Source organism: Porites lutea, chromosome 3 (genome assembly GCF_958299795.1).
Source record: "Porites lutea chromosome 3, jaPorLute2.1, whole genome shotgun sequence".
Classification (NCBI taxonomy): Eukaryota; Metazoa; Cnidaria; class Anthozoa; order Scleractinia; family Poritidae; genus Porites; species Porites lutea.
The window spans coordinates 3,066,636-3,138,724 of record NC_133203.1 but is presented as its reverse complement, the minus strand read 5'-3'; the positions used below and the strand labels follow the sequence as shown (position 1 = coordinate 3,138,724).

Below are 72,089 nucleotides of genomic sequence, written 5' to 3'. Positions count from 1 at the left end.
CTACTATACCCTGTATTGACGGAAGTCATGCAGGCACTCCCTTATTTGGCCTAGATGGGTATGGGCCGCTGAGCAGGATATGGATTTAACTATTTTGCGCTACAAACAGAGCATCCTGTTGGATCGAAAGCCATTTAAAGGGTCTTATGATGTCTTATACAGGCCAGGGTACTTGAAAAAAATGAACAATTTTTCTTTTGAACAGGGTCAGAATTTGAAGGCCTCCTTTGTTCGTCTCTTTAACCCTTACGTCCCTTGAAGATCCCCCCGGATCGACTGTTGGGGTGACTGTGTTTGTTCAATTTGTTTGAAAAAAAGACAAGACAAAATAAAACTAATGCGAAAGGTTGCAAGGGATGGTTTGGACAAAAGTCACAGTATCATCATACATGTATCTTACACTGTACTGTAAATTTATCTCCAAGCGTAATAATTAGAGATGCTGTCATCGTTAAATGCGCTGTCATGCAGTAGACTAAACGTGTTACGTTTACGCACACATGTCCCCTGATCTGTTTTTTTTTGTCTTTTTCTAAAATCTTCATGTTAGCTCATTACAGGGATTACACATTCGGTCATAGTAGCTCCTTGTAGGTCATTGTAGATCATTGTAGATCATTGTAGATCATTGTAGGTCATTGTAGGTCATTGTAGGTCATTCCTTGTTTTAGTAACTACGTTGGTGAGAGATAGAATAAAGTCAAATCTGTGTTAAGTTGTCACCCTTGAGGAACAGGCTATTTATGTGCTGCTTGTGAAGGGTATGGTTTTCAAACAGTTAAGTCTAAGATAGGGTATAGAATGAAATCGGAGAGTTTGGCTCACTTTCCAGAAAATTGATCAATTGCTTGAAGATTTAAGTCTACACTAAGAAAACCGGGATTCCCATTCAAAAAAATGAAATTGGCAAATTTAAGTATATTGCAATAGAGTACTAAAGTGTGACGTCATAAAAATGAAATTTCTGAAATTATGGGATTTGTCAGGATATTCTGAAAGAACAATGTCCAAGAGGCCTACTTGCCAAAAATGAGCATGTGGGGGCAAATTGTCTCTGAGATCGTAGCCCAGTTATGCTTACAAAACTCCATACAAACCCTTCTAAATTTTTTTGGGGTCGACCCAAAAAAAAATTAGAAGGGTTTGCATGGAGTTTTCTGAGTATAACTGGGCTATGATCTCAGAGACAATTTGCCACAAAATGCTCATTTTTGGCAAGTAGGCCTCTTGAACATTGTTCTTTCAGAATATCCTGACAAATCCCATAATTTCAGAAATTTCATTTTTATGACATCATCACTTTAGTACTCTATAGATGCGTATCATCAAAAATAGCAACTCTAAGTTCAGAAGGGTTTTGGGAGTTTTGCGAGTGTGGCTGAGGATTCTATGGTCTTAATAGAGTTTTAACCTAGTTAATGTTGTTCAAATCACTTGAGAACAATAGATTTAATAACTAGGATACGTTTTTTAAAACCACCTCACAGAGGAGTTAAACAAAGGTTAACACCATCAATTAATCATCTCCACCTGTGCCTGAGAATTTTCAGAATATAGGTCTTACGATGCACACACACATTAGTTTTGAAAATTACTTTTTTTGACTTGCATCCAGGTTTAGCTTTTCTTTTTCAACAAACTTGAGTCTGGCAACCAGGGACTGTTTTCATAGGCGTACGAGCCGGAGGGGCGAGGGGTGCTGTAGCCCCTCTAAATTTTGGGCAACTCAGATTTTTTGGGCAGCAAGAGAAAATTTGGGCAAAGCCAGCTTTTAAAGATGTTTTCATGTTTTTTTTATTAGTATCTTGAAGAGATAAATATTTAATCTCTTTTAACCTGAAGTCAGCATAATAATACAGTTACATTCACACGAGACAGTGGTTGCCAAGCATGTGATGAATTGCTATTTATAAGGGAAGAGTATCATATGCTGAGTTTTTTTATCGTTGGGCACTGCACTGCAATGGGCTATTTCCAATTATGAATTTATTAGAATAAACTTCTGCCTAACTTTCTAGAATTATCTCCGCTCGTAGAACAGTAGATACCATCATCAGCAATTGATCTGAAAATGATTAAGAGGTGGCTGAGTAATTCTCACTTTGAATTACAAGAAGAATCTTAGTTTTTTTAAAAAAATCTATCAAGTGGTTCAACTTATTCACTAATTTGTTAAAGTAGACCGAAATGTTTACAAAACCGCTAACAAGAGGGCCATGATACATACTAATGAAATCCTTCTTTGTAGCAATTGACCACAATTATCTCTAAAATAATTCACACACATTTTTAAAAAGATTGAAGCTACTATGAGGTGAAATTGCATGTCAAAAGTGCTTCGTTTTCTACATATAGCGGCTAAACATCAAGATTTTCCTTTTTTTTACTGTATTTCTAACTATAAAAAGTTTATCCCAAAATATCCCGATAACGCTTTTACAGATTCCGTTTTAACTTCATGAACACCGAGGTGACTATTGGAGGAGAAAGCACCCAAAAAGGATTTCGTAATGTGAGAAAATAATGCTGCAAGTATAATAGGTAATGGCATCATTTCATTGCTATGACAACTCTGATGTCATTGCAACCCTGATCATGACAAATTTTCATCTTTATCTAATACAACTGTGGTGGCAATTTTTCCAAATGTTTGTTTATGGCGACGTAGTTTATGCTCAAACCTGGCTGGTATTGACCCTGAAAAACTATATCGAGGCACTTTCATATGCCAGGACGGCCTATGTTGTTGCATCGTATGGCCCTCGTTTTTTTTCGAGTGTTTTTTTGGGCAACTTGCATGAATTTTTTGGGCAAATGGTTTACCACTCCCCCCCCCCCCTAGCCGAAAATTCCCCGTACGCCTATGACTGTTTTGAAGAGTTTTTGACCAGATTATTCAAAAAGTAACCTGGTTAACTTGCTAAGTGTGGCCGCAGCCATTGTGCAACTTTATTTTGTATTTATGCAGTTCACATTATCTTCATTCTATTATTTTTCATATTGCGGAAATCTCATGATGCTGCACTCTAGGAAAATTCAGTGTTTAAATCTTGTTTAGCTCAGTACAGCTAAATGGGGACACTTGAAACTAAGATATATAGAAAAGACAAATAAATATTACTATATCAAAACAAACAGCAACATTGCTGTACCAAAATGCATGTACAGTTGACTCCTGATAACTCGAACCCTCGCTAACTCGGACCAAAATCGGTTTCCCCTGGATTTCCGCCATACTTTCACTGTAATTTTACCCTCGGTAACTCAAACCCTCGATAACTCGAACTCCCGCTAACTCGAACCAATTTTCGTTTCCCCTCAGGTCATTTGCTATATAATTTTACCCGCGATAACTCGAACCATGTTTTGAGCCCTTAAAAAGTCGGGAAAAAAGCCGTCTACTGGCGTCCGACACATTGAATTTTGGATCTCCTATTAAGGTCGGTACACACTAGGCGACAGGTTGCAGCAACATGGTGAGGCGACACGTCGCAGCGACAAATCGCTTTGTGTGTACTGGAGAATTTTGTGAAAATCTTTGTCGCTGCAACAGAATTTTGTCGCCGCAACAAGTCGCACAGATTCAGTCTGATTTGATTTTTGGCGACTTGTTGCAGCGACAAAATTCCGTTGCGGAGACAAAGATTTTCACAAAAGTTCTCCAGTACACACGAAGCGATTTGTCGCTGCGACGTGTCGCCTCACCGTGTTGCTGCAACTAGTCGCCAGACCTGTTCATATGGAGTGATCTGTCGCCGCGACGTGTTGCTGCAACTTGTCGCCTAGTGTGTACCGACCTTTAACGTGTTGTAGGAGTATAGTTTACTAATGGTGGCTGATGTTGATTGTCACAGGCTAACGTGAAGCAGCTTTACTTCTATGTTTTGTATGTTACGTTCTGATTTATAATCTAGTAGTATCTCTTAATTTTCACGTGACATTTAGTGCAGTAAAAACGGTTTTTTACCTTACTCTCGGCTATTTTCTTCGAGCTCCCGATAACTCGAACTCCCGATAACTCGAATTTTTTTCGATTTCCCTTGAAGATTCGAGTTATCGGGAGTCGACTGTACATAGCTACAAGACTTTGCTTATATACCTGCCAACTTTTTCTGAAATATAAGCGTGAGATTTTTATCCTGGGAGTGCTGGGATTTTTGAAGACTACACGATCATTTCCGAGCATTCCCGAAGAAGTGCGAAGTCTTCCGAAGAAGTCCGAAGTTTTCCGAAGACGTCCAAAGTCTTCCGAAGACGCCCGAAGTCTGCCGAAGGCGAGCTCGCTCCCAGTGCTTTTCACTTCAAAAATCAGAGATCGCGAGGAAGGTATTGTCATTTATTCATTTTACACATGGTTTTCGTTCCTTACATGGGTCTGAGTTAACATATTTTTGGAAATTGTGTCAAGTAACACGGCAACAACTCACATTTTTCAATCAGGCGTGAGAAATTGGCCCTCAAGCGTGAGCCGGCGTGAGATCGAAGTTTTCAACCCGCAGGCGTGAGACTCACGCCTAAGGCGTGAGAGTTGGCAGGTATATGCTTATACTGGGGATATGCCAAATAACAAATGGCCGAAGTACATTCTGATCTAAATTCTCTTTCAAAATTGTACTCACTATTTTTGTGCGGAGCATCTTTTCTCCTACGCTGGTCCCAGAGGTTTTTCTTGATTTTTCTTCGCGAAGGAGATCAAGAGCAAGCCGCGAAGCGGCGACAACGAGTCGCGAAAGAGACGAGGCGAGAGAGAAAAACCTTTGGTTATCTTGGCCTCGAATCTCACTTTCATGCAGACGACAGCTGCATCAAATAGGCCACTTGCACTAAGAGGTCACGTGACCAATGCTTCTTCAAACAATAAGTTGGAATATTGCTGATGCCAAAAATTGACAGAGCACATAAAAATTAGCGTACACCCGAAATTTGAGAGGAAACGCATTTAAGGGAGATATTTTATGGCACTTTAATTTTTCAGCAAAGCAGTATGATTTGTATTGGCCGCCATGTTGGAGGGCATACTCTTGCCCTCCAATATGGCGGCCAAAACTAGTTTTTGCTTATATCTTGTTAAACGTTTGATAGTTACGCTCAGATGTGCTGTAAATGTTACCACATCATTTTTTCAACATCCTCCTTGAAGTTTAAGTGCAAAGCTTGTGTTGAGAAAGAAGTAATCATAATTTTAAAATCACATTTTGTTCACGTGACCAGGGAGGAACTTATTCCTTTTAGAGGGGGGCGTTGGGATTTTCAGTTTTTCGGTTTTTGGCCATTTTCTAGGTCGATTTTTCGGTTTTGTTGTCCGTTGTGGTTTCCGGTTTTCCCCTTTTTAGCATCTGGTTTTCGGTTTTTTGGCAAAAACAACGCGATTTTTCGGATTTTGGTGACCGATGTGGATTTCGGTTTTTCCCAATTTGGAAGGACGTCAAAGACAAACCTGCACGGCCTCCCAATGTGGTTTTTGTGGTTGTGTCGCATTATCAACTGCCTTCAAGTTACAATTTTGCTCTTACAAGCATGTCTTTTCTGATATGATCGGAGGTCCCAAAAATTGTTTTCAGCAGAGGCTGAGTTTCTATTTTAGACTCCAGTTTGCCATCAATTTCTTTTAGGATCTTGTACCGCTGGGTGATACCGGAAAGGCAATATTAATAGTCTCTCTTTAACTGTTGCTTTTGTTTTATATTAAGTCAAAGTTGACCTCTGGATATAACCTGTGTACACATGCTTTCTTTTTCTATTTTTTTAAGAGTTTGTTCTAAGCAATCTTATTGTTTCGCCTTTCGCCACCCCGGAGGGTGGCACGAGGTACATTGTATATCAGTCGAAAGGTTTCAGTCGGCTTGTAATTGGTTTTGATGTCCACAAAAACCACATTGAGAGTCCGTACAGTAGGTCTGTCTTTAACTTCCTTCCCGGGTTAGATTCCTCTGTTGGTCTCTGTGCAGTCACATGTTTGGCTACTTTATATATTTCTATTTTACAGTCAATCCAGGTCAAACTGGAATGTGGGATTTTGGATTTTTAATGGGGGTGTACACCTGGAGAGCTTTTCGCGGACGCAAAACTTCCCCATATGTCCTCTATTGCCATTCAATCGAGGATCTTTGTAAATTCTCCTAGACGGCCCTAGGCCAGATAGGAAATTTATTTCTGAAAGAAAGAAATGGTTTTATGCTTAAAGGGGCTATGTCACCCCACACGCATGCGCGAGCCAATGAAAACAAACTTGAAAAAGACGGCCCAACTTTTTCAAGTTCTGTCGGAGGTTTTGGAAGGCTGTTTTTATCTGTCTAAATCTCAGCCATCGTTCGATAGATAGCGAAGTTTTGTATTAAGAATCGTTCTATGGTGATTACAGAATAATTTTTTGGCGTTATTTTGAAATTGTTTGCCTGTGGAATGTTTTTACGTGGATTTACTGTGACCTCTTATCAGCGGCCGTTGTAATGGCAGAGTTAATGACGGCTACTCCACAATGAGCGATGGAATCTTTGATGGAATATTCCCTAAAGTTCACAGAACCTTTCTATTGAGTCATTTTAGAGGCTGCTGGCTCTTGGATTTTTCTTGTGCTCAAAGTATGTGGACGTATAATGAAGCGGCTATCGAGTTGGCGGCGGCCGTTTTTTGTAAACGATTACAAGAGCATCAGGCCATGAGTTTCGTGACGAAACTAAACTCCTGGCGAAGGAAACATTATAAAATTCGGCTAGATTCCTTCTTGTATTTATCTGGATTCACAGCAAAGATAAACACGACCGTTTGCTCGTCCAGATTGTTCTCAACGGACTTAGAGAGGCACGTTAGTACGAGTTAGATCCTGTAAATGTCATGTTTTTGAACTGTTTGTGTTCGAGCATATTTTTGGAAAATAGCAGAGTTTACTTTCCCTTTTTATCAATGGACTGCTTATAGTGGAGTAGTATACCAATGATGCTTGGTTCTGTTTTTCTCGACGTCGCAGTGATTCGGCACGATCGAACAATTGTGCGCGATAATGTATGTTTCCCTAAGATCAAAACAAAGACTTGATGTCTCTTGTTCTATCAGCATCTAAATTATAAAATCACTAGCGACAGACAAGTCTAATTGTTAATGATTTGAAACAGTCTGGGTCTTTTTCTTTGGTCTAGCGTCTTTTGTAGTTCGTTTGTAAAATACAACTTCGATCAGCCTGTTCGATTTATTTTGTTGAATAAGACAATATGTTGTTGTTGAATTTTTGTTTGCGCTCTATTTTATGAATGGCATGCGTTTTTACTTCAAAACTACAAGTAAAATTGTCGTCACAATTTTATTCTTGATCTAGCATGACCAGAGAAAAAACGTTCCGTGAATTCTATCGAAATATCCCTTATCTAAACCCATTTCGCTTGTTAACCTCTCTAAATTCGGAGCCTTGGACGTGACAGAGAAGATGGAGAAAGTCACGCGTTAAAAACAATAGAATTTTGACAGTTGAAAGTAATTTGCATAACCTCAGAGTGCACATGGAGAAAGTCACGCGTTAAAAACAATAGAATTTTGACAGTTGAAAGTAATTTGCATAATCTCAGAGCGCATGCTCTCCAGCTGACATAGCCCCTTTAATGTGACTGATTAATGTGTCATTTCTCCAGTTACTGGGGAGGGGGCGTTCCTGCCATCCGGGACATTATATATTGTGTTTTTAAGACATGAAAGCGAGGCACAAGGCCTCTCTGCTCACTGCAACAAGAAAGTTGGAAAACATTTTTAGACGGTGGGCAGGTTTGGATGCAGGATGCTGGTGATTTATCAGTCTCCTTTGATCTTCTTGGGTTTTATCTACCGAGCATCACCTCTTCTTTGAGATAAGTACTAGATTATTGCCAGATGGCTTACCGCTTACTCTCGGTGTTGTATTGATGTGCACAGATCTGATATGATGTGCGTGCACACGATCGTCTTGTTGATTGCAAGAAATGATACACGTTACGGTCGTTTATGCTAATAAAAAATCGAATTCTTCGTTCAATCGGCCAGTTAAATGTTGGCAGTTACACTGGCGTGTATGCTATTCCGTTCGTTGTTCATACTTCGTGGTACCTCGTGTTCCTACTTCAGCTAGTTGTATCGCTGGTGCCAACTAGCGCAAAATATCACTCGATCGATATTCAATTTGAAATATTGGTTTTTACCAGCCCAGTAATGGATCCCTTTATTCATAATCTTAGCTGTGTTATGATATGTAAAGGCAATTTATTTTACTGATATTCTGAAGTTACAATTTTGCACGTTTGAGCCTTTTTGACCTTTGGACTCAGCTTACTTGTAACCTTTAATTTTTATCAAAAAAAAAAAAGAAAAAGATACATTATCCAACCCTACCGCCTAAAACTTTATGTTCCATTCCCTCAACCAATTTGCAAGGTTTTAGAAATTACATAGCAACCATTCTTAAAGTTATCTCGGAGGTATGAGCATAATTTCATTAGGGTTATTGTGTGCTGGTCAATGTCATGTTACGTGTTGTATCGTCATTTTCTGTTGTTTTTCTTTACTCACTGTCGGCGACATTCTGTTGCCAGTGTTTTTCATTGTGAGGATTTGATCCTCCACGGGAGTAGTTATTTCACGGGTGTTACCTGTTGGAGCCACCCTATTTTCTATGGTGCTAAATATTCAAGCCACCAAATATTCAAGCCACCAGATTAGTAGCTTTCTCACGGGTGTTAACTGTTTGAGCCACCCAATTTTTTACGGTGCTAACTGTTAAAGCCACCATGTTGTTAGCTTTTTCACAGGTGTTAACGGTTTGAGCCACCCTATTGTCTATGGTGCTACTGTTCAAGCCACCATTATTGTTAGTTCTGTCATGGGTGTTAACTGTTTTAGCCACCCAATTTTCTATGGTGCTAAATGTTCAAGCCACCATGTTCTTAGCTTTTTCACTGTTTTAGCCACCCTGTTTAGATTTTTAGTTCTGTCATGGGTGTTAACTGTTTTAGCCACCCTAAGCTTTTTCACGGGTGTTAACTGTTTTAGCCACCCTGTTTAGATTTTCAGTTCTGTCATGGGTGTTAACTGTTTTAGCCACCCTAAGCTTGTTCACGGGTGTTAACTGTTTTAGCCACCCTAAGCTTTTTCAAGGGTGTTAACTGTTTTAGCCACCCTAAGCTTTTTCACGGGTGTTAACTGTTTTAGCCACCCTGTTTAGATATTTATTTCTGTCATGGGTGTTAACTGTTTTAGCCACCCTAAGCTTGTTCATGGGTGTTAACTGTTTTAGCCACCCTAAGTTTTTTCACGGGTGTTAACTGTTTTAGCCACCCTGTTTAGATATTTATTTCTGTCATGGGTGTTAACTGTTTTAGCCACCCTAAGCTTGTTCACGGGTGTTAACTGTTTTAGCCACCCTAAGTTTTTTTTTTTTTTTTCACGGGTGTTAACTGTTTTAGCCACCCTGTTTAGATTTTTAGTTCTGTCATGGGTGTTAACTGTTTTAGCCACCCAATTTTCTATGGTGCTAAATGTTCAAGCCACCATGTTCTTAGCTTTTTCACTGTTTTAGCCACCCTGTTTAGATTTTTAGTTCTGTCATGGGTGTTAACTGTTTTAGCCACTCTAAGCTTTTTCACGGGTGTTAACTGTTTTAGCCACCCTGTTTAGATTTTCAGTTCTGTCATGGGTGTTAACTGTTTTAGCCACCCTAAGCTTGTTCACGGGTGTTAACTGTTTTAGCCACCCTAAGCTTTTACACGGGTGTTAACTGTTTTAGCCACCCTAAGCTTTTTCACGGGTGTTAACTGTTTTAGCCACCCTAAGCTTTTTCAAGGGTGTTAACTGTTTTAGCCACCCTAAGCTTTTACATGGGTGTTAACTGTTTTAGCCACCCTAAGCTTTTTCATGGGTGTTAACTGTTTTAGCCACCCTAAGCTTTTTCACGGGTGTTAACTGTTTTAGCCACCCAGTTTAGATTTTTAGTTCTGTCATGGGTGTTAACTGTTTTAGCCACCCTAAGCTTTTTCAAGGGTGTTAACTGTTTTAGCCACCCTAAGCTTTTTCACGGGTGTTAACTGTTTTAGCCACCCTGTTTAGATATTTATTTCTGTCATGGGTGTTAACTGTTTTAGCCACCCTAAGCTTGTTCATGGGTGTTAACTGTTTTAGCCACCCTAAGTTTTTTCACGGGTGTTAACTGTTTTAGCCACCCTGTTTAGATATTTATTTCTGTCATGGGTGTTAACTGTTTTAGCCACCCTAAGCTTGTTCACGGGTGTTAACTGTTTTAGCCACCCTAAGTTTTTTTTTTTTTTTTCACGGGTGTTAACTGTTTTAGCCACCCTGTTTAGATTTTTAGTTCTGTCATGGGTGTTAACTGTTTTAGCCACCCAATTTTCTATGGTGCTAAATGTTCAAGCCACCATGTTCTTAGCTTTTTCACTGTTTTAGCCACCCTGTTTAGATTTTTAGTTCTGTCATGGGTGTTAACTGTTTTAGCCACCCTAAGCTTTTTCACTGGTGTTAACTGTTTTAGCCACCCTGTTTAGATTTTCAGTTCTGTCATGGGTGTTAACTGTTTTAGCCACCCTAAGCTTGTTCACGGGTGTTAACTGTTTTAGCCACCCTAAGCTTTTACACGGGTGTTAACTGTTTTAGCCACCCTAAGCTTTTTCACGGGTGTTAACTGTTTTAGCCACCCTAAGCTTTTTCAAGGGTGTTAACTGTTTTAGCCACCCTAAGCTTTTACATGGGTGTTAACTGTTTTAGCCACCCTAAGCTTTTTCATGGGTGTTAACTGTTTTAGCCACCCTAAGCTTTTTCACGGGTGTTAACTGTTTTAGCCACCCAGTTTAGATTTTTAGTTCTGTCATGGGTGTTAACTGTTTTAGCCACCCTAAGCTTGTTCATGGGTGTTAACTGTTTTAGCCACCCTAAGTTTTTTCACGGGTGTTAACTGTTTTAGCCACCCTGTTTAGATATTTATTTCTGTCATGGGTGTTAACTGTTTTAGCCACCCTAAGCTTGTTCACGGGTGTTAACTGTTTTAGCCACCCTAAGTTTTTTTTTTTTTTTCACGGGTGTTAACTGTTTTAGCCACCCTGTTTAGATTTTTAGTTCTGTCATGGGTGTTAACTGTTTTAGCCACCCTATTTTCTACGGTGCTAACTGTTCAAGCCACCATGTTCTTAGTTTTTTCACGGGTGTTAACTGTTTTAGCCACCCTGTTTAGAACAGTGCCAACTGTTCAAGCCACCATGTTTTTACTTGTTGTGTGAGCATCAGCCACCCCCCTTTTGAAACTTTGTCCTTGGATTTTAGCTTAAGGCTTCCTCCGCATCATTGTTATGTAATATTATTGAGGCTATGTTCCTCAGTTTTAGGCTTTGGTCCTTGTTGTGGTAGACACATGTTGCTCTTGTTTGCACTGCATATGTGGTTTGTTTGCAGGACATGTACACGTGTGATTCATTTCCATTTGTATGTGTGTCTAGGGAAACTGATGCAAATATTATTCGGTTTGAATTTACCATTCTCATTTTTTGCCTTTGATGCCAACTTTTTATTCTGTAATTGTGTCATCCACTATTTTGGTTTAGAGGTACAGGCAGCTAGATTAATTTTATCTCTGGTTTTTGTTGGCTCCCAAGTTTTGATTTGTGTGGACATTATAGTCCTATGTTGGTTACATCATTACTTTAACTTTGTGGTTCTTTTGAGGAATTTAATGTTAATTCAGTTTGTTTTGGAGATCCTAATGGATTGACTGATGGTTTATGCATTGTTTATTAATGGTAGCACATTCTAGCCTGTTTACGGAAGTTGTTTTTATTGTTTTCATTTTATTGCAGGTGCTAAGGTATATGCAGGCAGTTCCCTTTCACGGACGCGTTTTCAATGAAGTGAATCTTGGGCAGAGTTCTCTCTTGAGAGAGTCAACACACGTAACTTTGCATTCTCTGTAGCTCATCAATTCAATTCAACATACATGTAGTGGTACATGTTCTGCTGATCAGTTATCCAGGAGTTGCATCTAATAGTGCGTGGCTACGCAAGACCAGCTGCTGCTTCCCTCAGTATATGGCATCTACAGCTAATTAGGCAGCACAGGCAACCTTGGCTAAATGCTGGATATTGACACACTGCAGTTGGGTATGAACTGTCTGGTTTCTGTTTCCTTGCTTGTCCTCTCTGGGCTGCATCACATAATTCCGGCGCAAGAGTATAGTATGCCATATGGTACTTGCGTTTACACAACGAAGACAGATGGACAGTGACATGGTCATATATAGAATTCTCACTGCATGAGTCAGGGCCATCTGGCCCATTTTATTACATAAAGTTATTCACGTAATTCAGGATGATTTCAAGATGATTGCGTGATCACAGGCCATACAGCCATCTCGCAGATTTTCAATTTTACTTGTTATTTCAGTATTGTTATTAGTCTAGTTCAGGGTGACTGTGTGTGCAGGGGCCATACAGCCATCTCACAGATTTCTTTTTCATCAGTTACTGTACATCAGGGAGCTACATATTTTAGGCTTTCGATAAGAATAATATTATTGGGCGTCTGTGTGTGCAAGGGCCATACAGCCATCCCACATATTTCATTTTAATCAGTTATTTTATGTCAGTGAGCTATTGCAGACTTTGATGAGAATAATCAGACTTTGATAAGAATAATCAGACTTTGATAAGAATAATTCTGTGTGACTGTGTGTGCGGCTCTTGCGTGGAATCAGCACTATCTAGGTTTCCTTCAACAAGTCTATTTAAAGGCCTAATGGTTTATTATTGTGTTTCGGAGCATTAGCTTGCATGGGCGGCTCTTGCTTCGGATGGTTCATCATATAGAGTATTTAAGAATGGTTAAGAAAAGGTTTAGTATTAGTATGTTAATTATTTTTAACCTTTAATCCAAGGGCCATACAGCCATCCCACAGATTTCATTTTAATCACTTACATCGGTCAGCTATTACAGACTTTTGATAAGTATAATTCTGTGTGACTGTGTGTGCAAGGGCCATACAGCCATCCCCCGGATTTCGTTTTAATCAGTTATTTTATGTCTGTGAGCTATTTCAGACTTTGATAAGAATAATTCTGTGTGACTGTGTGTGCAAGGGCCATACAGCCATCCCCCAGATTTCATTTTAATCAGTTATTTTATGTCTGTGACCTGTTTCAGACTTTGATAAGAATAATTCTGGGTGACTGTGTGTGCAAGGGCCATACAGCCATCCCCCAGATTTCATTTTAATCAGTTATTTTATGTCTGTGACCTGTTTCAGACTTTGATAAGAATAATTCTGGGTGACTGTGTGTGCAAGGGCCATACAGCCATCCCCCAGATTTCATTTTAATCAGTTATTTTATGTCTGTGACCTGTTTCAGACTTTGATAAGAATAATTCTGGGTGACTGTGTGTGCAAGGGCCATACAGCCATCCCCCAGATTTCATTTTAATCAGTTATTTTATGTCTGTGACCTGTTTCAGACTTTGATAAGAATAATTCTGGGTGACTGTGTGTGCAAGGGCCATACAGCCATCCCCCAGATTTCATTTTAATCAGCTATTTTATGTCTGTGAGCTATTTCAGACTTTGATAAGAATAATTCTGTGTGTGAGCTATTTCAGACTTTGATAAGAATAATTCTGTGTGACTGTGTGTGCAAGGGCCATACAGCCATCCCACAGATTTCAATTTAATAAGGTATTTTACGTCAGTGACCTATTTCAGATTTTGGAAAGAATAATTCTGTGTGACTGTGTGTGCAAGGGCCATACAGCCATCCCACAGATTTCATTTCAATCACTTACATCAGGGAGCTCTTTCAGACTTTTGATAAGTATAATTCTGTGTGACTGTGTGTGCAAGGGCCATAAAGCCATCTCACGGATTTCACTTAAATCAGTTACATCAGTGAGCTATTTAAGTATAGGACAATTGATTATGTTTGATAATACAAGGGTTGAATTTAATCTGGATTCCTTTTTTCTTCCTTCAAAATTATTTTCATTGTCAATTTTGTTATTATTAGTTATTTAAGAATGCCCATTTTTTATTAATTGTGGGCAAATAGTATTAACGCTGTACTGGTATTAGCCTTGATTGGTTAATGTGCAGGTGTCAAGTCCATTTAGTGCTAATCCTGGATTATCTCAATCTGACTGAACAACCCATAGGTCGGGCAATTGGGACCTGGTGATAACTATAATTCAATAGGGTCAATTAAGCAATCTCATTCATTTAAGCTTGCACCTTTCCTATGACATAATTGCTCCATATTTATAGCTACACTTGTACATTTTGCTTCTAGATTTCTAAGGTTTTTGTCGGTGGTTCTCTTGCTTTGGCCTCGGGTGGGGCTGCCCTGTCACTCGTTTCTTGCTCCGGGCTGTGGCGGGTGTGCCCTCACCTTTGCTGGGATAAATCTTCTTGTGTATCTGGACTTTCCTAGCTTGATATGCTTAAATGAAATAAACGGCCACTCTTGTGGCCAAATTTATCCCAAACTGGAATTGCCATTATTGGGTATCCCAGCAAACAGAGCTCACCCAAAGCAAGACTCCACCAACAGCAATAACTGATTCAATAATACTATCTAAAGGAACATGGAGCATAAAGGAAATTTATTTCTGAAAGAAAGAAATGGTTTTATGCTTAATGTGACTGATTAATGTGTCATTTCTCCAGTTACTGGGGAGGGGGCGTTCCTGCCATCCGGGACATTATATATTGTGTTTTTAAGACATGAAAGCGAGGCACAAGGCCTCTCTGCTCACTGCAACAAGAAAGTTGGAAAACATTTTTCCCTCCCGTTTTGTTCCACTTTCATCTCCCGGATGGCGGGTGTGCCCTCACCTTTGCTGGGATAAATCTTCTTGTGTATCTGGACTTTCCTAGCTTGATATGCTTAAATGAAATAAACGGCCACTCTTGTGGCCAAATTTATCCCAAACTGGAATTGCCATTATTGGGTATCCCAGCAAACAGAGCTCACCCAAAGCAAGACTCCACCAACAGCAATAACTGATTCAATAATACTATCTAAAGGAACATGGAGCATAAATGCCGGTTTTAGGACCATAGCATCCATAGATAGTGTTGATACTTTGATGATATTAACGTCTAGAATGATGATGTGCTATTGTGTAGTCCGCATGTTCCACATATCACCATCGTTTGATCTAGACTAGGGTTTGGTGAAAATTGAGCTGTATAAATCTTCGGTTTTGATGGTTTTGTGTCCGGTTTACGGTTTTGATCGAAATCTATCGCGGTTTTTCGGTTTTGGGTAATTTTTAGAGCGGTTTTTCGGTTTTTTATAGACCCCAACGCCCCCCTCCTTTTAAGAAAATGGTGCGGGTATGCAGAACCAAATCACTATTATTCTGTTTAAGATATGACCCGCTAATAGTTTTTCGAAGGCAAAATCATATAGCTTTCATTTTCATGAAAACTACGTCACATGACCTCTTAGTGCAAATGGGAGGGTAAGGGAGCGCTTGATGCAATTTTGAGCCAAATAAATAAGAAAATTGGAGACCGGTTTCACTTCCAGTGACGCCTAAATTGCCAACTTTCCAATTACGTCATAGACAAGGTCAAAGGGTCACGCGTCCAGCCGTCTCTCTTCGGGGAGGATCAAAGACCGGACCCGGGAGACGGCGGAAATCGATCCTAGTATGAGGTTGTAAATATCTAAAAGAAATATTTACTCGAAAAAGAAGCACCCCCTTCCCCCTGCCACCCCCCGAAGATTTTCATTGGAATCTTCCTCTTCACTAAGACTACTCGATGCACGCAGAATTCTCGAGTACGACAAGATCGAGCAAGCGAAGAAAGGGGAGCAAGACAGAGGTTCAATGACGCGTTGTTGGATTTCCACCGGGCAAAGTGAGTGCAGACGCGAAAACCGAAAGATTCTTCAGCGTTATTGGATTTGCGCAGGGCTATTTCGAAGAGACAGTTGACGTTAATCAAATTTAGTAATGCGTTTCCCAAAGATTATCATCAATTTATAAGAGAAAGTTTGTTTTAGCTAATATTCTCGCACTCGAACAAAGAGATAATCTCCTTGTCTTTAATTTAAAAGCTTTGCATTCGAAGGAATTACAACAGCTTATTTTGTGTGTTTTTCTGGATAAAAATATAATAATAATAAGAAGAAATAAACAGATTAGTCAGGGCATCCAATGACGGTTTCCTCCTAAATGCATTGAAAAGTCTCTTTAGGTTATCCACAGTACTTTTAGATCTCTAGAAATGCATTGTAAACGGCGCTATAAAATTTGTATCTGGCCGGTCATCCTGGGGGAATTTTTCGAACTCACAAGAGCTTCAGTGAGATTTTTCCGAAAATTTAAGATGCAGTTGAACAACGTTTTGCGAAAGTGAGAATTTTTCTTATTCCTCTCTCCATCACATTTTTGAATCCGAAAATCTTAGGTTTCCTACGAAAATTACCCTAACATAAGGAGTAAAATATGAAAAATTAAACTTCAGAAAATCTTAGGGAATTGTTTAGATAAGCTTCGAAAATTGTACCTGAATGGAAAGCTCATCTAGAAATTTTTAGCCATATTCAAGCAATAGAAAATTTTTGGCAATCGTGCTTTTCCGAACAGATACTTTACAGAAAACAGTCGTTGGGTGCCCCTCATGATTTGTATTGTGAATTCGGAGAGATTTAGATCAAGGGCAAACTGAGCTACAGCATTCGCTAATGAGACCTAACTGTATTCTGTGCGGCAAATAGGTCGCTGAAACATTTAGATTATCAACCTTTCGTAAAACAAAAAGAATTACTGGAGTTTATTGAATCAACTTAGTTACCCTACGATAAGAACGTGATCATATTCTAGTTGACAAACTATTTTGTGTTCCCTACATATGAACAACCAAAGAAACCAACACGCGATCTATGAAGCCCAAGAAAGTACACTTTATTGGTAAGAAATACAAAAATAAAAATAAAAATACGAGAACACCACAGCCGGACACGTAAACCCCGAAAAACCAATTTTGGAAAAAATAGGGACCGTGTTCCCCCAACCAGTGCTATGGTGATGCCTTTGGGGTTTAAGGCCTGCTAGCTTAAATAAATAAGTAAAGTATAGTAAATAAAATAAATAAGTTACTAGAAGTAACCTCTTAGCTTTGCTAGGATAAAAGAAAAGAAAAATCCGTTTGCCCGCTGAGCTGTTGAGTCGGCAAGGCTGAGACTAGAATAGCGCGACTTAATCATCTCACGACTGCCGCCGTTTCAAGCGTACGCAAGCAATGATATCACAGGGCTTTACGAGCGCATTAACCTGAATCTCTGTTTTTGTGCCTACAGAACTAAATTAAAATTAGGTTTATTGAACCAACGTAAAGGTTTGAAAGCTATGTTTCTGTACCTTCACTTGGCAGATAGCCACAGTTTTAAATTTTATTTCTTCAGACAAATTCAGATCAGTCAAAACACTTCCTTGGAACCTCTAAAAATCTTCATGCGTTATAAGGTTATTGCTGGTTATGTTACATGTTAAGCTATGAAATCAGCGAAGTCAGTGGCATTAATTAAGAAGAATTCAGAAGTTCCAAGTCGCGCTGTTACGTTCGTGGTCGAATTGATAAATTCTACATCTCTCTAATGATCTTGCCAATTGTAAAATAGCTTTCTCACTTTACATCATGGCTCTGCATTCGTTACATTATTGCCCTTATTCCGTGTTCATTTAGCACGAAACCAGTACTGATTAGAACAAATAAAATACGGATTTTTATTACTCCGTTTGCTCTAACATCGTGTTAAGAATACCAAATCTAATTCTTGAAAACTATCTTGCTTTCTGTTTCGTAAAATCCTTAACAATGATTGTTGCTACAAGGAAGTAGTGCTGAAAAAGTCTTATTTCCATGGTGACACCATAGGGTTTTGCTCAATAAACTCTGAGGTAACAACCACAATTTCTTTATTTTCATCATTGCTTTGAACGAGTTCAGTTGGTACCGAACGCGCGTTAAACCGTTATGATTCATCGACCAAGAATAATGTTACTACTCCTTCCTCAGAACATATAGGCCCAAATTCAAACTGGCTGCTGTTCTCTCTCGCCGGTTTACAAAGTAAAATATATGGGATAAAGGCGTAGTAGAAGAATAAACTGTCACGTTTAAACCTTATAAAATTGGCTGAATCCGTTTTCTATAACGATCAGTGTTTGCTGGCGAAACTACAGTGGACAGCGGTGTGAAACGCAGTCTGTTTAAACATGGGCCTTACTTAAATATTGTAAACGGGCGGTCTATGGTAGTTTAAAGTTCATCTTTGCTTGGTTTCTCCTCCACGTAGGGTGGTAGAGTCGTGCAAGTACATCCAAAATCTTTCTCCAATATGATGTATGGACTCTTGAATTAAACTCTTTTCCTCATGGGTGCTGTTGGGACAAAATGGTTTGAAATCACCATTTTTAATTGTTAAATAAGAATCTCCCAGGTTTATTTTACTATGGCTGCAGAGTATTTTCCTGGTGTATTTTTTATAGCCTTAAATTTCTCATAGGGGAAGGTGCGTGTCTTCAATGTCTCTTCCCACTTCTATTTTGTTTAGTATGCAATTGAATTAAGCAAAAATAATCCATTTTAATTTTTGGAGGTTGAAACCCATGGTATCTTACACCAGATTGCGTTTTCTGTTCTTCCTTTACAGTTTTCAAACTCATTAATAATTCATAAAGAAAATACAAAGGAAATTAATGTTTAATGACTATTTGGAAATCCAACGAAAATTTGCTAATTATTGCATCCTTAATTTCTCTTTCTAAAATCATCAGCTTTTGAAGAAGGAAAAAGGTAAGTGTTTGGTGCTCACCAGTTGAAAACGCCATGGCCATTTACTGAGCTGCGGGGTTTCTTGATCTGAGTACAAGAACATAAGCATCATCATCATCATCATCATCATCGTCAGCATCATCGTCAGCCTCATCGTCATTGTCATTGTAAGCGTCTTCAAAATCATCGTCAGCATCTTCAGTAATCTTTGTCATCATCTTCATCTTCATCATAGTGTGCATCAGTCGTTCTCATTGTTTCAGCATCATCAAAATCTTCATCATTGTCAGCATAAGTCAGCATCATCATCATCATCATCATTGTCATCATCGTCGTCAATGTTACTGACAGGCCTCAGTCGTCAAGCCCTCTTCACATCGCGATGCCACATCAGGTTGCTTAGCTTGTCTACGTTCACTACCTCTAAATCCCTCAAGACAAAGTCAAGATCACACGTTTAACTGAACATATTATCAAAGCTTACAGCCCCCTCTCCAACCGCCCCCCCCCCCAACCAATCCTTCATCGGGTCCTTGCATTTAATAAGCTATGATAACAAAATAGCAAAGACAAAAGCTATGCTGCATTTCCGGATATTTCCGATAGTCAGGTCGTACTTATATAGTATGAAGGCAGCTCAGTTGGAAATTTGATACAATTGTTAAAAACTTAAAAATAATACAGGTCAACAGGGATAAATCTTGAAAATAATGACTTGCGTGCAAAAGAACAAAGAGAAAAAAGGTCAAAAGAGTAAATAAATTTAAAGAATGCAACAAAAATGAACTTACTTTAAAATAATACCTAAAAAATAGAGTTAATAAAATAAATTTCAAATAATAATAATGATCGCATATAATGATTGTAATAGGAAAGGGAAAGCGATAATACTTCTAGCTGGATTTTTGAAACGTGACTGCTTTAGTTACGTTTTCAAAAATCAGTCTAGTTGTTTCGTTGCAGCTGCTTGTTGAATCCTTTTCTATTATTATTATCATTATCGTAATCATCATTAATATCCCTATTATTAAGTATTCATTTGAATTTGTATTTAGTTTCATTATTATAGGATATTTTAGTATTTATTATTTTATCACTATATATCTATATATTTTTTTCTTTTATTCATTTTCATTTTAAATTCATTTTTGTTCCATTTTCCTACACTTATTTCCTCTTTTGATCTTCTTCTTTTCTTTATTTTCGCCGTGATTCCAATTAGTCCAACCGCATTTTATTATTTCAAATATTATCCCTACTGGCCTTAAAATCCTCCGAGAAGCACACACCTAGAGTATCTCAAGTATCGCGAGAACTCAAGTCGCTTTTGTCTTTGCTGTTGTGTCAATTACAGCTTTATGGATTTAGTTGAAATAGCTGGATTTGGGTGTCGTCTGAATTACTTAAGTTTCAATGGACGTTTTCACCTACTGACAAATGACATGGCCGCATCACTATCATCGTCGTTGTTTGACATCATCGTTACCATTATGATCGTCGTTCTCATGATCGTCATTGTCATTAGCAAGATAATCATCATAATCAATGCAATAAGTGTCAGTTATTTATCTTGTCCTCTTCCCATGACCTTGCTTCGTGAGACGCACAGCCACGAGTAAACTGAAGAAAGATTGTACTTGCCTCTGTCGAGTTAAACAGGCTCCTTCCACATAATGTTTGTGTCACTGACTGCAGGCCTGACGAGGCGCGACGTCTCAAATCTTCTGGATCTACATATAAAATAGATCTCAAGAACAAGATATTTAGCTTATTTAGCAACTATGAGCCTATTACGTATTTCGCTCTTCTTTGTTAAGTAGGCCTAGGTTTAAATCCCACTAACACCCTGTATTTGCTTGACGTAACGTCACAGTTAAGCAAAGTTCATGGATCATGAGAAATCCAATGAAGGAGAAGACTGAGTGTTTCAATATAGGGACCTTCAAATGAAAGTTACGATTTTACTCCCGGCAATTCAATTATCAGCTACATGTAGCCAGCTTAGCATCTTCCTGTTGTCTATTATACGATGTGCAATTTAAGTGATGCCCTGCAAGTTCACAACTTGAGCAAATGCGCATAGTGAGTTCTTTTATCATCAGTTTTCTTTCCTGATACTTTTTTTGGCAAGTTTGGGTTGCACGTGTTGGTATTTTTCTTCTGTACTTACCTATGATCTGCAAGGTGGCTCGTTCTAATCACTTTCTATGTACTGTAGCTAGTTTAAGAGAAAAGACTTCCGGGTCGCTTTTCCGCTCGTTGACTTCTATCAGCAATTTTCTGACCTAAGTGCAAAGTTTCTCAAGAACATGGATCAAGAATGCAGGCAAACGTTTTCCTATGTTTTTAAAAATTTAATTCTGTCACTAAATCAACTTTTAATCCTTGGATGCTCCTCCTTTGAGTTTTGGTCTATCTACGCGGTAGCCAAACCGCTGTTTCAGATATGACCACTTGGATTTGTATTCCAATTAAACGTGAAATTTAATTATCTTTGTAGAGCTTCGAATACGATGGCTATTAGAGCGAAAGTCAGTGCTTGAACTCATAATCAAAGGCTTTATTTCATTTCCTTTCAGAATACTTGCGTAAAGACATTTTACCTTTCCAGTACTAGTGCTTACCTCGGATCTGGTAGCGAGGGTCACGTGTTTAAATCTCAATGTTTAACGGGCCAGCTACGACTGAGTGCTAGAAACAACCACTGGAATTGCACAGACCTGAATAAAAAGCTTCTTAAAACAGATTATCAAAGCAGCAGTTTTGACATGGCAGTTGAAAATGAACTTTAAACTATGAAGCTTCTTTCAGACACTCTGGCGAATGAATGTCACTAAAATCAGTTTCATGTCGATTTGCTTACTGATGAAGGAATGTTCATGGGTTGGAATCCCACTGGAAAATAGTATTTACCTACAAAGTTGCGACTTTTGATGCAGAAGGATCACAATTGACTTCAAAGCTCTTTTCTTAAACGACCCTGTTTGGGTAAGCTTGTTTACTGCCTCTTGAAGACGAAGGTTTTCCAATATTCTGGTACTTACAGGTTGCACATCACTGCTGATGGGTCATATCACGGCTGGGCGTATTCGACCTAAATAAAATAATTCTTAAAAACAGAATCAATAACATCAAAACACTGCCTTTTTTGCGCACTTGAAAACCAATCGCAGACTCCATTTCCTTTAAAAGGCCTTGGAATTGTCTGCTAGACTACAGTCAGCTACCATCAAACAGATTCGAATTCTGTCCGCATCGTGTGGGATCTCAAGCCTTGAAAATTGCATTATTTGGTACACTAGGAGCACCAGTAAATAAACAAATGTCGTAGGTTTGAATCCCACTGAGGCGTGAACGAATAAATTTTAGTATTCTCCGAGGATAAGTGCATGTCAGCACAATCAGATTTAACGTACTCACGTTCCGTTTCTTCCTTGCTTCTTAGATGCTGCTGTCGAACGCTAACTTCACGCACTAAATCTGAAACCCAAGGAGATAATCTAACAGTTAGAGCATAAACAAATATCTGCTTTACCTTTAGAACTTTGAGTTGTTTTCCAGTGGTAATCAGCGTCGATATGCGTTTCTTCAGGAACGCAGCCAGAAAAAAATTCCAAATGAGCTTCTAGAGAGCATACGTCACATGCATTCAGTTTGCTGTGGCCGGTCTTCAGAGGGCGCGCCCGAAAAGACGTCTTCGAGGCGGCGATGTTCGAGCAAAAAAAAGATGTAAAAGACGACTTCCGATGTTCCTGAAATAAAACTTTTTAAATTATTTATTATTGGTTTAAAGAAAAAATACAATAGCGAAGCGGCATTGAGTTGGTCACACTTTATTTTTTCCTGCGTAGCAACTCCGTTACAACATAATCTAACTAAATTTTTTAGTGCTAGTTTAACTGTCAAAAAAAAAGAAAAAAAAAAGAAAGCTGATTATATACCTTTCGTTTGTTAAACTTTATTTTTCATCAACTTTTAATTACGTACAATTCAATCACATTAAACTTGCTGTTAAAGTTCCTGTTCTTCCTTCAGCACCTCACGTATGACTTCCAAATAGGCAGTGCCATGCGTTTCTTCAAGAACGCCTCCAAAACGCAGTAAAAAGGTCGAAAAACTGAAAGCCATGCACGATCTCGAGAGGGCGCGCCCAAAAAATGTGCGTCCATTCACTCTTGAAAAAAGTGGCGGAGGAGTCCAAAAAAAAGATAAACTTATTGATTTCCGACGCACCTGAAATTAAATGAGTTAGTTGTTTGTGTTTTCATAGCGATCACACTGATGCAACACTCTGATTGTCACTCAATGTGCGTAGTTAAAAGACATCACACTCACAACTCAGTGTTTTATTTTTGTTTTATTTATTCGCCGTTTTTACATCAAGTATTTTGTAATATCCCTGCAAATTAAATGATCATTAGTACTTATAATTAATTACTCTAAAGATTTAGCTTTAAAGTAAAAGAAAAAACCACACAGACGACACATTAGAATAAGTGTTTTTATTAAATTGAGTTGGCCGTTTACAGAAAGTAAAGTCTATATAGATGGGGTGCGCTTCTTAGAATTTGGCGACCGAGCAAGACCAAGGAGTGTGACATGTGTCCACAAAACCTTGACACCTCGAATGAAACACACCAGGGTCCCCCGGACGGTACGCAGGGATATTTGGCGGCTTGCTATGGAAACTTTGTCCATACCAAGCCTTCACATGTTTTGAAGTCGAATCCGGAATCAGATCAAAAGTCGAATCGAAAGCCGAAAAAAAAGAACGACCGAACCGAAAATTTAATCGCCTAATAAAAATAAAAGAATCCACATACCTGGTGCCAGATTGGATTATTGCTTGGGCTGATTGATGTGGTGCAATGTTTACATAAGCGTTACGAAGAAATTCAACGATCCGATTTTGCTATTTCAGACCGAACGAGTCAGCTTTGCGTAAACTTTGTACCAGCATAAATCAGCCCTACCTTATATGGGCTGCTGTAATCTGTCGTCATGTTCCTCTACCAAAAGACCAAGGAGAGTGGAATCCACAATCCAAAAAAAGCGTAGGTATCGGGAAAAAAAAGAAGTCATAGAAGTCCACGATGAAGTGAAGTTGTCCAAAGGTGAAGTTCGGCCGGCCAATTAAATTTTAATTATAACATATTGGTGGCTGTCTCAACTAACATTGGACTATGCGACAGGGATTAAACTAATTTTAGATTTACGGTGACTAAGAATTTCTGTGAAAAATTGAAAAGGGTAGAATAGGGTGGAAAAAGGCCCTTACGGATTTCAACGTTAGTTAAGACAGCTCATTAAAGTCATTGCTATATGCTGTCTCCTCTGGCTTTACCTTGCCTTCCTAATGATGAAGTCGTTTTCACTATGATGTGATCGGCTTCTGTTTGCAAAGTAGCCAATTTACATTCCAGCTTGATTTTTTTTAGTTCAATTATGACCCCAAATCAACAGCAAAAATAAATTTAGTAGAAGCACAATGACGTCTTAGTGCAAACGATCATCATCATCATAGTCGTCGTCATCATCATCATCATTCTCATCACCATCATCATTGTCTGGTTTGGTCCTATATGTTTCTTCTTCTCAATTCATCGCCGCAAAGGCAGCTACCTCGCCTACTTAATTAAGTGGACTATCTTTCTGTACATCTGGAGGTTCTTTGTTCTTCTTTCTTCGGCCGGCTTCTTCTTTTGATGTATCAATGGACCCACAATTCAATCAAATACAATACGATCAAAAGCATTTTATTCCCATTTCTAAAAGCAAATATTTCTTGTTACAAGATTCAAGGAAAAAAAAGTAAATAGACAGCGTGCTGCTTTAGGATTCCTTCTTAGCCATGAAGTACTACAAGAGATGTCGAGGGTAGAACACTGCAGGCCACTCTCGGATCAGGACTAAGAAACCAAAAGCCACGAACGGTCGACGTGAAGACTACGTACGCCTACCATTTGTAGACGATCTGTGCCTGCGTAGTGCAATGCAGGGCTTCCTAAGAAGAGAACTCTCCAGCGGAGCAAAATTAACAAGAAGACAAATTAAATCGTCTTAATGTCAACGATGCCACGCCAGAGTATCCTCTCCTGCTGCTTACTGAAAGACTATCTATAGCCTGCGAGGTTTTCACCTGAATGCCTTTCAGGGACACGCATATCAAGGTATGGTGGGTCTCCACATGTGTGTCCCCGAAATATTCGGCCAAGAAGCATTCTTGTAATTACCTCGCAGGCTACTAACGTTGAATAAAGGCCGATTGGCTTGTTCGTGCTCCTCCATCGATGAAACGGCGTCGTAGATTGGTCTCGAAGACTTCCTACGCTTACGATTTGTAAACGATCTAGCCTTTGGTGTGTGGATTGTCCCATGTTGCCCTGGCAACCTGCAACAAGGTGTTGGCTCTTCGCGGGAAAAAACGCCTGGTCGCAAATTACCTTCTTTGTAAGACGAAACCTGTCAACTGATCTACCCTCACCAATTCGAAGTCTGAAAATGAAAGCGCACTTAAAAATTTTCGCTTCGCATTCGTATTGCTTAACATGAAAAGTCAAATTGGTATAGGTAGGATCAGACTCGAATTTGAGAGACTAACCTGACTATCTACCTGTAACCAGAGAGACCATTGAGCCTGTAAGCGGAGGCCAAATGAGGTCCTCTCACTGCAGCTGGATGGTCTTACGTCTCTAGTTTACTAAGTTACGTATTAAAATAATCACTGTCTGGTTGAACCTTGCGAGTGAATGCTTCACTTGCCCAGCGCAATGGCTATCAAGTGAAGTGTGATGAATTGAATTTGGCGCAACTAAGCGGGAGACTACTGCAGTGACGACGTGACGACGACGAAAACAGGCGGTGAGTCCATCCAAAAAAGGCGCAAAAAACGAAGCCGAATCGTTTCCAAGAAGCCGAGCCGAATCCTAAAAGCCGAACCTATGTTGCTGACCGAACACCTGCAAAGGACCCCAACTTATGAAAAAGGGAAGGGGAGGCCCTTACCAGCCCAGGGCACCCGCTAACTGATCTAACTACAGTTAAGTTAAGCCGAAAAATATTTCCGAAAACTTCAGGCCGAACGTGTGTGGAAAGTATGCTTTGCAAGGTTCATCCAGAGCTCTATATACCCCCTTGACCCAACCCACAAACAATGCACCTGACCTGTACCATTTCACGAGGTTGGGTGTGCTGTGCTGATTTGAAGTGGAGCAGTCAAGAATGGTAGTCTGTTGGGCTGATCTGATCTGGTGGTCCGGTTTGGTGGTAGTGGTCTGATCTGATGGGCTGATTTTGGTGGTCTGGTCTGACGATGGTCTGGTGTGGGAGTTGGTGCATGGTCTGATCTGTGGTCGGGATCTGAGACTCATCTGATTATCTGGTGTGATGGTCTGATCTGGGGCGGATCTTATGGGCTGCTGTTGTTGTCTGGTCTGACGGCTGAAATTAAAATTAAAAAGATGAGAAGCTGAGGAAATAGTAGTGAAAAGGCTGTAAACGTTTTAGGGAGCTATGTAAAGAAGAAACGAAGAAAAAATACAGAAATACTTTATTTTTCAAATTTAATTGCAATTGAAAATTTCTCATGCCCTGAAAAGGTTTGCAAAGATTTTATCATACTAACACAGGGCTGTGCTGACGATCTTTTCGAATCTTTTCCATTTGTAGAGAGAATCGCAACTTGCAATGTTCATCACCATGGTAACAATCCAGGCTCGGCCGCAATATATCCGCGCGAGAGATCGCGCGTGATGCAGTGACATCATATAAGGTGGGAATCAGGGTTTGACTGCAAATGGTTGGTTGGTTTTTATCAGGGCAATTTGCAGCTAGTCATTCACGTGGTACAAAACCGCCTTGCTGAAGAGCAAAAGTCGCACTGGGACAAGACAAACAAAGAAAATTACCATTTAAAATTATATATGTCTTTTGTTTGTCTTGTCCCAGTGCGACTTTTGCTCTCCAGCTTGGCGGTTCAGTTGTACCACGTGAATGGGTATTTAGCCGAAATCTGGCCAAACGTAATGTAAACTATCTGACTTAGGCGAAAACTGATCACTATTTTACAACTTTATGGCAATTTCAAAGTCATTTTTGATTCCAATCTATTTAATCGTCAATTGTCTAATTATTAATCGTATGTAACTGTTTAAAATCATTTTAAGCCATAAGTTGCATGTATATCTTGTTTCTTCAATTCACGCATTCAACTACGGTTCGTTTTTTACACGACCCTGTTTGAATGTAAGGGCAATCTCATCCAACCTAAGACAGAGCAAGACCTCAGTAAATTTTATATAATTAAACTAGATTATAGTTGTTGCACACAAGGAAGCGAAAACTCAAGTAGCGAGTTTACAAAAAGAGTTGTTCGAAATTTCCCAACTAAAAACGTTGACAACCAAAAGTACCAAGTCACACATTTTCCTTTCCCTAATACTGAATTAAGTTTAAGTGTAAGGTACTTTTTCTTTATTCTTTCGGGTATAAATGTTAAAAAAACTTAAAAAAACCTTCTGCTAATTAACTTTGAGGCTTTCCGTTATAGCTTTTATTGGTCGATATCATTTAAAGTAGGAACGGTGGTCACATTTTTCCCGCGAGGTTAGCAAACTTCACCAAAATCTCGCTGTCGTGATGTATACGGAGAAAGAAGATGAATGAAATTTGTTGTTTTTTTAAGTTGAATTACTGTCTGTGTCACCAACGTGAATTTGGATGAAGAGCAAAATGTGATTTGCTAGCTTACTTTCTTTATCTAAGACTGCACTGAGCTTCGCTTGTATTTTAGAAGGCCACGTGTTCGACCATGTACGAACTACACACGGCTTTCAAAATGATAAGCTATAAATAAATTTTGCTGAGTGAGCATTTGGCTTCGTTTCTACTCGCTACTTCTCCTCCGGGAACAAATTAGTTTAAAACAAGAGCATTCGACAACGAAATAACTCCATTTTAAGTTGGACTCGTCGGAACACAAATTTTAACCGTACAGATGATAAATTAAAAAGTATAATTTACCTCAGTCGTGTGCGCTGGTTTTAACATCCCAGACTGCTTCGTTCATAGCTAGCTTTCTTTGTGAAGCTGAGAAAGACGGCTAGGTAGTTTAAGCGAGAGCTTCTTGCTTCTCCTTCGAGAGCAACCTTCGCCAGCTCTCACAACTGAAATTATCAATTTTTGAATGTGGCGCGGAGCAACGTTTTGATTTGAATAATAATTTCTGATTGGATTTTCTTAGTGCACGTGTCTATGTAGCATGAACAAGGATTGTTTACCACATAAATTACTACATACAGCTCTGGGCAAGCCATCTGGGACCTTAAGGTTAATTAACATTTCAAATAAATTCTTTAAAAGAGTCTTGGGGGAGTAAACCATTTTAAAGGCGGAAAAATGGGTTTATTTTTTTGGTCGGAAAGGAAAAACTTGTCAAGTCATGACATTTTGCTCCTGTGTATACGTTGTAAACGAAACTTACAAATATTTGCTTGGCAAAATAATTGTTAAGATTAACATTTTAATACAGGAGTTTGTGGTTCTTTGATACAGCTCAAAGTAAAACTTTAACCAGGGTTATCAAAATCATTATTAATACAAGAAACCTCAGAGGTGAAAGCACTTGATACAACAGAGACAATATTAATAAGCTTACCAGACAAAGTTTTAGCTGTCAACGTGGCGTGTGCTTCATATTTTTAGCGCCAATCAATAATAGCGGCGAAGATTTTCCTAATTAGGTATCGTCTGTTTTTTGTTAACCAATCAAAAACATGCATTTTACGTGCACTTAAAGTTTTGAGAAGAACTGCATGTACCTTTTTTAACCAAATATAGCCAGAATTTCGGGAAAATTAAGCAGCAGGGGCGGATCTAGGGGGAGGGTGCAGGGGGTGCGGTTTTCTATTACAACTGGTATTCTGCCCCCCCAAAAATATGTGGTTTATTGGTGTTGAAGTAGAGCAAGAGACGAGGGCACCCCCTCCTAAAAAAAATCCTGGATCCGCCCCTGAGCAGGAAGGCTCTGTCAAACGGTGTCAAGATAAGGTGTTGAGAAAACTCACGACAGCAGCGGCAACGACGCGACTCAGACTGTGTAGAAAAAAAAGAACATTTGGTCAAATCTAGAGCGCTTACCATTCGTAAGGAAAACCTGGAAATTCCGGGAAGAATTCAAATGGAACGGTTCATCCCGGTGGAAATTTTCCGGAAAAAAAGTGATGCCTTTCGAGGTATTACTTTTTTCCTTTTTTACTGAAACGACCGAAATTTTCTGTACCATTTGTTTGGATTACTAGTGCCAGGCTTCATGTCGAGAGAAAGCGAAAAATTTACCGGTATTTTTTAGATGGTATAACTCAATCCCGTTCCTGTTTCCGGTGCCAAAAAAAATACCGGTACCATTTGACCGAAATTTTTGACCGAAATTTCCGTACAAATGGTAAGTGCTCCCCCCGGGGGGGGGGGGGGGTACTTAGGTTAATTTTTGCTGGGTATGTGCCACTGGCCTCTCAGAGCCCCTACCCAATTACCGTCTATTCTGTGTCCAACGATTGACTCCATCTTAGTCACTTTTAATTTTTAATTCGGGCAAATGTAATTTTCGCGATCCCAACTTAGTCACTTTCTATTATCAGTCCTTTAAAATAGGTTATCGTAAAATGAATTGAACCATTTTTTAAAATGAATCAAGAGCACTTTACTTTTCACCTACAGTACAAACATTCTGATAGGTTGGATAACCGGAAATATGAAGAACTTTCTCACCTCAAAAATCCGAAAAGGTGCGACCCTATTCATAGCCTGGGTGCCAGAGGGCCGAGGATGTGTCGGCCCTCGGCCAACACTGGAAATGCCCGCCACATGCGAGAACAACCACTGGTACCCAGGATACCCCATTCAAATAACTCTATTGAAAATGAGACCCCATGGGAAATGCCATTTGTTATTGTAACTCCAAAACTGTCCTGTTTGATCTGTCCGATTACCAGGAGCTTGTAATCGGACAGGTCAAATCGGACAGTTATAGAACCAATGAAAATGAACTAGCAAATGCCATTAATCAATGAAAGTTAACTACATAGCACATGATAACCAATCAAAATCAATGAAAATATAGTGACCAGGAAAGCTGTCTAGCTTCAACTGGAAAAGAAAAATGGATGAAACTAACTGGTCCAGTGACTTTTATTCATATATTTTTTCTTTGGGCTTTGACAGCTTGTTAAATACAAAAGAATGTATTTTTTTGAAGGTCATCCTACGGTCGGGCTTCCACATTCCGATAATTCATGTTTTTGCTTTGGAAGTTTCTCTTACCTTAATAAATATTCCAAGACTGAGATTCTCGCATTTTGTTATTGACACAATTAATTGTTGGTAATAGGCCTTCGTGTCGTACAATTCATGGGTTCTTGCCGGGCTGATTTCAAATCGGCCTTGCGCTACGTATACGTGCTCGGCCGATTTGAAATTACAGGCCCGATTACTTGCTGAATTATATTGTACTTCACTCAGTCCTATTGCCATCACTAATTGTCGAAACAAACTTTAAGGCAAAACCCCTACAGTTTGCCAAGAAGGGAGAAAACAATTCTTTTTGTGGTTGTTTTAACTCCAAATTTGGAGTTAATTCAGCGAATAAAAATAACTGTTATTGCCAATGGAAATATTACCCTTTGATTAGAGTCATTGTAACTCTACCACAAAGGAAAAGAACTTCTTTTTGGAGTTAAAAATCTCCAAAAGAACATAATTAACTCTTCAGAGATGAAAAATTAAAAGAACCCTGAGATATCGCATGTTTCCAGATCAAGGCTCTAGACGTGAAAAGTCGTCATCTCAATTGACGAGATATATGATATGCGACTATTTGCTTAAAAAGTCAGATTAAGTTAAACTACAGAATTATTGATGCCTCAGTGCATTCCATGTGTATCCAATATACTGTGTATTTATACTGGAGACAATATTTCGTTCCATTGTTTAGTTTTGTTTGCTTGTACGTCGGATAGATTTTATATGACTCTGAAGTGTCAAGATCTTTGACTCTGAAGATGACTACCGCTCAGGTTGTCGAAAAGTCAGTCACCGTCAACAACAACAGTCCTATTCAGGACTACGTTCACCCGGACGATCAAACTCAAGCTATTTTTGAAAGCTCTTATGAACTACATCAATGCAGAAAAGAGATAAAATAATCTTCAAACTCCTTTTCATTTCGCGTTTTGGAGTGCGCTCTTTTCAAAACCACAATGGTAATAACATTAACATGAAATATTGCTATGAAAACTTGCCAGATTTACTGATAGATGATATATATGTTTTTTTTTTACCTAAACAGTTAATTAAGTAAAACTTCGACATTATTATTTTCTCTGCCCTACATTCATGCGCATCCAGGTCAGTACTGAGAATAGTTATGCTCCGGAGAAGATCTGATTTTGATCTTTTCTTTTTGTCGTGTTTGCTTGATTGTTTGTAGGATGGTTTTTGGGGTCAGGCTCTTATAAAGATGTTCATTTATGAGCGATTACTACAGATCCATCAATATGAAAAGAAGAAATAGACAAACTTTAACGATTTTAATTTTGTAGGTGACATATTGTGGGGAATCTAATTGCTGGCCCCAATTCCCTGTGACACTGAAGACTCGCGTTGTAGAAATAAACGTATTTAATGCCTATAAAATCCTAGAATGTGTAACAATCAACCGAAAAGATCTCCGCTACTACGTACGTGCTCCAGAAAACCTATCTACTTATCACATGATTCGAAATTCGATGGTTAAATCACTTAGCAACATGAAAAATAAAAGTAGCGATTTCTTAAGCTGTAAAACAACACGTCACGCAGTCAAAACATTTCTTACAATATTTCAGTGCATTCTTCATGAAAACTTACAATGATATAAACATGAGTATAAGCCTGGATAAAATACAACGATGCATTTTGCCAGTTCCTGTTGGGTTCGAAACACAATTAAAAGCGCTTCCAACTTTCGATCGACCAATCGTAGCCGATAGGGGAAGTAATATTAATTTTCATATTTACATTTTACACTGATATACTCAGGTAACAAGGGTCTCTATCTTCACTAGCACCTTTAAAACTCATCTTACAGAGATTATCTTTTTAATTGGAAATATGAAGTTTTTTCCTGTGCTCGTCTTTCTCGTTGCCGCAGACTTGAGTGGTGAGTAACCCTTCAGCTAGTTATATTACATTCATGTTGAGGCATAAGCAACATATTGAACCATTTTTTCGTTTAATATAAAACGAATCAAGTATCTCTATCAGAAGAGTAAACTACCTTATTATAGGAAATTAACGCTCCATGAAATTAAGGTATAGGAAATTAACGCGACTTAAATTAACGCGAATTTAATGGAAAACGACTTTCGAATAAAGAAAATTAACGCGAAATAGGAGGTAGAATTTCATAATAAAGAAAATCAACGCGATTAATTACCCGAAATCAAAGGAGAAGATACTGACATCACTTCTGAAAGCGACACTGATGAAGATGAACTCGAAATATTGTAAACCTTCGCCCTAGCTTTTGTGAAAGATGAAAAATAAAGGGTAAATGGAAAGAAAGAACGCTTGTAGTTAATGTTTTTTAGGCGTCAAGAAGGTCTGGACAACTCAAAATTGAGTCTATCGTTTTGTCGAGGGTCGAGGGTCGGGGGTCGAGGGTTCCATGTCGAGGGCGAGGGTACCATGTCGAGGGTCAAGGGTAACATTTTTTTTTCCAAAATTTTTTTTATGGAAAAGGTAATAATCGATGCAATCAATGTCATTGAAACAAATAAGAAGAATTTAAAAAACAAATGGCGCGGGAACATCTTCTAGTTGTTGGGGGGAGGGGTTGGAATAGAGAAAAGCTCCGGGACATCCCAATTTGTTTTCGAAGAATTACATTTATAACACCCCGGAAACCCATACCACGAACAGACCGACCGACCGCTTTTTAGAGCTAAAAGTTTGAAATTTGCTTCTACTTTTTAACCAACTTTTTAACCAACCGTAAGTGATCACTTGACAGATAAGAGAGCGGAAACTGGATAATAAGGTGTTGTAGCATTATCACATTCTTAGGCAGTACAAGAGATAGAAATTTCTCAAAGGGAAGTACCGGATTTTTTCTTGAAATTGACTCTTTCTCAAATCTAAAACTTTAAAGAAAAAATGCTCATGAATTGTACTCTATCTTAAATCGAATCTTAAATGTCTTATAGTTAAAGAAAATTAGAGCTGAGATCCTGTTTCAAAGTTCTCAGTCAACAGTTTAATGGTATTATGGTATTTATTTAACTTCCTATCACGCTTCTTTCCTTTGGTTGCTTTGTTTGGGAATTTTAGGTTTTAAATTGAAAAAAAATTCAGAAATAATTGTTGTCTCGACCATTTACCCTCGACCCTCGACTAGTTATCCTCGACCCTCGACCAAAAGGCAAACTCCTGGAAATCAAGAGCGCGGAAATAAACCCTGCACTTAATTAACATCGCGGAAATTAACGCTCAACAAAATTAACGCGAATTTTAACGATTCGCGTTAATTGCCTATAATAAGGTAGCTTGAAATGCAATACGTAGCTGATCCGGGCGATTTCAGAAACCTAGCTAAAAACATTCAGATCAGTAACCTTCAAAGTTCACTGCCTGTTATCGCCTGGCTGCACGCAAAGGAACAGTATTTCTTACGCTTTGTATATTTTCTACAGAAGCTGCGATTTCGACATTTCCTTTTCCTTTTTTTTTTTCGTACTACAAGTTCTTTGCATATGCTTGTCATATCGTACGAGAATTAACGTGACCACGCTATGCCGCTAACTAGAAGGCTGAACTCAAAATACATGCATACCAATTTTGGGAAAGAATATTTAAGATAGGTCACTTCATGCGTGAAACTCGGGTAACTGTCTTGCTTAATATCACGGATGAGAAATAATTTTAGCGCGAAATTTCAGCTTCAATTTATAATTTTACATGTGAAATTACAAAATTGCCATCTCAACGTTCTGTTTATGTCTCAGTGCGAAGATGGCGTCAAGGTTTTAAAATGTTATGAATATGTCAGGGCATTAAAAGACGCTTTAGAAAACCTAAACACACGCAAGATCACACCAAGAAGGATTCTAAAAAAAGCGTAACAATTGTCTCCCATGAAATTTAAGCTTATAGGTAAAAGTCTCGGGAAATTATTAGAATTTGGACTAAAGGTTCTTGAAATTGTTCCCTAATTTCACTCGTCACCATTTGACTACTCATACTAATTTTACTTACTTAATTGGATATCTGGGACATGTTTTCGGAGAATGGCGGTGAAAGGATGACACAGGACGCGGTAACTGTGTTTACACCAGAAGGTATTATATTAAATATTTTTAAATTGTAGACATATTTTTCAGAACCAGAGCTATGCGAGTTTACCGTGGACGTTTGTCATGTTTGGACCAAACCACTTGGTCTCTATCAGCCGTCAGCTGGAAAACGGATTAGCGATGGTCACATGTTCGCTTGTAGCCTCCCACGCAGACGTTCGTGGGGCCTCGTCACCTGTTCCTTGCCCACGAACGTCTGCAGGAGGGCGCGTCACGAAGCCCTAAGAACCTCTGCGTGGGAGGCTAGTTCGATTGCGATCGTGTAATCAAGGGTACAGTGCTGTACACGTATAGCAGCGCTAGTCCCTTGTCCCTGTTTCGTAACGTTGGACTTAGGTACTAGTTTTTAACCTTCTCACTGCCAATTGTGGCTAAAGGCAAAATGGAACAAAATTTCCCAAATTTCATTTTGTAAAATTTTCAAAAACAAATAGTACCATGTGAAAGTACAGGCAGAGAGCTTTCATTTGAATGGTCAGATCATAGGATTTCGTCCAGAGACTCAAATGTAGAGCCACCTTACAAAACTCCTCTGTTCACTCTGGCAGTGAAAGGGTTGATAGCCTCTCTCGTCTGACTTTACTTCTCCCCTTTTGCTATCGTATGGGCAGCCTCTGGACCGTCGCAATGCCAGGAGTGTTGCAGAATGTGTGGTAGCCACGATGAAACTGTGCAGCATATTTTGTGTAGTTGCCCCAAGCTTGCGTAGACAGAATATAAAAAGAGGCATGATGTTGTTGGGCGGGTCATTCATTGGGAGGTGTGCAAGGAATATGGAGTTGAGTGCAGTGACAAATGGTATGAGCATTCCCCCAAAAGCGTAGAAGAGAATGAGGAGGTTAAACTGTTGTGGGACTTTACCATCCAAACAGACCGTGAAATCCATCACAGGAGGCCAGACATTGTAATTCAGAAAAAGAAGGCAAAGGAAACAATCATTGTGGACATAGCTGTTCCCGGAGATAGTAATATTCTGCAGAAAGAAACTGAAAAGTGTGAAAAGTACCAAGACCTGGCAAGAGAGATTCAAAGGATCTGGAAATCAAGGACAAAAGTGGTGCCAGTGGTTGTAGGTGCATTGGGTTCAGTGTCAAAGAAGCTGGCAGGCCACTTGGAGCAACTAGGAATTAAAAACCGAACAAGAACGATGCAAAAGTCGGCACTCCTCGGATCGGCACATATCCTCAGAAAGGTGCTGGAAGTCTGAGGTCTCGGGATGAGACTTGACTGGATATTTCTCCCCAGGGAAAATCCCTGTGCTAAATTTCTTATAATAATAATAATAATAATAATAATAATAATAATAATAATAATAATAATAATAATAATAATAATAATAATAAGCTCCCTCCTGAACAAGAGTGGCTATGGGTACAACACCCCCCATGGAAAGGTCAGCCACCTCTTCTACATGGATGACCTGAAGACCGACGCAAAAAATGACGACGAACAAACGGGCCTGTTGAAAGACACCAAATCTTTCAGTGACGACATAGGCATGGAGTTCGGATTGGAAAAGTGCGCCAAGGCCACCTTGGAGAAAGGGCGACTAGGCCGACTCTAGTAACATCGAGCTCGACGTCAACATCATCATAGAGGACTTAGAACAGTAAGGTACCCACAAGTGCCTCGGAGTAAGCGAGGGAGACAGAGTCCAGCACTCTCAGATGAAAGAGAAGATCCGGAAAGAGTACTACCGCAGGATCCGGATGGAACTCCGCAAACAAACTGGAAGCCATCAACAACTTGGCAGTGCCAGTGGTAACTTACAGTTTTAACGTCATAAACTGGACGTTACAAGAGCTGGCCAAACTTGATACAAAGGTTAGAAGGTTCCTGACAGTGTACAAGGTGCACCACCCCAAATCTGACGTGGACAGGCTTTACCTGCCCAGAACTGAAGGAGGTAGAGGGCTCATACAACTGGAGCTTTCCTACAAGTCAACCACTATCGGTCTTGATAAATACCTCCAGGAGACGCAGGACACCCTCCTCCACTTTGTTAAAGACCACGACGACAAGAAATCCTTGTACTCCATCAGTAGACATCATCTGGTTATGTAATGTATTCCTCTAAAAAGAACAAAGCCGTACCGAGCAAAGTGAAAGATAAGGCGGTAGAGAGCCCCAGCTCTAACACAGACTTTCTTAAACATTTCTTTGACGTGACAAATAAGTTAAATCTTAATCTAAATCAACACCTATGATCTAACCAGCTTTACTACTCGATACAGTTTCTGACATCATTTTGGCACGTCCTGTTCATTTCTTTGTGACAACTTTAAAGGGGCTGTGTCACGGCAGTCCATTTCATTTTGTTTAGTTTTGCCAATTACTCCCCCTCAATCGCTATCAAACTTAAAGTAAGCAACGAAATTACAGGTAAATGATAAAATCAGAGATCCGAGACAAACAAATATGTCTCCTGAGCATTATTTTTGAAGTTGCAAGCAGCAGGGATCAAATTTGAAAAACTGTTGGACTGAACAGTTTTCAAAAACCCTAATTTCAATCCGTTTCAATCTTCCTCAGTTTTACCCATCCGTGGCATCTGTTTTTTCTGTTATCTTATTTTAACCTTCCTTGAAAGTTTCAAGCGGTTATTTTTGTTTCTCTCAATTTAACGGGCATTTTGTAATTTCCTAATTTGAATGAATTTCGTGACACAGCTCCTTTAATGGGTGCCAAAAAACTATCCAAGAAAGTTTGGTTAAATTATTATGACCCCATGACCACATTTCGAAACCATAGAAACCTATTGTCACCATATCTAGGTAAAAAGTAATAAAAAATAGCTAGGATCGAAAAACTGGCACAAATGGGTTTGAAAAAAATGGAGAAAGAAGCTTAATAACGTTACTAAAACTGCATTCAGTGGGTACATATTATGAAGATATAACTTGCAAAAGACACATTTATTTCTGACTTCATTGTTTTCAGATAAAAAGACAGCCTGTGCAATTATAAGTGGCTACATTAAATCACGTAGGAGAGGTCGCTTGCTGACATGTGATATCCAATGTTGCACAAGTAACAACTGTAACGATGCAGGTAATGTATGACGCGTTTCGATCCGGGGGACCCCTATTATAGCCTATGCAGAGAGGATCCCTGCCCCGAAGGGAGAAAAGAAAGGGAAATCTGCCATTTCAGTGGGTAAAAAGGCCCAAAAGGACTGAAAGATGCATTTTAATGGCTGTGAAAATGCTCAAAAATGACGAAGCCTTATAGTTAAATGAAGGAAAATGTCATTTTAACTCAGCTTGTACTCCGGTCCACTTATTGAGTGTCAAGTCAAAGGTCTCTCCCAACTAAATTAATTAAATTTAAGAAGGTGGTCTTGAAGACACTGAGTATCCTTCACCACCAAAAACTGAGCTAACTGAGCTCGTCGAAAGGTTCATTACTTGCCTCTTTTCGCTGATATGTCAGATAATATGAACTTTTTCCTCACAGCTGCCGGTCTAACGACATGTACTCATTGCTTGGATACTTGCTCTAACAAGGATCCTCCCCAAGCCTGTTCCCTTAATCCAAGCTTTGGTTCGCTTGGGACGACTCATTGTGGCTCTGTAGTAGGTAGTTATCGGGATCGCTCCGGAAATGTTAAGGACTTGGCATATCGAGGATGTTTTGACTGCGCCGGTAAGTTAACAGCCAGTTTTCACCACACTGAGGCTTAGGGCCAGGGCTCTCTCCTAGGAACGAGATCGTCGAATCAAGTCACTAAGCAGTTTGACGTCATAGAACTTTTCATGTATTCACAGTGTTAAAATTGCAATTAGTTTTGTTCTCGAACTTTCGCTTGTTAACTTAAAAGCAGGTGATTTTCACCTTTTTTGTCCAACCCCGACTTTAGGGCAACATTTGCAAAAACGAGCACCTAAAGGCGTTTTGAAGAGCCAATTTTTAGGACACTAGAGCAACATGTATTTTTCCCTAATGGCGAGAGTGTAGAGCCGAGTTTTTAAGCCACGCTTTACCAGCTGTGTGATTTGCCCATGCGTAATTCTTGTTAGGGACAAGCCCTAACAAGAATTTGCCCATAAATCGGACTTAAAAAGTTAAAAACGACTTATTAAAAGTCAGGCCGCTGTTGTTCAAAAGTGGGATAGCGCTATCCAACGGCTAAATCGCTGTCCAGTGGATAAGTATTAAGAAAACTGATTGCGTTATCCGCTGGATATTTATTTATCCAGTTGATAGCGCTGTCCACCTTTCCAGAATTTTAGTTTCCGAGGTTCTCTTTCAATCCGTTAGGTTGCTTATGCAACTTGCGAGGATCTAACCTGGGTACCAGAGGTTTTTTCTGGCGTGCGACGAGGAGCTTTCGCCGAGTGTCGGCCGACCGAAACCGGAAACCGCGTTTGAAAAGTCTCTGGCACCCAGGGTAGCGAGGATCACATCCACAGTTAAGAACATTCCTGACAGAATCTCCTTAAGGATTTTTGGAAGGATGAAAGAAGGGAAAATTACTCAAATAGGCCATTTCCGAGTTCCCCAGGGCCTCTGTATCAAAACGAGGTTAGGTGCTCAACCTTTGATACGGAAATGAGTTTTCATTCTCATGCAAATAAAACTCATTTCCTCAAGAAATCTGGAGCACCCAACCTCGTTTTGATACAGAGGCCTGGGGGGACTCGGAAATGGGCTGTTAAGCTACATAAAAGTGGTATTGTTCATATTGTTGCTTTCAAAGAGAAGTTCTGCTGCTCACGCTGCATTAAAATCTTCCACTTCAGAGAGCCAGTTTACGTCGGTAAGTGTCTATATTCTTATCGCCACCTTAAGAAAACCAAGTGACATTTCTTAATCAGATAAAAAAGCGGCTTGTTTTGCTCTTGGTGGTTACTTGAAAAGAAAAACATCAGTGACTTTGTTGGAATGTGAGATCGACTGCTGCACTGGGAACAATTGCAACACACAAATACCGACCGGATCGCCATCAACCACAACAGCAGGTAATTAGAAGAAGGATGTTCTATTTTTCAAGTATCGTATTAGAGAAAAAAAGGAGGGAGAGGTGAATACTAAACGCATTCAATTCAATTTATTCAAAGGCATTCCATCTCCTTAATGGAGGACAGAGTTTTGCAGGTTAAACGGTTTAATTTTAAGTGAGTTTGGCCTTTTTTTGGAAGTGTACTTTTCAAGTGCGATTGTTGTTCACTACTACCATGCCACTACTACTACAGACTATTACTACTAATAATAGCTAATAATAATAACTAGAAATACGTGAATCGCAGAGCCTCGCGAAGCAGAGGCTAAACGCCAGAAGTAAGAAGAAAGGGAAAAAGCCGATAGGGAAAGGAAACTTCATTTATAAATATTAAAAAACAAAACAAACACCAAAAAAAAAATAAAGTAAAATAAAGAAGGAGAGAGGTAGTAGATCAGGAATCGAACCTCGCGCCACCAGATTGGCGCGTTTTCTCCTTTACGACTGCTCTACTGAGGGTCACGATATAAGCACTATTAAAAGTATTTGACGTAAACCCTTTTCCATGGAACTTCCTCCGGCAAAGGCAGTTTAAAGCTTAACGAGCCGTATTAAACACGAATTCAAAGATATATTTCAGGAAAATGACCGAGATATTGACAGTCAAAAACGAATTTTGTCTACGGAGTAGGACGCAAAACATGTTTTCTTTTCCCGATTTCCGCTGTTATTTTGAAGTTAATGGTCCAAATCACATCCATTTTCTGTTAAAGGTACGAAATTTATCACCAATGGCATTTCTTGTCCTCTTAAATGGCGGCTAAAGCAACCGGGCAAGTTTTGTGGCGGTTTTGTTTACATGCTGTCTTGTTGCTTGGCACCTGCGTTCGCCCAAACCGATAGAGAGAGAGAGAGATTTTTGACCAAAGCAAGATCACGCCTCGCTTAGCGATTGTTGTGCGCGTTGCTGCGCGCTGCATGCGCTACAAATTTATAAACTCGTTTCGCTCGCGGACTTACGGCCACTCGCTTCGCGAGAGTAACAATAACAATAATCATAACCATGATAATAAAAGAGACGAATAAGAAAGAAAACATGAAAAGGTAAAAGTAAATGAACACTATTCACCTGCGAGCCAACCAAGGGCTAGTCACGCACAAGGCTCTGTTTACTTATGTAGTGCATAGCAAAGAGGATTGTAGTTCTTAAAAAACTGAAGTAATGTAATCTGTCTAATTTGGTAGAGGAAAGAGAGATAGAAAAGGCGCATGAGAAAAGGGAGAAAGTAGTCTGGATGTATTAGTAGGAGACTTAGGCTATGCTAACACTATACCGCAGAGCTTTTTTGCCGGCTTGAAAACCATACCGGATAATTTACCGGCTATGGCTTCTGTTCACTCATAAGAACAAGGCGGAACGACGATTTCGGCGCGATGTCTCTTAAAGGAGCTGTGTCACGAAATTCATTAAGAAATTACAAAATGCCCGTTAAATTAAGAGAAACATAAAAATAACCGCTTAAAACATTAAAGGAACGTTAAAATAACACAACAGATAGAACAGATGCCACGGATGGGCAAAACTGAAGCAGATTGAAACGGATTTAAATTAGCGTTTTTGAAAACAGTTCAGCCTAACAGTCTTTCAAAGTTGATCTCTGCTGTTTGCAACTTCAAAAATAATGCTCAGGAGGCATATTTGTTTGTCTCGAATCTCTGATTTTGTCATTTCCATGTGATTTCTTTGCTTACTCCATAGCGATTGAGGGTGAGTAATTGGCAAAATTAAACAAAATGAACTGGACTTCCATGACACAGCCCCTTTAACTGAGCAAAGCTGCACCGCGCCGATCTCGAAAAAAGAGACTGACTCACATATCAGATAGGTTTTCATGATATACCGAATAGACTTTCGCGTCGGCACGAAATGTTACCCCGTATAGTGTGAAGATAGCTATAGTGTGAATGAGTTAACATATATAGGTGATCAAAAAAGGTGACACCTCGAGTGATCTTACCTTTTACCTTAAAATTTATTAATTCTCTCTCCCTTTCTCTCCCCCCTTCTCTCTCTCCAATTTCCAACGGTCGTCCCTTATTTTACATTATTGATTAATAGTTAACGGTCGCGTTTTGTTTTCTTTGTTTTTTCATTCTTTTAGCTTCTGGTCCGAAACAGTGTTTTTCATGTCTAGGAAATAATGCGACCAGCTGCTCGCGCTCAAAGAGACGGCGGACCCAGATTTGCGCCAATGATTCATTTTCACTCGGTACTTCTCACTGTGGTGCTGCAGTGGGTAAATATCAGGATAGCAAAGGAAATATCGTGGATACCTTTGTTCGGGGATGCATTAACTGTGCTGGTAGGAAAAATAATTTTACCCTTTGCCCGGAATGATTGTTGTTACGCTAATTATTCTGATTAATTCGAGACTTGAAACTCGTAAACTAAAATAAGTTCGCATATTGACGATGGCTTTACAATGGCGCTGAAACGTAGATTTTTTACACTCAGTTTTTACTCAACAGATGATGTGTGAGAATATTCCAATATTGGCAATGCAATAGACAAAACGTTGTTTCTGGGCAGGAATTATATTTACAGTTGACTCTCTCTTAACAAATTTTAAACTTAAAACATTATATTTTGCAAACATAATTCATTACTTTATTTTTGTTTTCTTTCTTTATTTTTTCTATCACTTCTCCTGCCGTAAGGATCTGTTTACTGTTTTAAGTTTAAAATTTGGTACTCAAGATTTTACTGATCCAGGTCAAGAGCCATAATAGGACAGAGAGAGAGTCTAAGGGCGTTGGCTGGGATATCTTAATTTCAAAAAAGTTATTTTTAGAACTATGCGGACCACTCGGAAACAGTTTCCGGTAAACTGTTTGTATGTATGTAAATCTTTATTTAAACACGGGAAATCATCAGTTAAGCTTAAGTTAAAAACTAAAACTAATTACAACTGCTTTACATGATTGCCGTGTGGGAATCCGATATATCAGCTACCTTCTTGATATTTCGCTTAAAATGCTCAACGGATGCAGCGTTTTTTAAGTTTTTGGGCAAGTTATTCCATAACATGGCCCCGCTGTAAGAGAAGCTTCGTTTCAAATAATTGGTGTTTGGTTTGGACAGCGTCAGCCTTCCCTCAGAGTTTCTTAAGTTGTAAGCAGAGTGACGCTGAGAGAAAAGACTTTGTAGATATTTTGGAGCAAGGTCATGCATGGTTTTATACATCATTAAGGCTTTTTGTTTCTTTCGTCGAAGAGATAGCCTCTCCCAGCTGAGGGTGGAGAGAAGGTGGTTTGAGCTCGCATCAAAGGGTGATTTAGTAATAACTCTAGCTGCACGATTCTGTAATTTTTGGAGCTTATCACTCAACGGCTCTTGTCCAGGTCTACTAAAGATCCGGCTGACTCTCACCAGTTGTTGGTTGTGTTTTTGCCTTCACGAGTGTTTCTCTTTTAACAGATACCCCTATAAGATGGCGTCGCTGTAAAACGGACACCTAGAGTTGGTCCCTACCTTTCTCTACTCCCTTTATTTGACTCTCTATAAGACGGACATCTCTCAAAAGGTTGCTTATTTTCCATTGACGCGTTTTCGGCTACGCACGTTAACGCACGTAACTTTTAATCACGTAAATACAATTGAGGCAAGATAAAATGTGCTGAGCTTAAACGAGAAGTTGAGCGAGATTCAACCTTTTACGCTTACAAGCGACCTTTCATACATTGTCTCTATTTTATTCACCCGCGTAAAATTTACGTGCGTAAAACGCACGGAAAAAATACGCGACAGTGGAAATCCAAGCTAAGACGGACACTAAGTTTCCGCCTTAGAAAGAGTTGATTGTAGCTAATTCATTAAGGTTGCGAGACAGGAGGTTCTCATGCCGAAGGCACAAGCTAAAACAAATATAAAAGTTTTTTGGTATTATTCCCTTTTAATGACTTCAACAGAAGTCTACTTTTTTTGTTCTTTTTTGACCGATGATTACAGATAAAGAAAGCGGCTTGTGCGGCTGTGGGCGGTTTTTTCAAGGGAGACAGAAGGCAAAAATTGACCCAGCTGGAATGCGCAGTCGAGTGTTGCACCAGTGATGACTGTAACAAAGACATCATCCCAGTCTTACAAACAGGTACTTTGTACGTGTAACTGAAACGTTTTGAAACGAGTCTACGGTAATATTAAGATTAACTGAAAAACAATAAATAAATAAATAAACTGCGCGTAACAGAGCATTTTGGACCTTCGACTAGGTGTTTGGCTGTTTGTACTGAGGCACTCTTCCAAGTTGTTTTTTTATACCTCCCTTAAATAAACAGATTTTATAGGAGAACTTAGACTAAAAGATGAGGAGTTTTTTTTTGTCAGAAATACAAGACGTCATAATGCCCTATTTCGTCATTTCTTCAAGTTTTGGGTAAATTTTGCTCATTGATGAGGTAAGCGTTCAGCTAAAAGCTTAAAGTTCAGCTGCTCTATGCATGTATTTCTCGGAATAAAAAAAGAAAATTAGAAAAGATGGTTGTTTCAGTGAAATAACGTCACTTATGAACCGTGCCTAGGCTTAGCCGAGGCTACGAGTTTTATTTATCCGTTACCTTAATATATATATATATATTTTTTCAGGAATCAGTCCATCGCCATCATCAAGTTCCCCAAACAGTGGTCCATCACCAAGTTCAGTTGCTAGCAGAGAAGGTCACTAGGTCATGATAAGAGCTTTGCTCTTCTCAACTGCAGCTCTTTTTGCCTTTTATCAAGTTTAACAGGGACAGTAGCACACAAAAGCTCTGAAAGCTAAACGTAATTCACCTACTAAACTTCAACATAAATTGTACAACGACACCTTTCTGGCAAATATAGTCCTTTCTCGCTTGAAAAGTAATCGCCAGCGTAAAATCCGGCAGTGTTTTCTTGCGCTGTTCCAACAGATTCAGTTTTTGGTCACTATCGTGTGTGTCCATACGTAGATAAGCCTAAGTGGACTAAAACTCGATCCAAAATGATGTATGATCGCATGAGAGTATTTTAACACTGAGCTATAGGGTGTTTTAACTAACCATATCTCTAATTATAGCACTTTGTGTACAGTGGTCCATTAAACAAACGTGTTATTTCACGGAGACACTGCTTGCCTCATTAGTCTCGCTTGCTTGAGCAAAGCGAGAATCTTAAAATGCAATCGTCTTTTTTTTTTTTTTGGCGGTGGGACCTAGTTTGTAGACCCCGCGTTCCTAGCGAAGACCGTGGAAACTGGGGATAAGAATCATGACGACTTTCATTGTATGGAAATGAGTCTCGTGATGAGAATGCAGTTTATTTCGGCGATGACTGAAATGACGCATGTAAGTTTGGCAATGCCGTAATTTTCCTCGAATGGAGGCCCTTGATTTTCGTGTAATTATGGACGACATGCAGGCACATCCCCAAGCAGGATGAGAAAATATTATAGCGGGGAAATCCTCAGGATTTTGTGGCTTTTTAAGGCGTTACGTTTCTCAGAATATTGTCGCAATTACAGGAAATGTACGGTTAAATAGATTCACTTTGTTTTATGTATTTAATTGATAGATTTTCGCAGTTGTTACGATGTGAAGTCGTGTTGCACTTCATAAATACTTGAGATATGAAGTATCCACTGTCACGTAATTTTTATGTGCGCACGTGCGTAAAATTTTCGTTCGCAAATAAAATAAAGGCAATGTATGAAAGGCTGCACGTACAATTATGTAAGCGTAAAAGTAGAAACTCGCTTAATTTTGACGTTTAATCTCAATTCTTTGTCTTACCTCTATTTGATTTACGTGATTAAAATTTACGTGCGTTAACGTGCGGAGCCAAAAACGATTACTTCAGTGGTCGAAAAAAAAAAGAATAATCTTAATGAGCAAAACTTCAAGGTTTACTGGAAAATCAGGATCGAGGATCAAGGATCGAGAAATCAGGGATCAAGGATGGTTAAAAAGAACTTGAAAATAAAATAAATAAATAAATTGTGAATCAGTGATGATGTGGGCCGCAGACTGTAGATAAATTTCACAGAACATAATCCCGTTCGCTGTACTGAACGCTAAATTCAAGTAAACTAATCCGAGTCTGTCTGAGTCAGTGATTGTTTTGACATGAAAGTGAAATTTTCCGGTAAAATGAAACGCTTTATCCTGGTGATACTGTAATACAAGAAAAAACTTTTAACAGTTTTAAATTTTTAAGTGTACATTTGCTTTCAATACTCCTTATTTTTCTTGTAATTGTTGTATGCACGACCCCACCAGCAATGCTGATCTTTTTATCGTGCCATAAACTAAGGTTCTTACCTAACCACCTACCTACCTACCTGTTTATCTATCTATCTATCTATCTATCTATCTATCTATCTATCTATCTATCTATCTATCTATCTATCTATCTATCTATCTATCTACCTACCTATCTGTCTGTCTGTCTGTCTGTCTGTTTATCTATCTATCTATCTATCTATCTATCTATCTATCTATCTATCTATCTATTTATTTATCAATCTATCTATCCATCTAAAATGCATGCTGTGTACAACTCTAAACATTGTACTCTGAGACTGTACGGAGATATTAAAAGTAGATACTAAGTAGCTATGGAAAATGTCATTACTTTCATGCGATACTGATATCCTATAAAACGGACAACAAATTCAACAGGAATACGCGCGAACTGAATTAACTGTGTGTTGTATAAGGTTCTGTTCAACTTACACTTTTTTCCTGTGCTGAACATATACTGTACCGAGCCGTATCTTGGTCCGGTACAAAGAAGCTATGTATATTTATACTGACAGAGTCATGGGCCCCTGATACCGATAAAAATCATCGTTCAATTTTTCGAGTGTAGAATCCCTGAAAGAGCACTCCTCAATGGAGCAATATCAATATGTAGAAGGTTTTCAAAGGTTTCACACCGGTTTGAGGCTAAGATGTGCGACCTATCTCTCCTTGCAATTTTTACTTTTTGAGTATATACATTATGACATACAACACTCGTTTTGTATTCCAAACGAACAAGTAGTATAACGGCACCGGGGCCTTTGACAACAAAACTCATCTCCAAGCAAGCGAGACTCAACGCTACTAAGAGCGTTCTTGTTTGTAGTGGTCTGTGATGTCACTTTTGAGTCTGACAGATTCTAACACCACGATGATTCCAAGCCGTTAATTGCAAAGCAACAACAACAAGATGCTTTTGTTAACAATAAAACATTACATTGAAGATGTAAAACAGTGAATAGATGATAATTAACGACAAAAGCACTTCCCTGTGCTTGGCTTTTGTTTTTGCTTCCCGCCTGTTCTTGTAAGGCTTTCGATACCCAGGTGAGAGGCGGGGGAAGGGGACGGGGAATTACATCTTTTACCGTTCATTAAGAGAAAATACGCATTCATTTGCGTCAAACGGCGACTAATAGTGCGATGATACATTCATTAGCGCGAAAAAACGAACATTTGCGCATAAATCAGATTCAACAACGATTTTTCCATTTTAATCAACATTCAATAACATTTCGCTCTCCATTTCGCAGAACTCTCCACTATCTAAACGCCTGGAAAAAGCTAAGAGCTGACCGCAGGCAGGTGAATGCCACTTTTTGTTGATCGCAACATTCAAAACGCAAAATAAAACGCAAAATAAAACTGAAATGTAGCTTCTACTTTTCTATGTGAATTATTGTGGCAGAGAACTTTAGCCAAGAAACATAGAGCTTTCTTTCTTTTTTTGGCAGTAGCTGTACCCACAGAGGTAAAAAACAAGGACGATACCAGTGAGATGCTCGAAAACCGCGAATCATTCATCGTTGACCATATCACTGCGCAATTTGATCAACTGCGCAAACTTCGAGAGGAATTACACGACGCTTTTCTACGCTGGATACCAATAAGAACACGCACTAAAGAACAATTAGAAGAACTAGCCACAAAGGTACATGAACATCACAGAAAGGTGAATATCTCAACCATAACAGGAGCATCCATGGGTACCATATGAGGGATCCTGTCAGTTGCGGGCCTCATTGCCGCACCCTTTACATTTGGGGCAGGGATCGTAGTGTCCCTTGTTGGGGCAGGAATAGGTGGCGCGGGAGGACTGGTCATGTCTGGTTCTTAAGTCCTTGAGATAATCTTAGAAAAGTTAGGACTCAAAGAAGTGCAAGCGGCAATTGAGGACAATCGTGAAGCTTGTAGTGAGCTCCAGGAACAGTTAGACTCCTTGGAGAACTTCATCTCTAGCTTAGCAGAGTTCCTTAAACCGCTGCATGATGACGCGGTTTTGCTCAGAGAGTTAGAAGGAAGTGGATTTGAATTTCTTAGTCAGCGGATATTCTATGAAGAGATCGGCACGTCCACCGAAGAGAGAGTAGAATTCGGTGCCAGGTTCTTCAGAGCAGCCACTTCTGCAGCCACAATATCCGCATCAGCGGCCGCTACTGCAGGCGCTGTAGCCAGAAGTGCGGCTATTGCGGGGACGCGCGCAGCACACGTTGCTGGTTCTGTAATCAGCGCCGCTCTGTTGCCGCTGGATATCACGTTACTGGTCAAATCATCTTTGGAGCTGCATCGTGGATCCACATCTGCTGCTGTACAAGATATCCGGCGGATTCTTGACGAACTTGAATGCCCAGATAGAGGGGAGATCGAAGGTTTGGTGGAGAGCTTCATTGATGAGAAATTTACCGAGGCGTACAATAAGATGGACGATGATAAGGAACAGGAGCAGAATCGAGACAGTGATGATAGTAACGAGCAGGATAAACAAAATGATGACGTAGATAAACGACAAGGAACAGAAAAGGAAATATTACTTCCAAGTGATAGTTAACACAAAAACAAAAAGGTTTTGAAAATGATAGAGATATTGCTGCAGACGACGCTGTTACAATAAATAATAAATGCACGTCAAATTTTCCCCTTCCAGGATGTAACGTTTTGACTCAAGCAAAGGAAAAAGTTATACATGTTGCAGTAAATGTAGTAAGTGTATCGTGTTAATGCGAAGAGTCAAATAATATTAAAATGTGTATCATAAATGACTGGCTAAGTTTGGTGAACCTACGATCCCATGAGTCCATAAACACTTATACAAATATCTAGAGAGGGCGGAATAGCTTCCACCTACACTCTCTTTCCTTGTTATCCCAGAGCGGATTAGGGAGACTACTCTCTCTTCTCTCATGTGTTGAAGTATCAATTGGATTCATCTTGTGTGATCATGCCCTTAATTCTCATGACCACTCTGTTTATAAAGCAGTGATATTAGAAGGAGAAATTTGACGCTGATCACTCTTAGGGCTTAAAGAGTTTCTTTCGTGTTTAACTCTTCCCCCAAAACTGGAGGACCGTTGCGTGACGACAAAGAGAACTGATGAATACTAAGACTGGGTCACGAAACCGCGTAAAGAAAGGATCATTTTGTCTTAAACATGTTCAGGGTTTGAAGGACTCCGCGGCACATCCGCACCCAAACTTCCCTCAAGTGCGTCCCCCCCCCCGCCCCCCGCCCCAGGATAAAAACATGCGTTTTTTTAACAGTACCCTGGTGCTAGTTTCTCTTTACCGGGAATCTTGGATTTAAGCTTAATTGTTACTTCTTATGTTAGCAGGTGTGTTAGCCAATAACAAAAGTCAATAACAAAAGCGGTCGCTGCAGTTTACAGTTTCTGAAGGTGAGTTGGTGAAATCTTGCCTTCTGACTCCGGTAAGGGCGCTGATTTCAAACTATTCAGGGCAGGATTTCTTGTTACTTGATCAGCAAAAAAGGTTTTTAAACTCAACTAATGGGGAGGCCCTTCCTTTATTCAGTTATTGGCCAAAATCGAAGCTCTGCACTTTATTTTGGGTAGAAACAACCGATCCACCTTGAAACTACCTCAAGTAGGTCTGGATCCGTTACGGTTTATATACAAAGCTTTACATCTGAGCCGAAGATAAAGTATCTGTGCGGTAAAAGGGGGTGCATACACCCCTTTCCCCTTCCCGTGCAATCCCCTTGCTAGACCCATCTCTGCTTTTTCTGTCCCAAAAGCAGTTTGCCCCGCATTTTGGTGGATGCACAGATTGATTTAATAAAAAGGGAGGCCAGGCCGACATCTATAATATTGGTCTAACAGAACTTTAATCATATCAAAAACTAAACTTATATACAAGGATGAATAATTACAGGAAAGCTAAACATGATGTATCAGTCACCTTTAGAAAAAGCGATAACTGCAAAATAGAATTCTAAGATGACGCTTACTGTAAATCAGTGAAACCATGATTATCACATTATACTAATAACATTCCTAAAGGAAAATGTCTTCATATGTAGCTGTATGTTTAGTTATCTAAGTTGAATATATATAAATGTCCATCAACTTGTTCTAGTCTTCATTATGGGTCATTAATACACTTTTTTTTTTAAATCACACCCTGTTGCTATGTAAAGCTATAGTAGTGACCAAACAAATTTTCTCTTCTCACAAAAACCCAAACTATTATTAAAAAAAAAAAACAATATATAAACGGATACCTAAGAGCTTCGAGATTGCTTAGAAGTTACCTGATTGCCGAACTCAAAATACTTAACTTCTTTTAAAAAATCGAAATATAATGTCAAAGAATGTAGCTCAAATTATTGCTGTTCAGAAAAATATATTTACACATGCTTAGATAAATACTTTATAGTTTATTTTCTTTGCTTTTGCTTGCCGGGTTATTTAGTTATCTCTAAGGTCTAAGATTTGTTTCTTCTGCAGTTATTTCGTGTGACTGCTGCCAGTGAAGCGTTTTATACATCCATCAGTTATCTTATTGAGCCTTAAGTTTAGAAAAAGCAACATTGATTGATCTTTAAGTTGTTTAGTTTGTAGTTAGTATGGTGTTAATCAGTTATCTGATTAAAAGCGAGGTTTAATCTTTTTAGTTCGCAAAAACCCTGATTGTGTTGGTTGCCAGGTAACAACTTCGCAATCTCAATACATCCTAGCGACTGAAGGTTGTTGCTCCAAAAAGTGAGAAACATACTTTACAGTTTATGTTCATTGAGTTTAGGAGATTTTTCCCTTTATCAGTTATGTTGTTATTCCAGAGGTTTAAGCTGTTTAGTTTGCAGTTTGTGTGTGTGAGTGCTGTACATAAATGTTTAACTGCTTCATCGGTTATTTTGTTACCTAAGAGGTTTAAGCTGCTTAGTTTGCAGTTAGTGTGTGTGAGTGCTGTAGATAAATGTTTAACTGCTTCATCAGTTATTTTGTTAAACCCGATGTTTAAGCTGTTTAGTTTGCAGTTAGTGTGTGTGAGTGCTGTACATAAATGTTTAACTGCTTCATCAGTTATTTTGTTACCTAAGAGGTTTAAGCTGTTTAGTTTGCAGTCAGTGCGTGTGAGTGCTGTAGATAAATGTTTAACCCCTTTATCAGTTATTCGGTTACTAATAAGGTTTAATTTTTTTAGTTCGCAAAAACCCTGATTGTGTAGGTTGCCAGGTAACAACTTCGCAATCTCAATACATCCTAGCGACTGAAGATTGTTGTCGGTTAAATCAAAATCCAAAATTCCTTCAACAGATTTAAGTGCATGCACTAATGCTAAACAGTCGAGAGGTGACAGGTTACACCGCCTAAAATCAAGCACATTACAACCAATTTTCACCAGTTTCTTTTGAACTTCTCGATCAGAGGCATTGTTCTCATACATGCAATTGAATAGCGTCACCACTAAATCCCCGTCTTCATCAGCTGGCCAACAGGTCCGCGTCTCAGTTCGTTCCTCTGAATCTTCATTCATCTTGATTTCAACTTTGTCGGTAACAGTTTTTGAGGGAAGAAGGTTGCTGAAAATATCTGTTGATTGTTCTCCTTTTTCAGCCAGTAGTCCAGCCACAAACTGCATCACAACCTTCCACGCGCCATCCTGGATGTGATCAGAAACTAACTTCTGCAGGTCTTCGGAACTGTACGTGTCCACCAAATACTTCGCCGCCAAGAACTCCTGTATCGTCAGGTGTAAAAAGCAATATTGCGGTCTTGGCTCAGCTAAAGGACGGTCTCTATTATCAGGTAAACGGTGAAACAAGCCATTACTCTCTAGGTCTTTAACTTCGTGTGATTCAAAAATTAGTTTTCCCTCTTTAATTCCATCAAAGGCAATTTTTCCCAGACGTGCAAACACATCTTGCACATCGGAGGAAAGTTCCTTAAACTTCTTTAGAATAAATGGTTGACCTTCGGCTTTATCGTGGCGATATTGATTATCATCGTAACTAAAGTAAAACATCTTGATTGCAATTGAGTATGTTTGTGTCAGTCTTCCAGTAGTGTTACCAAGCAACTCTAACAAGCACGAACAAATGATGTAACAATTCACAGCAATGTAGCAGAAGGCCAGAAGGTTTAAGTTACTGGTGATGTGTTGCTTTATGGTTTCCGCTTTGTCCCCCTTTTTTGTAAACTTTTGTACATAATCTTCCACTTGTTCAGTTGTAAATCCCAGAATTTCAACTGTTTTGTCAAAGTCAAGACTTCTGATACATGACACGGCATTGGGTCTTGTAGTCGTTAGACTGTCGCACCGGTAAGAATTTTTCCCGATACTATTTTCTTCAACAGCAAATGGACAGGCATCCTCTCTTCTTCACTGTTTCTGTACGGAACGTCATCTTCATTGATCTTAGTCCTACCAGAATATTCGTCAAATCCATCAAAAATCACCAGTACTTGTTCTGGGTTGTGAAGGATGTAGTTCCAGATATCTTCGGAGAGAGCTGTTGAATACTCTGAGTGATCTAGAAGGTCGCGAAGATTTAGGGCTTTGTTTATAGAGTTAAACATCCTCAACTTAATGAGGAAAGCGACATTAATATCTATTTGTGATTTCTGTGTTTCACTGATTAAATTATCGGACGCCCAGTCGCGAAGAATCTTTGTGCTAAACATGGTTTTTCCAATTCCAGGACGACCGACAACAAGAATCTTCTGCTTTTCAGCATCGAAAATATCTCCTGGCCGTGTTGGTCGCAAATTTTCATTGGCTTTGTGGTACTCTTGTAGTTGTTCCAATCTGTCTCCAGAAAAGTCACACTCAGCTCTCCCCTCATAAACAATTAAATTGGTGAAGATTTCGTCAAGCTTCAGATCTCGTTTAGGTCCTTCGCCTAGTTTATGAAAAGGTGATTTAAGATCTCTGTAAGGTCGTTCGGTGACTTCTCGGACATGTTTCTTCATGGTGCTCAACTCTTGATGTTGCACTTCTGCTGGAGAAGCAATTGAATTTGATTTGAGATAATAATTATGGAATTGCAGGCCCTCTATCAAACTTTCTACATTTCTTCCACGTAAATAGATATGGAGAGTCTCGCTAAATATAAGAAACGCAAACGTTCCACTTACAATGATCACGGCATAAGCCCAGAAGGTTTTCTTAACTGTTTGTTGATTACGGTCAGCTCCCGAATGTTTCAAGCCAACGAATCACGCGAGATATGCAGCCAGGAGGGGGGTCGAGCCAAGCTTTACTAACTACAGTGGAACCCCGTTAATGCGACCGCCGTTGGGCCATAAAATCCTGGTCGTAATAACGAGGTGGTCGCATTAACGGGGTCTTCAAAATAATAAAATGACTCAATGGTTTTTACGTTTGGTTTGAAAGAATATGGCCGTAATAACGAGGTGGTCTTATAAACGGGGTGGTCGTAAGGCGGGGTTCCACTGTAATTAAAGCCACGGTTTGAACCAGTTCAGGGCAATTATTTCTACATGTTTTCTTCGAGTTAAGATAAATGATAGTATGGAGTGTTTTTTGATCACTTACTTTTTGTTAGACAAATTATTTCATTTTATTCTTGAACTGAAAATTTTGTTTCCCTTCAAGATGCATTAAAGTAAAAAAGTAAAATAATAATAGAAAAAGTAATGAGTCTGAGAGTCTATAAAAACAATCAACAGACTCTGGCCTAATCTATTTTTGACCTGATTTTTACCTGGTGTTTGTGAGGTATCTGTATCAGAAGATTCTTGTTTGGAACTGCTACCTGATGCAGTTTTTGAGGGATCTGTGTCAGGAGATCCTTGTTTGGAACTGCCACCTGATACTTGTGACGGATATGTATCGGGAGATTCTTGTTTAATGGAACCGTCACCTGAACAACAAATAATGTGAATGAACAAGACTGTCCAGGCTAAAAATTCACCACCACATTTACATCGGTGCAAATTTTCATAGGCTCGATTTTCGCCGTCTCCCGGGTCCGGTCTTATTTTCCCGAACAGCGGCTGGTAATCGAGCCTAAAATTTTCAGAGATAACAGAAATTGTTATGCTCTTTCAATATTTGTAGATTTTATGTTATTAGCTTCATCAGATAATAATAAGCATATGTTAATGAGGCCAAAAATGTAAACAAGGATTCGCCTATTGGCTATAGTCAGTTCGGGACGCCTTTGGTAATATGAAAGGAGAATCTAGCAGCTGATTAAAATTGTTACTTGTGGCTTTTTTCCAGCCATCTATTTCATTACAGTCTGAGGATGGCAAGATACAAAAATTATTAACTGCCTATGATTCGTCACATCCATAGGCAGATTTGCTTCAACTTAAAGAAGCATAGGGTGGCGAATGCAATGAGAAGTGTCAAGAAATGCAAAGGATTTTTCTGGAAATTTGTAAGTTTTTATGAGTTTCTAAAAAATTGATTAAGGCTGTTTGACAGGATAAGAACTTTAATTTGCAACTGGATCAACAGGGGGACCCGCCGCGGCGGGGGTAATATCCTTTGTCAAAACTGGGAGCCCTCAGGCAGGAACAGGGGACTTTGCAGGTCTGATATGGTAATAATTACTCCATCAGGCCTGCAAAGACTCCATTGTAAACTTTACTCATTTCCAAGCGGCTTATGGCCACGTTGATTAAATGCATATATACATCTAACTGTTATTATAGAGCTTAAACAAAGATGTGTTTGAGCGACGCACATCAACCGGAAGTGTGGCATTTTTCCTTTCAAAATGCCTTAAAGCTACCAAATTTGTATTTGTAAGTGTCTTTTCTCTCATAGAGATGATTTGCCTGGAAATTTGGTCAACATCACGCCCCAACATTGCAAAAAGACCACTTCCAGTTGACGTTCATCACTCAAAATTGTGGTTACTTAAGCTCCTAATAAACGGATGGGGACAAATGCAGTGGGGTAGGGAGAGGACCTTTTAATACCACTATTTCAGTGTCGGCGGGCTTAAGCACTATAGACTATAGACTTTGAATGGGAAGCACCTCAGTGTTTCCTTTTGCCCGACCCAGCTTAATCAGGCCTCTTCTGATAATTGCAGAGCTTAGGCAAAAGAGAGCCATTGAGTCTCTTGGGTGGGGAGGAAAAATTGTGCGTACCTCTGGGAAAACCCTGGCTACGCGTCTGGTATGTAAATGTGGACGTTCTTGTTTTGCAGCGCTTTGTCTCGTTTCTTGGATTAAAGAACGAAGCAATTTACACTTGTGTACTGTCCTTGTTTCGCAGGGCTTTTGTCCCGTTTTATAGCTTTACCGTGCTTGTTTCGACTCGTGGCTTTAAGCGTGCCAGTCTCGAATTAGGGCCCGGGGACTTCGGGTTTAAAGAACGAGTTAAGTTACGTGTGTACCGTGCTTGGTTCGACTCGTGGCTTTAAGAACGACTTATGCCGTTCGCGTAGCATGCTCGTTTCGACCCGTTTCGGCTCGTTGCTTTAAGAACGACTTATGTTTCATGTGTGCCGTGCTTGTTTCGACTCATGGCTTTAAGAACGAGTTATGTTTTTTGTGTAGCATGCTTGTTTTGACTCTTCGCTTTAAGCGTGCCAGTCTCGAATTAGGGCCCGGGGACTTCGGGTTTAAAGAACGAGTTAAGTTACGAGTGTACCGTGCTTGGTTCGACTCGTGGCTTTAAGAACGAGTTATGCCGTTCGCGTAGCATGCTCGTTTCGACCCGTTTCGGCTCGTTGCTTTAAGAACGACTTATGTTTCATGTGTGCCGTGCTTGTTTCGACTCATGGCTTTAAGAACGAGTTATGTTTTTTGTGTAGCGTGCTTGTTTTGACTCTTCGCTTTAAGAACGACTTATGTTACGTGTGTACCATGCTTGTTTCGACTCGTGGCTTTAAGAACGAGTTATGTTGCATGTTAGGCTTGCAAGTCTCGACTTAGGGCTTAAAGAACGAGTTATGTTACACGTGCAGTGTGCTTGCTTTGACTCATGGCGCGACTAGACTTCCTGAGATTCCATCGGAACAGATGTGTTTCCAATGGATCCGATCGACTGCATCGGACGACCCTCCTCAAAGTATTGTTTACACTTCCAGTTTCATCTTATGACTAAACTTCCGGTAACTCAAGTGTACTCTACTGTGCTTCCGGTTTCATTTTTCGACTAGACTCCGTCTCGATCCGTCGGACTCCAGGTTTTTTCCACAGGAATCTGGTCAAGAGTATTGGACATATGTGCGAATTATTGGTTGGGAGGGTTGGGGGGGGGGGGGGGGGGGGGGGCTAGTAACCTTTGATAATAAGATCAGTTAAACGTGTGGTCTTGACTTTGTCTTGAGGGATTTAGAGGCGGTGAACGTCGACAAGCTAAGCAACCTGATGTGGCATCGCGATCTGAAGAGCGCTTGACGACTGAGGCCTGTCAGTAACCTTGACGAGGACGACGATGATAATGACAATGTTGATGATGATGATGATGATGCTGACTTTATGCTGACAATTATGAAGATTTTGATGATGTTGATACACTGAGAAAGACCAATGCACACTATGATGAAGATGAAGATGATGACAAAGATTGCTGAAGATGCTGACGATGATGTTGATGACGCTGATAATGACGATGACGCTGACGATTATGATGACGATGGTGATGATGATGATATGAAAAGGCGGATGCTGACGATTATATTCGAGACGATAACGATGATGCGGGCGGTGGTGATGACGATGGTGGTAATGATGATGATGATGATGATTATGATGCTGATAACAACGACTGATGCTGACGATTTAGTTGATGACGCTAACGACGACGATGATGCTGACGATGATGATGATGATGATGATGATGATGCTTATGTTCTTGTACTCAGATCAAGAGACCCCGCAGCTCAGTAAATGGCCCTGGCGTCTTTACCTGGTAAGCACCAAACACTTACCTTTTTCCTTCTTCAATAGCTTATGATTTTAGAAAGGATAAATTAAGGATGCAATAATTAGCAGTTTTTCATTTGATTTCCAAATAGCCATTAAACATTAATTTCCTTTGTTTATTAATGAGTTTGAGAACTGCAAAGGAAGAACAGAAAACACAATCTGGTGTAAGATACCATGCGTTTCAAACTCCATAAATTAAAATGGATTAGTTTTGCTTAATTCAATTGTATACCAAACAAAATAGAAGTGGGAATAGACATTGAAGACACGCACCTGCCCCTACGATAAATTTAAGGCTATAAAAAAATTCACCACGAATATACTCTGAAGCTGTAGTAAAATAAACCTGGGAGAGTCTTACTTAAAAATTGAAGAAAGGTGATTCCAAACTGTTTCGTCCCAACAGCACCCATGAGGAAAAGAGTGCAATTCAAGAGTCCATATATCATACTGGAGAAAGATTTTGGATGTACTTGCACGACTCTACCACCCTACGTGGAGGAGAAACCAAGCAAAGATGAACTTTAAACTACCATATTTAAGTAAGGCCCATGTTTTAACAGACTGCTTTTCGCACTGCTGTACCCTACAGTTTCGCCAGCAAACACTGATCGTTATAGAAAACGGATTCAGCCAATTTTATAAGGTTTAAAACTTGACAGTTTATTCTTCTACTACGCCTTTATCCCATATATTTTACTTTGTAAACCGGCGAGAGAGAACAGCAGCCAGTTTGAATTTTGGCCTATATGTTCTGAGGAAGGAGTAGTAACATTATTCTTGGTCGATGAATCATAACGGTTTAACGCGCATTCGGTGCCAACTGAACTCGTTCAAAGCAATAATGAAAATAAAGAAATTGAATTGTGGTTGTTACCTCAGAGTTTGTTGAGCAAACCCTATGGTGTCACCATGGAAATAAGACTTTTTCAGCACTACTTCCTTGTAGCAACAATCATTGTTTAGGATTTTACGAAATAGAAAGCAAGATAGTATTCAAAAATTAGGTATGGCATTCTTAAAAGGATGTTAGAGTTAAAGAAGTGAAAAAAATCCATATTTTATTTGTTCTCATGGAATAAGGTCAATAATGTAACAAATGTGTGAGCCATGAGGTAAAGTGAGAAGGCTATTTTACAATTGGCAAGATCATTAGAGAGATGTAGAATTTATCAATTCGAATTCGAACGTAACAGCGCAACTTGGAACTTCTGAATTCTTCTTAATTAATGCCACTGACTTCGCTGATTTCATAGCTTAACATGTGACATAATCAGCAATAACCTTCAGTAATGCATGAAGATTTTTAGAGGTTCCAAGGAAGTGTTTTGACTGATCTGAATTTGTCTGAAGAAATAAAATTTAAAACTGTGGCTATCTGCCGAGTGAAAGTACAGAAACATAGCTTTCAAACCTTTACGTTGGTTCAATAAACCTAATTTTAATTTAGTTCTGTAGGCACAAAAACAGAGATTCAGGTTAATGCGCTCGTAAAGCCCTGTGATATCATTGCTTGCGCACGCTTGAAACGGCGGCAGTCGTGAGATGATTAAGTCGCGCTATTCTAGTCTCAGCCTTGCCGACTCAACAGCTCAGCGGGCAAACGGATTTTTCTTTTCTTTTATCCTAGCAAAGCTAAGAGGTTACTTCTAGTAACTTATTTATTTTATTTACTATACTTTACTTATTTATTTAAGCTAGCAGGCCTTAAACCCCAAAGGCATCACCATAGCACTGGTTGGGGGAACACGGTCCCTATTTTTTCCAAAATTGGTTTTTCGGGGTTTACGTGTCCGGCTGTGGTGTTCTCGTATTTTTATTTTTATTTTTGTATTTCTTACCAATAAAGTGTACTTTCTTGGGCTTCATAGATCGCGTGTTGGTTTCTTTGGTTGTTCATATGTAGGGAACGCAAAATAGTTTGTCAACTAGAATATGATCACGTTCTTATCGTAGGGTAACTAAATTGATTCAATAAACTCCTGTAATTCTTTTTGTTTTACGAAAGGTTGATAATCTAAATGTTTCAGCGACCTATTTGCCGCACAGAATACTGTTAGGTCTCATGAGCGAATGCTGTAGCTCATTTTGCCCTTGATCTAAATCTCTCCGAATTCACAATACAAATCATGAGGGGCACCCAACGACTGTTTTCTGTAAAGTATCTGTTCGGAAAAGCACGATTGCCAAATCTTTTCTATTGCTTGAATATGGCTAAAAATTTCTAGACGAGCTTTCCATTCAGGTACAATTTTCGAAGCTTATCTAAACAATTCCCTAAGATTTTCTGAAGTTTAATTTTTCATATTTTACTCCTTATGTTGGGGTAATTTTCGTAGGAAACCTAAGATTTTCGGATTCAAAAATGTGATGGAGAGAGGAATAAGAAAAATTCTCACTTTCGCAAAACGTTGTTCAACTGCATCTAAAATTTTCGGAAAAATCTCACTGAAGCTCTTGTAAGTTCGAAAAATTCCCCCAGGATGACTGGCCAGATACAAATTTTATAGCGCCGTTTACAATGCATTTCTAGAGATCTAAAAGTACTGTGGATAACCTAAAGAGACTTTTCAATGCATTTAGGAGGAAACCGTCATTGGGTGCCCTGCCTAATCTGTTTATTTCTTCTTATTATTATTATATTTTTATCCAGAAAAACACAAAATAAGCTGTTGTAATTCCTTCGAATGCAAAGCTTTTAAATTAAAGACAAGGAGATTATCTCTTTGTTCGAGTGCGAGAATATTAGCTAAAACAAACTTTCTCTTATAAATTGATGATAATCTTCGGGAAACGCATTACTAAATTTGATTAACGTCAACTGTCTCTTCGAAATAGCCCTGCGCAAATCCAATAACGCTGAAGAATCTTTCGGTTTTCGCGTCTGCCCTCACTTTGCCCGGTGGAAATCCAACAACGCGTCATTGAACCTCTGTCTTGCTCCCCTTTCTTCGCTTGCTCGATCTTGTCGTACTCGAGAATTCTGCGTGCATCGAGTAGTCCTTGCAGCCAAGGAAGCTAATCATCATTGAACTGTTTCCTCGAATGCCGATCGTCTTGATTGTTATGAATCTCACATCAATAGCTACAATAATTGCATATCGACTCAATCAATTTTGGATCAGCAGAGATCCATTATTAACAATCACATTCCTTCAAAACGAGGATTTAAGTTAGCTTCACTAAATGTTAACAAACTCTCCACGCATATTGATGAAATTAGAATTTTGCTTGCCGATAAGTGCTTAGATGTTCTTGCTATTCAGGAAACTAAACTAGACGCGTCTAATAATAACTCTGATTTTTATATCTGTGGCTACGAATTAATTCGAAGAGATAGGCTTAGCGATGGTGGCGGAGGTATATGCTTTTATATTAAATCAACAATAAATTTCTCCGTGCGGACTGATCTCAATGTTCACGAGCTTGAAAACCTGTGTATCGAAATTCGCAAGCCGAACTCTAAAGCTTTTATTGTTGTCAATTGGTATAGGCCTCCTAACTCTCCAATTGGGCTATTCTCACATTTGGAAATCTTATTGCGAGACTTGACCTAACAAATCTTGAATTTTTCCTACTTGGTGATATGAATGCCGATATGGCCTCAACCAATTACGACAACAATGTCCGTCAGCTAATAAACATTGCTGATATTTATGGCCTCCACCAACTCATTTCTGAGCCTACTCGGATAACAGATAAATCATCTACTCTGATTGATTTAATTTATACAAATTGTCCTGAGAGGGTAGTCTGCTCTGGAGTCGCCCATATCAGTATTAGTGATCACAGTCTTGTTTATGTGTTTCGTAAACTTTCCATTAACTTCCGAAAGGGTCACACTTCAATAACGTACAGAAACTTTAAAACTTTCAATCGTGCCAAATTTCGTAACGATATCTGCAATGAGAACTGGGAATTTTCGGCTCCAGCTCTTGATCCCAACCAAATGTGGACAGAGTGGAAAACCAAATTTTTACAAATTGTTGACAAACATGCTCCAGTTCGAATTAAGCGCGTTAGATCTAAAAATTCTCCGTGGATTACTGCTGATTTGAAAGAACGCATGCATAATCGTGACACACTAAAGATCAAAGCAATCAAGTCGAATGATCCGCACGATTGGGCCAATTTTAAAAGAATGCGTAACAAAGTTAATACTGAAATTAAAGCTGCTAAAGAATTATTTTACAACAATAAGTTTACTGAAACTAATGGCGACCCGCGTAAAACGTGGCAAATCATCCACGATCTTACATCTCGTAAAGCCGCTAATTTATCGATTAGAGAAATAAATCTAAATGGTACTTCTATATCTGAACCATCCGACTTGTCGAATGCTTTCAATGATCATTTCTCATCAATAGGACCTAAACTTGCTAATGACATCCCATTATCTAATAACAATGACCACTGCCATCGGAAATATGTCAAAGCCATTAACAATAGATTCGAGTTCCGCCCTACTGATAGTGGACAGGTTTTAAAACTACTGAATAAACTAAATAAGTCTAAAGGGGCTGGTCTCGATAAACTATCAAGTCGGCTTATTCGTGAATGTGCTGACCTTATTTCACCATGTATCTCGATTATTTTTAATTGCTGTTTAACTACCGGCACATTCCCTGATGACTGGAAATTAGCCGAAGTAACGCCTATATTCAAGCAGGGTGATAGAAGTGATATGAACAATTATCGCCCAATTTCTGTGATCTCAGCAATAGCAAAAGTCTTCGAGAGAATAGTTTATAATCAGCTTTCTTCCTATTTATCCGAAAATAATATTTTGTCAAAATATCAGTCTGGTTTTCGATCCTTTCACTCAACTGTAACCGCTTTGCTCGAAGCCACTGATAATTGGGCCTTTAACATAGATCGTGGCTATGTTAACGCTGTTGTCTTTTTAGATCTAAAAAAGGCATTTGACACAGTCGATCACTCTATTTTATTATCCAAACTATGTTTATATGGAATAAGGAATAAGGAATTGCCTACAAATTGCTTTCTTCTTACTTAGAAAATCGTACGCAAAAGTGTTCTGTCAATGGTGTCCTTTCTAAAAGCTGCACTTTAACTTGTGGGATTCCCCAGGGGACAATACTGGGGCCTTTGCTGTTTCTCTTATACATTAATGACTTACCTAATTGTTTATCTAACTCGCAACCAAGAATGTACGCGGATGATACTCACCTAACATATGCTGACAATGACATCTGCTCCCTTGAGGCTTCTTTAAATCAGGACTTGTTAAATATAAACAATTGGCTCATTGCCAATAAATTGACTCTCAATATGACTAAAACTGAATTTATGTTAATCGGATCAAGACAAAAATTGAATAGTCTATCCGTTCTCCCAGACTTAGAAATTAATGGCACACAATTAAACAGAGTCGATTTTACTAAGTCTCTTGGTGTATTAATTGATGAAAATCTAACATGGAGTAATCATATCAACGCTATATCTAAAAAAATCTCTTCTGGTATTGGATCTATTAAACGAATAAGTCGCTGTGTTCCTCCTGCAACTCTACATAATATCTATCATGGGTTAGTTCAATCACACTTCGACTATTGTAGTGTTGTTTGGGGTAACTGTGCCAAAACATTGTCTGACAAATTACAGAGACTTCAAAATCGTGCTGTCCGCGTCCTTACCCATTCTAGTTATGATGCTGACGATAACCAACTGCTTAAAGAATTAGGCTGGGACAATTTAGAAACTCGACGTCAAAAACTAAAGGCTGAGATGGTCTACAAGTCCTTAAACGGCCTCGCACCGAATTATTTGTCCTCGAAATTCATTCAACGGAGTGATGTGATTACTTCTTACAATTTGCGCGATTCTGATAATAAGCTTGCAATACCATTGCCGCGTACTAACCATTACAAAAATAGCTTTGCCTATAGTGGTGCAGTCCTCTGGAACAGTCTACCCTCAGCTGCTAGGCAAGCAACATCTCTAACTAATTTCCGACGATTCTTAATTAATTCCGACACGGCATTCATGTAAAACAGGCTTTAATTTAGTTTACTTTTCCTTAATAGTTAGCAATATTTTAAATTATAGAATATTAATCTGTATACATAGTTTCGTATTTAAGTTGTAGCTTTATATTAAATTGTTAATGCCTGATGTATTTATCGGGTCCGGTCTTTGATCCTCCCCGAAGAGAGACGGCTGGACGCGTGACCCTTTGACCTTGTCTATGACGTAATTGGAAAGTTGGCAATTTAGGCGTCACTGGAAGTGAAACCGGTCTCCAATTTTCTTATTTATTTTGCTCAAAATTGCATCAAGCGCTCCCTTACCCTCCCATTTGCACTAAGAGGTCATGTGACGTAGTTTTCATGAAAATGAAAGCTATATGATTTTGCCTTCGAAAAACTATTAGCGGGTCATATCTTAAACAGAATAATAGTGATTTGGTTCTGCATACCCGCACCATTTTCTTAAAAGGAGGGGGGCGTTGGGGTCTATAAAAAACCGAAAAACCGCTCTAAAAATTACCCAAAACCGAAAAACCGCGATAGATTTCGATCAAAACCGTAAACCGGACACAAAACCATCAAAACCGAAGATTTATACAGCTCAATTTTCACCAAACCCTAGTCTAGATCAAACGATGGTGATATGTGGAACATGCGGACTACACAATAGCACATCATCATTCTAGACGTTAATATCATCAAAGTATCAACACTATCTATGGATGCTATGGTCTTAAAACCGGCATATCTGGCCTAGGGCCCTCTAGGAGAATTTACAAAGATCCTCGATTGAATGGCAATAGAGGACATAAGGGGAAGTTTTGCGTCCGCGAAAAGCTCTCCAGGTGTACACCCCCATTAAAAATCCAAAATCCCACATTCCAGTTTGACCTGGATTGACTGTAAAATAGAAATATATAAAGTAGCCAAACATGTGACTGCACAGAGACCAACAGAGGAATCTAACCCGGGAAGGAAGTTAAAGACAGACCTACTGTACGGACTCTCAATGTGGTTTTTGTGGACATCAAAACCAATTACAAGCAGACTGAAACCTTTCGACTGATATACAATGTACCTCGTGCCACCCTCCGGGGTGGCGAAAGGCGAAACAATAAGATTGCTTAGAACAAACTCTTAAAAAAAATAGAAAAAGAAAGCATGTGTACACAGGTTATATCCAGAGGTCAACTTTGACTTAATATAAAACAAAAGCAACAGTTTAAGAGAGACTATTAATATTGCCTTTCCGGTATCACCCAGCGGTACAAGATCCTAAAAGAAATTGATAGCAAACTGGAGTCTAAAATAGAAAATCAGCCTCTGCTGAAAACAATTTTTGGGACCTCCGATCATATCAGAAAAGACATGCTTGTAAGAGCAAAATTGTAACTTGAAGGCAGTTGATAATGCGACACAACCACAAAAACCACATTGGGAGGCCGTGCAGGTTTGTCTTTGACGTCCTTCCAAATTGGGAAAACCGAAATCCACATCGGTCACCAAAATCCAAAAAAATCGCGTTGTTTTTGCCAAAAAACCGAAAACCAGATGCTAAAAAGGGGAAAACCGGAAACCACAACGGACAACAAAACCGAAAAACCGAAGTTTTTCATTGCAAAAACCGAAAAACCGACCTAGAAAATGGCCAAAACCGAAAAACCGAAAATCCCAACGCCCCCCTCTAAAAGGAATAAGTTCCTCCCTGGTCACGTGGACAAAATGTGATTTTAAAATTATGATTACTTCTTTCTCAACACAAGCTTTGCACTTAAACTTCAAGGAGGATGTTGAAAAAATGATGTGGTAACGTTTACAGCACATCTGAGCGTAACTATCAAACGTTTAACAAGATATAAGCAAAAAGTAGTTTTGGCCGCCATATTGGAGGGCAAGAGTATGCCCTCCAACATGGCGGCCAATACAAATCATACTGCTTTGCTGAAAAATCAAAGTGCCATAAAATATCTCCCTTAAATGCGTTTCCTCTCAAATTTCGGGTGTAAGCTAATTTTTATGTGCTCTGTCAATTTTTGGCATCAGCAATATTCCAACTTATTGTTTGAAGAAGCATTGGTCACGTGACCTCTTAGTGCAAGTGGCCTATTTGACGCGTTTAACACCTGTCGTCTGCATGAAAGTGAGATTCGAGGCCAAGATAACCAAAGGTTTTTCTCTCTCGCCTCGTCTCTTTCGCGACTCGTTGTCGCCGCTTCGCGGCTTGCTCTTGATCTCTTTCGCGAAGAAAAATCAAGAAAAACCTCTGGGACCAGCGTAGGAGAAAAGATGCTCCGCACAAAAATAGTGAGTACAATTTTAAAAGAGAATTTAGATCAGAATGTACTTCGGCCATTTGTTATTTGGCATATCCCCAGTATAAGCAAAGTCTTGTAGCTATGTACAGTCGACTCCCGATAACTCGAATCTTCAAGGGAAATCGAAAAAAATTCGAGTTATCAGGAGTTCGAGTTATCGGGAGCTCGAAGAAAATAGCCGAGAGTAAGGTAAAAAACCGTTTTTACTGCACAGTGAACATTTTAATAAACACACATTTAATTGTAGAAATGTCACGTGAAAATTAAGAGATACTACTAGATTATAAATCAGAACGTAACATACAAAACATAGAAGTAAAGCTGCTTCACGTTAGCCTGTGACAATCAACATCAGCCACCACTAGTAAACTATACTCTTACAACACGTTAAAGGTCGGTACACACTAGGCGACAAGTTGCAGCAACACGTCGCGGCGACAGATCACTCCTTATTATATGGAGGAGAGTGTTTTACTGGGAACTAAACCACTCGTAGATTCCATACGCCACTTCATCCGGGACCCGAGTGGCGTATTTTCCGTATGTCACCTTTGTGAGTGTCGTATCGTTTAATGACGTCACGATTCCCACCTTTTGCTTTTGTTGATTTGGTTTCATCATATAATAAAAAGAACGTTACACGTTGGCTTGAAGATATGAATTTGATGTTCTCGTGGCAAGAACAATATCTCACTCGTTCGCTTCGCTCACTCGTGAGATATTGTTCTTGCCACTCGAACATAAAATTCATATCTTCTCGCCACCGTGTAATATCCTCTATATATGAACAGGTCTGGCGACTAGTTGCAGCAACACGGTGAGACGACACGTCGCAGCGACAAATCGCTTCGTGTGTACTGGAGAACTTTTGTGAAAATCTTTGTCTCCGCAACGGAATTAAATTCCGTTGCGGAGACAAAGATTTTTGTCGCTGCAACAAGTCGCCAAAAATCAAATCAGACTGAATCTGTGCGACTTGTTGTGGCGACAAAATTCTGTTGCAGCGACAAAGATTTTCACAAAATTCTCCAGTACACACAAAGCGATTTGTCGCTGCGACGTGTCACCTCACCATGTTGCTGCAACCTGTCGCCTAGTGTGTACCGACCTTAATAGGAGATCCAAAATTCAATGTGTCGGACGCCAGTAGACGGCTTTTTTCCCGACTTTTTAAGGGCTCAAAACATGGTTCGAGTTATCGCGGGTAAAATTATATAGAAAATGACCTGAGGGGAAACGAAAATTGGTTCGAGTTAGCGGGAGTTCGAGTTATCGAGGGTTTGAGTTACCGAGGGTAAAATTACAGTGAAAGTATGGCGGAAATCCAGGGGAAACCGATTTTGGTTCGAGTTAGCGAGGGTTCGAGTTATCAGGAGTCAACTGTACATGCATTTTGGTACAGCAATGTTGCTGTTTGTTTTGATATAGTAATATTTATTTGTCTTTTCTATATATCTTAGTTTCAAGTGTCCCCATTTAGCTGTACTGAGCTAAACAAGATTTAAACACTGAATTTTCCTAGAGTGCAGCATCATGAGATTTCCGCAATATGAAAATAGAATGAAGATAATGTGAACTGCATAAATACAAAATAAAGTTGCACAATGGCTGCGGCCACACTTAGCAAGTTAACCAGGTTACTTTTTGAATAATCTGGTCAAAAACTCTTCAAAACAGTCATAGGCGTACGGGGAATTTTCGGCGAGGGGGGGGGGGGGGGGGGGGGGGTGGTAAACCATTTGCCCAAAAAATTCATGCAAGTTGCCCAAAAAAAACAGTCGAAAAAAAACGAGGGCCATACGATGCAACAACATAGGCCGTCCTGGCATATGAAAGTGCCTCGATACAGTTTTTCAGGGTCAATACCAGCCAAGTTTGAGCATAAACTACGTCGCCATAAACAAACATTTGGAAAAATTGCCACCACAGTTGTATTAGATAAAGATGAAAATTTGTCATGATCAGGGTTGCAATGACATCAGAGTTGTCATAGCAATGAAATGATGCCATTACCTATTATACTTGCAGCATTATTTTCTCACAGTACGAAATCCTTTTTGGGTGCTTTTTCCTCCAATAGTCACCTCGTTGTTCATGAAGTTAAAACGGAATCTGTAAAAGCGTTATCGGGATATTTTGGGATAAAGTTTTTATAGTTAGAAATACAGTAAAAAAAAGGAAAATCTTGATGTTTAGCCGCTATATGTAGAAAACGAAGCTCTTTTGACGTGCAATTTCACCTCATAGTAGCTTCAATCTTTTTAAAAATGTGTGTGAATTATTTTAGAGATAATTGTGGTCAATTGCTACAAAGAAGGATTTCATTAGTATGTATCATGGCCCTCTTGTTAGCGGTTTTGTAAACATTTCGGTCTACTTTAACAAATTAGTGAATAAGTTGAACCACTTGGTAGATTTTTTAAAAAAAACTAAGATTCTTCTTGTAATTCAAAGTGAGAATTACTCAGCCACTTCTTCATTTTCAGATCAATTGCTGATGATGGTATCTACTGTTCTACGAGCGGAGATAATTCTAGAAAGTTAGGCAGAAGTTTATTCTAATAAATTCATGATTGGAAATAGCCCATTGCAGTGCAGTGCCCAACGATAAAAAAACTCATTATATATGATACTCTTCCCTTATAAATAGAAACTCATCACATGCTTGGCAACCACTGTCTCGTGTGAATGTATCTGTGTTATTACACTGACTTCAGGTTAAAATAGATTAAATATTTATTTATCTCTTCAAAATACTAATAAAAAAACATGAAAACATCTTTAAAAGCTGGCTTTGCCCAAATTTTCTCTTGCTGCCCAAAAAATCTGAGTTTCCCAAAATTTAGGGGGGCTACAGCACCCCTCGCCCCCCCGGCTCGTACGCCTATGAAAACAGTCCCTGGTTGCCAGACTCAAGTTTGTTGAAAAAGAAAAGCTAAACCTGGATGCAAGTCAAAAAAAGTAATTTTCAAAACTAATGTGTGTGTGCATCGTAAGACCTAAATTCTGAAAATTCTCAGGCACAGGTGGAGATGATTAATTGATGGTGTTAACTTTCGTTTAACTCCTCTGTGAGGTGGTTTTAAAAAATGTATCCTAGTTATTAAATCTATTGTTCTCAAGTGATTTGAACAACATTAACTAGGTTAAAACTCTGTTAAGACCATAGAATCCTTAGCCACACTCGCAAAACTCCCAAAACCCTTCTGAACTTAGAGTTGCTATTTTTGATGATACGCATCTGTAGAGTACTAAAGTGATGATGTCATAAAAATGAAATTTTTGAAATTATGGGATTTGTCAGGATATTCTGAAAGAACAATGTCCAAGAGGCCTACTTGCCAAAAATGAGCATTTTGCGGCAAATTGTCTCTGAGATCATAGCCCCGTTATACTCAGAAAACTCCATGCAAACCCTTCTAATTTTTTTTGGGTCGACCCCAAAAAAATTTAGAAGGGTTTGTATGGAGTTTTGTAAGCATAACTGGGCTACGATCTCAGAGACAATTTGCCCCCACATGCTCATTTTTGGCAAGTAGGCCTCTTGGACATTGTTCTTTCAGAATATCCTGACAAATCCCATAATTTCGGAAATTTCATTTTTATGACGTCACACTTTAGTACTCTATTGCAATATACTTAAATTTGCCAATTTCATTTTTTTGAATGGGAATCCTGGTTTTCTTAGTGTAGACTTAAAGCAATTGATCAATTTTCTGGAAAGTGAGCCAAACTCTCCGATTTCATTCTTTACCCTATCTTAGACTTAACTGTTTGAAAACCATACCCTTCACAAGCAGCACATAAATAGCCTGTTCCTCAAGGGTGACAACTTAACACAGATTTGACTTTATTCTATCTCTCACCAACGTAGTTACTAAAACAAGGAATGACCTAGAATGACCTACAATGATCTACAATGACCTACAATGACCTACAATGATCTACAATGACCTACAATGATCTACAATGACCTACAATGACCGACAAGGAGCTACTATGACCGAATGTGTAATCCCTGTAATGAGCTAACATGAAGATTTTAGAAAAAGACAAAAAAAAAAAGATCAGGGGAAATGTGTGCATAAACGTAACGCGTTTAGTCTACTGCATCACAGCACATTTAACGATGACAGCATCTCTAATTATTACGCTTGGAGATAAATTTACAATGTAAGATACATGTATGATGATACTGTGACTTTTGTCCAAACCATCCCTTGCAACCTTTCGCATTAGTTTTATTTTGTCTTGTCTTTTTTTCAAACAAATTGAACAAACACAGTCACCCCAACAGTCGATCCGGGGGGGATCTTCAAGGGACGTAAGGGTAGAGATGAACAAAGGAGGCCTTCAAATTCTGACCCTGTTCAAAAGAAAATTGTTCATTTTTTTCAAGTACCCTGGCCTGTATAAGACATACGATAAGATACATGTATGATGATACTGTGACTTTTGTCCAAACCATCCCTTGCAACCTTTCGCATTAGTTTTATTTTGTCTTGTCTTTTTTTCAAACAAATTGAACAAACACAGTCACCCCAACAGTCGATCCGGGGGGGATCTTCAAGGGACGTAAGGGTAGAGATGAACAAAGGAGGCCTTCAAATTCTGACCCTGTTCAAAAGAAAATTGTTCATTTTTTTCAAGTACCCTGGCCTGTATAAGACATACGATAAGATACATGTATGATGATACTGTGACTTTTGTCCAAACCATCCCTTGCAACCTTTCGCATTAGTTTTATTTTGTCTTGTCTTTTTCTCAAACAAATTGAACAAACACAGTCACCCCAACAGTCGATCCGGGGGGGATCTTCAAGGGACGTAAGGGTAGAGATGAACAAAGGAGGCCTTCAAATTCTGACCCTGTTCAAAAGAAAATTGTTCATTTTTTTCAAGTACCCTGGCCTGTATAAGACATCATAAGACCCTTTAAATGGCTTTCGGTCCAACAGGATGCTCTGTTTGTAACGCTAAATAGTAAAATCCATATCCTGCTCAAGGGGCCCATACCCATCTAGGCCAAATAAGGGAGTGCCTGCATGACTTCCGTCAATACAGGGTATAGTAGAGCTATACCGGTAAAAACGCGATTGCAATAATCTATTTCCAAGTTTCTCAAGTTACCTGAGATCAGGCAAAATTTTTGTTTTGCCTTTTCAAAATGTGCTTGGCAATTTAATACTATAAGCCTAGTGTCACGTCCAAGCGTGACACACGACAAACATCATTGTCTGTCATTTTGTAGCTCATCGTAAGGCTTATTTTAACTCATTTTAGCTCGCAGCACTTCATAGTAGCTCATTGTAGATCATTGTAGGTCGTTGTAGGTTATTGTAGATCATTGTAGGTCATTGTAGGTCATTGTAGATCATTGTAGGTCATTGTAGATCATTGTAGGTCATTGTAGGTCATTGTAGGTCATTCCTTGTTTTAGTAACTACGCTCTCACCAATAATTATTCTTAGCAATTTTGAAAGGTGCTGTTGCATAATGGCCTATGTCGCAATGTTGCTGGAAATGACCGTTGCTTAAAAATTGCCAAATTTCTTACACAGGCTTGTTTTGCAGTGGCAAATCCTTATATGAGAGAAAATAAACTGAAAAGGTATCCGCATTTCTGAGAAAAAAGCCAGCAATTTCTAAAAATGCTAATGCCACTGTGAGTGCTGGATGCACTGAAAAAGCAAGGATATCATGTGCTTGTTGATATTAAAAGATAAAACAGAGTTTAAAAACCAAAGACAATCCCCCCTTTTTTTCAAGAAGCTGGCCACTGCACACCATGAAAACAGCACTTAACTATGCATTATTTTACAAAGAACAGCGCTTCAATGTAGTTTCCTGTAGTGAAGTTCAAACAAAAGAGAGAAAACTTAGATTTGATGCTTTTTTTAGTCTGTTTAACCTGCTCCTTCATATAAGTGTCCTTTGCAGCCACTCAGGCTGGAGTCACACAGTGCTCCCTGCCCCCTCGCAGCTGCTTGAAACCGACGTACATTCCTTTCCCATTGTTTTGCGGTTTAGTCTGCTTGGATCAATGAGTGCCTTGTTTAGTTATGTGTTGACAGGCTAAACATGACTCTAAAGTTTATGATAGTGTAAAACGTGACCTTAGATGGTTTGCTCCTTTTTTTTGTTTTCTTTCCAGCATGTAGGTGATACAGTGCATATAAGTGGAGTTTTATACTAAAAAATTAATTTGACTGAGCAAGCTCTGAGTGTCACTGACATTTTAATAGAGGTCATGAACCTTGTCTGTGTTGTTCCTGTGGTTTACGTTTCTGTGGATTTTTCTGACGGGATTTAATCTCAGATGCAGTTTAGCACTGATTTTCTTTCAACCTCTCTCAAAGGCTTGAGGTTTTAGTTGTATTGCGGCTAAATATCTTTCAATTAAGATTTTTGTTTCTTATTTTAGGTTTTCTCCAAAATGCTTGGAACAGAATACCTACATATGTGTAGTTTTTATTGTGCATGGATGTAATGATTTCTTGCTATGTTTTGATGTTAGGATCCACATGGGGGCCAGGAACATTGCGTGACTCTGGCCCAAGTAGTTACGTGCGAAGGAGACTAGCTTCTCCAGGGCTTGAAATAATTTCCCAGCTGGTGCCGGTCAAGTTGTTCATTCAAACTTATTTTTGCTCAGATGCAGTTCTCGTTTTTGGGCAGACAAATATCTATAACATATCTCTATAAAAGACCCCCCTTTCTGTTACATGATGTTTATCAGTTAAAACAAGTTTAAGCCCTTATTGTATATAAAGCATTCCATTAAAATTATGCAGAAAGCATGGAACGCGCAGTGAAACACAAATTGGGTGTGAATTCAAGTTAAGAATTCAGAGTGTGTATAAAGCTGTATTAGACATGTCACTTGATTCTAGCAAGAGACTGCAGGAGCCATGTATCGATTTGATAGATTCCCAGTGACTTAAAACTCTTTTAGTGAATTATGATTCACACAGAGAATTAATGTAAAGTTAACCAGGGTTTTAAGCGAAACGCTACAGTATGTGAAAATTGGCAAGGCATTTAAAAAAACAAAGAAAAAAAGAGCAGTGTTAACTGTTAAAGCAAATGTGTTTACAACTCTATAAACTTGTGCATAGAACGTTAAGGCTATTTAATCAGCATTTTTTATTGCCCAGCTAAATTGTCAAATACGTCCCAGGGCTCAAAAAAAATTTGAATTGCAGCTTGTCCTTTGGCCTGCCCGGGGTCACTTCTGGCTTGTCTTAGTTAATCTTTTAGTTAGAAGGCGACTTTCTTAGACCCTTGCCAATTGGGCAAGTGAATTTAAAAGTTACTTGCCCTGGAAGAAAATCTGCTTGTCCCAGATGGCCATGCAGATGGGACTTTTTTTGAGCCCTACGCAGGGCTGTCAACCCCCCACGTCCTCAAATATTGAAAATTGATAGCAAAAGGGATGAAAGATAACGTCATGACACTCATGATGTCATTTGTGAAA

General features: G+C 39.2%; 1 protein-coding gene and 3 pseudogenes across 1 annotated transcript; 3 read left to right on the top strand and 1 right to left on the bottom strand.

Moving 5' to 3' along the window:
* The first annotated feature begins 34,823 nt into the window (after positions 1–34,823).
* LOC140930195 (uncharacterized) lies at positions 34,824–35,431 on the top strand (annotated as a pseudogene).
* A 10,913-nt stretch (positions 35,432–46,344) lies between these two features.
* Positions 46,345–48,028, top strand: LOC140931444 (apolipoprotein L3-like; annotated as a pseudogene).
* A 3,669-nt stretch (positions 48,029–51,697) lies between these two features.
* On the bottom strand, positions 51,698–54,052 carry LOC140931443 (nucleotide-binding oligomerization domain-containing protein 2-like). The gene is made up of 3 exons (XM_073381259.1): positions 54,013–54,052; positions 53,119–53,277; positions 51,698–52,392 (listed from the first exon to the last, which is right to left on the bottom strand). The coding sequence occupies exons 1-3, from the start codon at positions 54,050–54,052 to the stop codon at positions 51,698–51,700; spliced, it is 894 nt and encodes a 297-aa protein (XP_073237360.1).
* Positions 54,053–55,918: 1,866 nt separating this feature from the next.
* LOC140931442 (uncharacterized) lies at positions 55,919–61,325 on the top strand (annotated as a pseudogene).
* Positions 61,326–72,089: the final 10,764 nt, after the last annotated feature.

Excerpts from the sequence above, each read along its gene's own strand:
- LOC140931443 (XM_073381259.1), bottom strand. The coding sequence starts at position 54,052 with ATGCATTTAATCAACGTGGCCATAAGCCGCTTGGAAATGA. Across the intron at positions 53,278-54,012 it reads CATAAGCCGCTTGGAAATGA|GTGACGGTTCCATTAAACAA; the intron begins GTAAAGTTTACA and ends TTTGTTGTTCAG. Across the intron at positions 52,393-53,118 it reads AGATACCTCACAAACACCAG|CAGAAGTGCAACATCAAGAG; the intron begins GTAAAAATCAGG and ends TTGCTTCTCCAG.